The 72,089-nt window shown below is 46.0% G+C and overlaps 1 protein-coding gene and 2 pseudogenes across 3 annotated transcripts; 1 reads left to right on the forward strand and 2 right to left on the reverse strand.

The window, feature by feature from the left end:
• Positions 1 to 4,818: 4,818 nt before the first annotated feature.
• Positions 4,819 to 14,855, reverse strand: LOC147980200 (uncharacterized; annotated as a pseudogene). Its single transcript, XR_015619151.1, has 7 exons — positions 14,130 to 14,855; positions 13,286 to 13,406; positions 10,951 to 11,525; positions 10,633 to 10,857; positions 9,919 to 10,112; positions 5,826 to 6,174; positions 4,819 to 5,695 (listed from the first exon to the last, which is right to left on the reverse strand). The product of XR_015619151.1 is annotated as an uncharacterized LOC147980200 (transcript).
• Positions 14,856 to 15,058: 203 nt separating this feature from the next.
• On the reverse strand, positions 15,059 to 17,848 carry LOC125544515 (uncharacterized; annotated as a pseudogene). The gene is made up of 4 exons (XR_015619149.1): positions 17,723 to 17,848; positions 16,316 to 17,624; positions 16,150 to 16,222; positions 15,059 to 15,296 (listed from the first exon to the last, which is right to left on the reverse strand). The product of XR_015619149.1 is annotated as an uncharacterized LOC125544515 (transcript).
• An 886-nt stretch (positions 17,849 to 18,734) lies between these two features.
• Positions 18,735 to 19,714, forward strand: LOC147980201 (uncharacterized protein At2g29880-like). Its single transcript, XM_087516845.1, has 2 exons — positions 18,735 to 19,088; positions 19,172 to 19,714. The coding sequence occupies exons 1-2, from the start codon at positions 18,735 to 18,737 to the stop codon at positions 19,712 to 19,714; spliced, it is 897 nt and encodes a 298-aa protein (XP_087372971.1).
• Positions 19,715 to 72,089: the final 52,375 nt, after the last annotated feature.

The raw sequence follows: 72,089 nt of genomic DNA on the forward strand, positions 1-72,089 counted from the left end.
CTCTGTAGATAATGGTTCACTCCCACGAAGACTCCCAGTGGCATGTGGGATTTGTTAGTTTTATATGTCGTGTCAAATGTAATGCAGTCTCCAAAATCTTCATACGATCCTTTGCAACTTGTGTTGGCCCAAAAGACGTTTCTTACACGATTATGTGCATCGATGTCGTAATCATAAAAGAACTCTGGGTTGATCTTCTACATCTTCTCAAAGAAATCCAGAAGTTTCTTGACGTCATCTTGAGACTCTTCTCTAGCAAACTTCTATTTCCTGCATTTCAAACACAATGCAAACTCATCTTATCAAACAGGAAATAATTACCCACGGAATGCTCAAGCGATATGTTATGTGACATGCTTACATGTTGACCCAGTCACGGCTAGTATGTCCCATGAACTGCAGACCACCAGACATACACGACAGCGTTGACATCATCTGTGCATGTGTGTGGTTGTCCAGCTGCATGTCCTTCACCAACTGGTCAATCAAAGGATCATCTCTTTTGTGTGAGCGCATGTGCAAAAGCATCCCGGGCTTTCTAGCATCTTGTGATTGTGGTTGAGCTCAATCATTTCTATCAAAAAACTCCCATTCTTCCTCTTTTTGACTCTAATTCTTGCCTTGCAGCCAATCCTTTTTGATGTCTTCTCACGTTTCCGGTCATAACCTGCCACAGTCTGTTTGTGCGTCCCTTCTCTTGAGCAGACAATGTAGGTATCCATCTTGTGTTTTGCCCTCTTGCGTATGCCAAACCCTGCATATCTTGCATATGTGTTGTAAAAGTCCCATGCATTATCGTACGAGGTGAACTTCATTCCAGCAGTAGGTATGAGGTTTGGCGGCATGTTTTTATCCTGCATCAAGTGAAGTGCTCTATGAGACAAAGTGTAATGTTCTGTTTAAATACGAGGACTGCATACGAGTTAAGAAAGCACTGTAATGTTACTAAGTTTTCGGAAGAGTCGACTGTATTACATGTTAGGCCAAACTTCACAGGAAATGTCAATGTGCACTGCAATGTTTTCTGAATGGACTGCAAATATTATTATTTTTCAGGACATAAAATTACATGTGTGTAATGTCATTCATCCGATGGCGTTTGTAGCTCGCCGGGTTGTATTGGACATGGTGGGCTTATAGCAGATCTGTGTAGTTGAGTATCTCGCGGTGGCAATAGTGAGGAGGACTTGTACCTGCCGTTGACTTCCGACCGAGGCACCCTTGGTGGTCGCGGTATTGAAGTTGATGCAGCAGGTGCACTCGGAGCTATGTTTTTGGTGCAGCATGTGCACACTAAGCTCTGTTTTGTCGTGCAGCAGGTGCATGTTGAGCTCTGTTTTGTGGTGCAGCAGGTGGACGCAGTGGTAATCTAGTGTTGTGGTGATATCTCACTGGATTGGTTTGAAAATATTGGAGCGGCGGCACATCATCATAATCATCATCTTCTGCAACATCATGGTCAACAGCATTATCGTTGTCTGTTCGGACATGCTGTCCAAATGTAGTGAACTCATGCTTGTACTCTGGGTTGAGAACTATTAGAGCATCTCCAACAGACGCCCTACGTAGCCGCGCGCTAAGTTTCTTTTACAGCGCCAAAATAGCGTTTTAGCACGCCAGACGACCGAGTATCTTCAGCAGAGGCCCAAAAATATACTGCCCAGCTAGCAACAATAGCAACTCCAACAGGCGCCCAAAATTTACCACGCGGGCCCGTACCTAGCTCGCCCCGCCGTGGCCGCGGCCGCGCTCCGCCTCGTCATGGCCGTGCCGCCCGTGGCCGTGGGCGCGCTCCGCCTCGTCATGGCCGTGCCGCCGTGGCCGTGGCCACGCTCCTCCCAGCCCCGCCACCGCCGTGGCCGTGGTCGCGCCCGCCCCGCCACCGCAGTGGCCGCGCCCGCGCCCTCCCACTCGTGGTCGTGGCCGCGGCCCGCTGTGCCCGCGCGCTCCCGCTCGTGGTCGTGGCCGCGGCCCGCCGCGCCCGCGCGGTGCCGCTCGTGGCCGTGGCCGTGGCCCGCGCCCTGCCGCCGTCGTGGCCGGGCCCGCGCCCGCGCTCCTTCCCGCCCCGCCACCGCCGTGGACGTGGCCCGCGCCGTGCCGCTGGTGGCCCGCGCCCCGCCCCGCCGCCGTCATGGCCGGGCTCGCGCCTGCGCTCCTCCCAGCCCGCCGCCCCCGTGGCCTTGGCCGCGCCTGCACTCCTCCCCGCCCCGCCGCCGCCGTGGCCGTGGCCGCGGTCTGCCCTGCCGCCGTCGTGGCCGAGCTCGTGCCTGCGCTCCTCCCGGCCCGCCGCCCCCGTGGCCTTGGCCGCGCCTGCGCTCCTCCCCGCCCCGCCGCCGCCATGGCCGTGGCCGCGGTCCGCCCCGCCCGTGGCCGGCTGGCGAGCTGGCACGCGCATACGAGGAGGCCAACGGCGGCTCTGGACGCACGGGACACTTTTCACGTGCGTGAAAAGTTCAGCGCGCTGGAGCTCAAGCGCTAAATATGCGGCTCGCGATCCAGTTTCGTCCGGCGCGCTGAACGGTTTTTACAGCGTGCTCTATTATGCAGCCTCCGCTGGAGTGCTATTTTCAACTCCGCGCGCGCTAAACTTGTGATTTTTTGGGCGCGGCGCTAATATTGGGCGTCTGTTGGAGATGCTCTTTATTGGCTAATCTTCATCGTCATCATCTTCATCATCATGTCGGTGAGTTCCCTCCCACATGAAGGTGATGTCGTTGCCATCTTCGACTACCTCTTCTTCCTAGAAAAAAATCTTCTTCCGAAGAGTATTGCACCCTGTTTGTTGTCGTAAAGAATCCTCAAGGAATCTCAAGGGTAACCCAGCTAGTGTCTCTTCCGGAAGAAGCTCGACTCTTCTAAAAGTTGATGGTCCCTGGGTTGTCAATTATGCACGGCATTTTGTACCTATTGAACGTCATTTCCTGCACAAAACGGCAGAGCTGCATTATCAGGTAAAATGAACTGAATCATACGAATTGCATTGTGTTTAAAAGGGTACTGCGAACTAATGCGCGCAGACTACATCATCCCGCGGGGTGAAGTGAAGTAACCGCACTGCATCATTATCCATAGTGAACCTATACAACCGTACTGCCAACCGAGCAACTGCACTGCAATTTTAATCACGGTGAACTGAAGTAACCGCATTGCATTGTTTTTGGAGGCGTACTGGACTGCGTGTACTTCGTGTACTGCTTTGTCTGGAATTAGTAAACTGAGAGAGATGAGGAAGTGTACTGCTTACCTCGTGTTGTAGTGCTTTCTTGCGTTTGCAGAAGTAAGTTCCCTTCTCGTCCGTTTGCACCACTTCTGCGTTCAGCCGTGCAGTCCACTTGCCCTTTAGAAGTTCATGAGCGTTCTGGATGTTGCTCAAGGTGAGTGGAGACGGAGGATTGGCGCTGAAGGTCGTCGCATCCTTCATCCAAGAAGCTGTCGTGGATGAAGGAACCTTGCCGACAGTCCTCCTTCCTCGAATTAGTGTTATGTCGAGGCAGCAAATCCACATCTGATGAAGGAGAGGTAATTGAAGACGCACCGCTCAACACCATGGAAGAATGCCCGGAGGAGATCGGCGGTGGCACTACCAAGCTGCTGCCGCGGAAGAAGGCCGATATGCGAGCGGGGGAGGCGATGCTTGGTTGCTGCCGCGAAAGAAGGCTGAGAGGCGATGGGCGGCGGCGCTGCTTGGCCGCTGCCGCGGAAGAAGGCCACGGGGGGAGGGGCGGCGTCGTTGCCGGCCGCCACCGCGGGAGAAGGATGGGATGGGAGTGGCGGCGGCGCTCCCAGGCCGCCACTGCGGGAGAAAGCGGGGAGGGGAGGGGCGGCATCGCTCCCAGGCCACTGTCGTAGAAGAAGGCCGGGTGGGGAAGGGCGGCGGCGCTCCCAGGCCGCTGTCGCGGTAGAAGGCGGGGAGGGGAAGGGCGGTGTTGCTCCCAGGCCGCTGCCACGGTAGAAGGCGAAGAGGGGAGGGGCGGCGGCGCTCCCACGCCGCTACCACGGTAGAAAGCGGGGAGGGGAGGGGCGGCGACGATCGGGTGGGGGATGTGCAGAATAAGACCAGGTGTTAGTAGGACTCCATTTTCCTGGCTCTACTACGTGGTGTTATTCCATCAAACTCAAATTACATGAGTTGCTAACCGGAACACTAAAGACAGAGCTGCGCCACAGCAACAGATTCGGAGAATGAATCCTTTTTCTATGCGGATAGCACATGCCAATGGATAACACTATAATAACACTAAGAGAATCATGTTGCTCCTTGAAAAAGAAACACAGGACACAAAAGCAGCAATTTTACAGTCTAGAGAACTGAGTACAAAAAATATCGGTGGTTCAAAAGTTACAGAATGAATGATACTTGTTAATATAAACCACCAAAAGATTCAAAAATACAACAAATTCATGTGTTTAGTGTGCTGCATGATATGTTACATCTGGGTTGTATGAGGAATGCAGCATACAACATATGTTGTTTGGTAGGTTGTGTGATGTGGAATCTAATTCTAGTGTGCATGTACTTGTATGTAAAATAAACAGAAGATTATTTCAAATATATTTGCTGATTCAAGTAATAAAAGAATATGTTCACAAGTATCCAAAATTTAGTCAAAATATAATCACATGTCTTCAAAATGACAGATGATTTTGGTAAAAGAAACAAAATTTCAACAACATGTTGACTGTTTGTGTAAGTATATAAACAGTTTATATACAAATAAGTAGCTTATGGCACAAAATAGCTAAAAAATGTACCAGGGTCACATATAAGCAATTTATGGCACAAAATAGCTAAAAAAATGTACCAGGATCACAGAGTGCACATAAATCAAGTATCCAGTGCAAGTACATCTTGAAAGTTCACATATATAGAGCCACAAATCTATATGGTCATATTACAGTCCAGTACATCCTAGAGTTCGCATATTAGATAGCCAGAAATCCATATTGTCCATATTACAGTCCAACAAAGAAACATAACATAAGGTCCATGTTACATTCCATACATCACATATATAGGGGCATGGTTTTTCTGACCAAATACAATAAAATATGGTCAGCTTGGTGTGAATTAGCACATATTTGTTCACACTCCATCCTTGGGCACGAACACTCCACCACTGAACTTGGAGAGGTGGTGAATGACCCAACGAATGCGACGAGTCTCCGATATCTGCACAAATGAGTGGCTCCTAGCCCTGTTGACGTTCTCATTGAGATAATCCAAGACAATCAATAGATCATCCTCGGTAAAACCAGGGAGCTCCATGATAGAATTGTAAAGTTCAGGATGTGCCTCTCCAATGGACTTGATGGCAATAGCAACTTCACGGACTGCATCGGACATGTTGCTCATGACCAAAACTTATTCACTCATCAAGCTAGCCCTCTTCCTTTTGCCAGTGGAGCTAGAAGCATCCTTATATGGTTCATTCCCATGAGCAGCAGCAACAGCATCTTCCCCATGAGCAACAGCGGTAGCACTCGAGCCAGGTTCATTCCCATCAACAAATTCAGAACCACAACCTTCGAGGTTTACAAATGATGGGGAGGCTTCTACCATTGAAGGAACCCCAAGAACCTGATGAGATGTCATTATTGCATACCTTCCTGTAGCAATACCACTCCGAGAGATAGCAAGCATCTGAACATAATTCTCTAAAGGCACATTGAGGTACTCAACATCTTTGGGATGGTCCTACATGAAGTGTGGTTATGAAAAGGTTAGTCAAATAGCTACTGAAGGATTAAAAGCTAGTAAAATCTAGTTCTTTGAGCATAAGTAATTCTCTGGGATGGTCAAACATGAAGTGTGGTTATGTACAAACCTTGATATGACCCAGGTAGTGCTCTTCCTCCAGCGATATGACATAGTTGGTATCATCCCAAAGTGACCCGCTAATGTCCCGGAGCTTACTTATCTCCACTCACCTAGCACGCCACTTGCGGAGATGGTTGTACACTTGGGTCCTGGTTATGGAAAGACCAAAGTGGTCACTACAATTCTTAGCCACCTGATTTAGGTGCACCTCCTTAAAGCCCTTGTCCGCCTTCACTCCACCAGCAATGAGCTCTACAAATCGACGTAGCATGAACCCAGAGACATTGAAGATGTCCAGCGCAATGGGTGATTCCCACCACCATGCCCACCATCAGCCGCCATCTCAGCCATCAATCCTATACAGAACAACCAAAAGGAGCACCAACAGAATTAAAATTTATATCAAGTCTAAAGTGGAGCACCAACAGAAATATAAAGAACCATAAACAGAATTGAATTGGAGCTCAAACAGCAACATAAGAGAGTACATAATACATAAATGTTTCAATTTGGGTACACGACAATTATTCATAATGTATTACAACATAGAATTGAGCTCTACACTTGAGCATTACACAGTAGAATTATTCATAATACAGAACTAATGGCAAACATGCCCAACCCGACACTTGAGCTCTACACACGTGTGAAAGTGCGTTATATCGACTAAAGGGGGGTGAATAGGTGATTTTTACAAATTCATCGGTGAGGAAACTCAACTTGAGAAATTTCCTAAGTCACGAACTACAGGCAGCGGAATAAGTACTCAGGTGCATGCATAACAGAGCAGAAGCATAGTCATCATGATGAAATAAAACATACACAGAGCACAAGTAGCGTGTAAACAGGATAAGCAGACTGAAGACAAAGTGGCTAAAGAAATAGGATTGAGAAAATTAAGAAAGTCTTCAGTCAAAGTCTTCAAATGGTAACGGTCAAGTTCATCAACACATGAATGAGGAAATGAAAGGATAGAGGAAATAGAACCAGTAGCTTGGTGAAGACGATGATTTGGTAGACAGTTTCAACTGCTGTGACAGTCTTACATCTGGTTGGAGCAGCTAGGTATTTAAACCTGAGGACATACAGTCCCGGACACACAGTCCTCACTGTATTCTCCTTGAGCTAAGATCACACAGACCTTGCCCAATCACTCGTGGTAAGTCTTCAGGTGACTTCCAAACCTTCACAGACTCGATCACTCAACGATCCACAATTTCCTCTTGGATACTCTAGACCATGACGCCTAACCGTCAGGAGGATGCACAGTCCTTAAAGGTAACAAGCGTCGGTTCCACACAGGAACAATCTCTTCAGTGATGCTCAATCACTTTGGGTCTGTAGGTGTTTGGGTTTGGGTTTTCCTCACTTGATAATTTTTGCTCAAAAGTCCTCGGAGGATGGGATGCTCTCAATGACAAGTGTCAGTTTCTCTCGGAGCAGCCAACCCACTAGTGGTTGTAGGGGGTGGCTATTTATAGCCTAGGGAGCAGCCCGACATGATAAGACATAAATGCCCTTCAATGATATGACTGTTAGGTGGGTAGATATTTTGGGACAGGTGGCACGTAGCACAGCAACGATCGAAAATTTGAGTATCAAATTCCTTAGGGCTATCATGTTCCTCACTTGTAGGTAATCCGCACTGGCGAATTCCTAACTCCTCAGCCAGAACAAATTCTTCAAAGAACAGAAGATCTTCGTCTCTGTCACTGACGAAATTGACTAAACTGTACGAGATTTCCATTGGCTTCACTCGAAAGGATTGGGTAGGTGTACGATTTTGAGATGAGCATCACTTGGAAACTTTTCCTTAGTTTTACCTCGACCGCTTTAACAGTCCGGTGTTTCCTATGACTCGAGAAAGAGAAAATGAAACTACGAAAACAAGTCTTCACGCTTCATAATCCTCGCATGAATATCAAGTCTTCAAGGTCACACCAATTTCCTCACTTTCAAAGTCTTCAAGAAAACCAAAGTCTTCAACTGAAGACATTCATTTTTAGGGACCGTCTTTCATCGTGAATATCAAACTCCTCGTAGACTTATAGACCTGTGTACACTAACAAACACATTAGTCTCTTAACCTATAAGTCTTCAATACACCAAAATCACTAAGGGTCACTAGATGCACTAACAACGTGAATTGTCCCTATTGGCAAACATATGCCCAGCCCAACCATCTCTAGTTTGTGACCAAGTTCTATTATCATGTTCTATTCAATCACACCATCCGACACTGGATTCCCAGTCCAAGAGTGCACAGGTGGTACGAACTCATCCTCTCCCCACTGAAGTATCCAATTATGAAGAATGCAGCAAGCTGGGACGATTTTGACTTGTGGTGGGTAAGGGTGGTGAGGCAATAGCAGCCGGTACATTGGCAAGAACATGGGTGCCATCAATTGCACCAACACAGTCCTAAGAAAAGAGGTGAGGTATATTTTGTAAAATATGGGTTATTCGGCATGTCCACATAATTCTAAATGTTGATATATTACCTTAAAGTAGGGATAGAAGCGCCTACTATGTAGAATTTTTGGATGAACTTCATTGGATGGGGGTTGGGTCATCTCATCACACAACTCCCCAATTGCATATAAAACTGCCTTGAAGTATTGACTGATTACTTCAATTGACCTCCTAAATATGGATTTCATTGCCCTAAACCTATGGTTGTGCCCAACTACAAGAAGGAACATCGCAAGCTGCTCCTCAATGCAATATGAATGTTGTCTTCCAACAATTTTCGATCACGAAACAAGTTATACAAGGTATAAAATGGGGCCCTGTTCATCCTTAATAGGTCATGACAATTTATGTCATTGGTTTCATATAAAACGTAGATTGGACAACCTAGCTACGTCTCTCTCAAGCATAACGTAACGGATTGGAGCATGATAGTTTCTAATCCTAGCCCTTGTAGTTATCGTGGCCATATAGGCACACAAAATAGCAACCAAACCAGCAGCTTGCACTATCAGAGTATCTTGAGTCTTGCCATTGTCATCCATCTATATAAATTCAGCACAGATTTATAAATTAATAAAGGCATGGGCACTGATAATATTGACATCATTTGTATCATCAAAACAAAATATATATATGCACAAATTATTCATACTATTTGTACCATTTGCATAAATATTTTGTCTACCTACTGATTTCTTAATTTCCATAAGCTAGCAAAGTGTTCTGGACATATCACACATATCCATGCTAATGACCAACCTTACGTAATATAAAAACTACCCAGCCATAATCCATAGGAGAAAAAGGAGGTTGGTGACATATCTGAACCTACATAAAAAAGGAGGGGAGGCTATGGGAAAAGAACACATTGGTGCTAGCCACACCCAGCTGGAAGAGAAGACCCTCTTTCCTGTCCCCGACCAGAGGCCGCCGCTTCATGCATCCGCATCGAAGAACAGGCGCCACAAGTGGAGCGCGAGCGGCAGAGAGATGGGGATGGGGGGGGGGGGGGGGGGAGAAGAGAGGGATGGGGGCGGATGGGAGACAGGGAGAGGGAGGGGAGGAGGCGCCGCAGCGGCGAGGATGGCTGCCGGCGATGTCGACAGAGGTGACGGGGCTGCGAGATCCACCGTTGTCGCGGGAGGGTTGCGAGGAGAGCGGCATGAATGAGTCGGGTCTAAGCTGCAAGGAGAGAAACCCTATCCCCTTGCTCGCGTGGGTGCAGGCACGCGTGCGGCGGCGGGTGCTGGCTCGCGGAAACGCCCGAAACCTGCGTTTCGAGCGAGCCTCGCTGGGGGGCTCTTTTTGCATGCGTTGGGCCTGGCTCAATTAGACGTGCAGGCTACCAAGCATCGAGAATAATGCACGGTGGGTGCGAGCCAGATGCGGAGCAAGGAACCAAACACACCCCTGGTGTGCCACATCCTAATCCATGAGAGCCGCCTCTCCTCCCATGCGGGCTGATGCTAGATCAGCCCCTGAAGAGGCCCCCGCTGGGAAATGGAGTTGAACGGCATCTGACGAGAACAGGAAACATGACTATAGGAACAGCTAGGCGAGAACAGGAAACATGACTATAGGAAGAGGCAGAAGCAAGAAAAGAGGGGCCAAATGACGGCGTCACTTACATTTTATCTGCCTGCCACCGTATCAGTCGGCGGCAGCGCCTCCCGCCGCCTCGCCGACCACCATCGATCAGCACCGTATTGCACCGCACTGTCATATTCATGCTGGTACTTAAGAACAATGACTCTGAGAGCACATATTTTGATCATTCCAGCAATAGTATGAGAAGGAAATTATCCTTCAGAAGAACCCACTACTAAGAATAGAAGTATATTGGTGTCACACGCATGCAAAAAAAAAAACTCAGTGTGACTGATTATGTTAGAATAAGTGAATAACCACAGTTCATTTTCATATTCCCAGCATGTAGTAATGAAATCTTGTAGCTATTACTATGACAGATGGTTTCAGTTCAGCTGCCAAAAGGTCCAGAAGTTTTTCCAAAATAACCACTGATATAATACATTGTGATAAACAAAGCAAAATACATGTATTATTGAAGCTCCTAAGAACTCCAGCGTCATCTCAATCAACCATGGAAAATCTTGGATATGTTTACAGGTGAACATACAACATTTTTATTAACAGATACGTCACAACTAAGGAATTGTAGCCAACCTTTCTAGTTTCTAATCAGTGGGGCTTACTGGACAGAAAGAGAATAGTATGATTCCCAGTTTTATCAGAAAAGAAGTAGAAGATCAATATGTGTATTACAACAGGATAAAACATGCATTTAGTATGACAGTGACTGAGGAAAATAGTTGGCTGCTTACATTACATTAAGTTCCAGTGAACCTCCACAGGGAAGCTTATAACAAACATAGATATCACTTTGGCATTCCACACCCTTTTCATTTCCAATTCCATTTAATAAATCTCCTTGTGAATGTTTTAACCGTGAAATTGACTCTGTTTGACAGTCCATCGGATTAAAGCCTCACAATGTCTTTTTGGATATTTTGTTGATAACACCTTCTGCAGTTCATTAGAAGTTTCCTCTGTGTAAATTAACCAGGAAAACACCAAGTTAATATATTATTGATATAAAACGAACTACAGAATGTTACCCTCTAAAAGGTGCAGAGCTTTACCAAATTAGCAAGCATTGTCTTGAAAATTTTACTACAGACCTACGTAGACAAAAGAGTGTCAACAGATCACATTGTATCGCAACCCCAGTAGCCTAAATCCTGGACAAATAAGCCTAAATTTACATTTACCAGTGAAGTGGATAAAAATTGCAGCAATCAAACACAGATATTTAATATGAGGTCTTCGTAAATATGTTTCTGAATACCACAGAAACCTTCTGTTGCCTTGGGGCATGGAGACGTTTTAAGTTATTTCTGAATATTTAATCAAACGATATATATAGTAGCATAATAAGGAGAGCATATGGCATTATTACTCGTGAAAACAGGAAAGAGAATTTGCCATTAAAACTATGGCAACCTACAATTTTTCATAAATCAAAACTGGTTCTGAAATTCCAACTATTATGACATATACATCAACAGGTGTAAAATTAGCATTTTAATGTACACTAGCAAACAGCTAGCTCTATTAAGTCACCAATAGGCAAAGATTACTACCATGACAATGTAGCTACACGATGTTGAGCTACTTCAACTACATTGGCGAGGCCGGCCTGTAAAGCTTCAGGAATCTGTAAAAAAACTAATAGTGAAAACTTCAAGAGTTATGATATTTATCTTAGCTGATAGGAATAAACACAATAACAATATGCAAGAGCACAATGCATTCGGTGCAGCATTTTATGTCTATAATATACATGATGATAAATCGAGCACCATATGTTATAAGAACTGAAGCCTCTAGCACAAGTTGAACTTGTAGATTGCAGGAACTATGAGAAGCAGATGGAACTGCAAATAGTATATAAGTATTTTTTAAACATAAGTAAAAAAGAATGAAGCTTTGAATTATTTACAAACAGTGTTTCTCCTTTGCCTGAATCAGTTAGGACATGACTGGTAACCATCATATATCGTTACCAACCAAACATGCATATAGCAAAGCATTGAGCAATGCTAAGAATAATAAAATTACTACTCCTTTCCCGCAAAAAACACCCCAGTGCTGCTAAGTGATGAACACATGATAACCAATCACAGAGATCAAATTCTCTGCACTAAGGTGCACATCAAACAAAAAGGATTTATATTAAAGCAAGATCAAGCACCCTTTGCCAAACTCCATTGCATATCTCCATGGGTTGCTGCTCCAAACCCTATCAGCACCGAAATCATCCATGGTTTGCTGCTTCCGCAGAAGAAATAGCTTCCGGAGGGGTGAAAGGAAGGAGAAAGAGCAAAGGGATAGAGAAATAGTGGAAGAGAAGGAAAGAGATGGAGCTGGCTGGTTACATGCATCATCGTCAATCGTGGTTTCATTCAATAGAGATCCCTGCCCGAGGTTGGTGGCGGTAGATCAAAATAGAGAAGACGATTGAGATTCAACCGTGCTAGATCCCATCGAAAGACTTGAACATCAAGAGAGGGAGGGAGGAAGGGGGGGGGGGGGGGGGGGGGGGGAGCAACGATCTGAGTATACCTACGAATCAGCGAGCTGCTGCTTCCTGCCGTCAAGCTGCTCATGCTTCCTACCGGCATCCTCTCCCATTTCTGCGCCCCGCGCGGCAAGGGATTTTGACGCGTTCCATGCCAGGCCACCACCCCCTGCTTCCTCCTCGCACTCTAGGGCGTGAGTTGGGAGCTCCTCTCCCACAGTAATACACACCCTGACTAATCTGTACATAACAAAATAATATGCACATAATCTATGTGTAAATCATCGAGTTTACAGCATTATCGTGAACCCACCTAGTGTTCAGCACTCGCCAAACTGTCATCACAATTCTTGCAGGTATAATGGTGAGCAAAGACAGAAAGGAATCCAAAGCAGACAAAGAATCCTGCTACAATTAGCTGCAGCATTGATCACAATCAAACATCTCCCCGTTATTACAGAATATGCTACATCTAGAGTTACTAAACTGAATCATTTGGTTATCTTCTGAATGTGGTAATCAAATTCATCCTTTTGAAGGAAAGTTCAAAAGAATTGTCTAATGCATTATTTTTGTTAATTCATTAAGCGCTGCCAAAATCATACCATTTGTATCTATCCATATCTTAATAAGGATCTGAATGTAATCATATTCATTTCTGTAGAAATATGTGGTGATAACATGGTTCCAGAAATATTATTACAATAACTAATGCGTATTGGATTCATCTCCAGCAATGCTGGCAAACTATTCCAAATAATTTAGAATGGCCTAAAGTTCAAAATAAATAGGATGGCCCTAACTCTCCAAATAATTAGGATGGCCCTAAAATTCCAACAAATATATCTAATATATAGGGTACAAGAAGGGAACATATTTGCAAGTGAAATATATACCCATTCACATCTCCAAGGCACATGAAACATAGTGTTGTAGACCCGCTGTCGCTTCTTGTCATTACCCACTGCAATTGTACTCCTAAGTGAATTGCCGCTATACATTTCTCCAACGAAGTATCTGAAAGGTGAATTGTCACGGCGCTCGACTTTTGCAGTATATCATAGTTGAAAAGAGGTGTAAACGCATACATTGGACTAATTCAGTGTGCGATAGGAAATCTGACTAAAAGTTGTTCCCATCTATGGCCACTACAAAGCAACAATGGTTAGGAGCTGGGCAGTTAAAAAGAAATGCAAATCCAGAGACTGGTAATGGTATCTTTTAAAGGTTTTCATAAAAAAAACATGAACAGAGTACCTCGCTGGTTTAAATTATTTGGTTCAACTTTCTGAGTTACTATTTTCATTTTTCACGAGCTTGTAGAGAATCAGTGCATCCTTATTTTCTTACTTAGAAAATGCAGGTTATGATATGATTATCTGCAGCTTTTCTGATAAATTTTTATATACCCCAACTAAAACCATGATGCCAGTGTTCTTTCCAAACTACAATACACTTTATTTCTCATGATCCTCCAAATTTAGCAGGACGCACAAAACCCATAAGGGAACCACTTCAGTGGAACACAAGATTAATTCCTAATTTCTACTTCCGACTGTTTCGTTTATGTCACAATGTTCATAGACTGCGTAGCTGGTATGAAATTCACAAATGCCGCACTCTACAGAATTTCAGTTCAATGCGAATGTTCTTACCAACAGCAATGAAACATCACACCATGAAAGAGGTGTGCAAAAAACTAAAATATGTACTGAAATCCAAATGAACAGAAATCTATACCTCCGAGAATGTTGCTGTTCTCCTTGATGTACTTGTCCCAGCCCAGTGACTCATCCTTCTGCAGTTTCTTCATCGTTCAACTCAGGCCGCCGGGCCGAACCCGCACCGTGGCGTCAGCCGCAGCGCTTTCACGCGAGCTGTTTCCGCAGCTGCTGACCGTGTCCTCCACAATCGACACCACCCTCCCATTCCTGGCCACGCTCCTCTGCCTCAATTCCATGCCGACGTACGCCACGCAGCTCGCCACGGACCTCTCCGTGTCCGACATCTGGCAGGCCTTCTCCGCCACAGGCCTCAGATCCGTTGCCCTGAGCACGGCGGGCGCATGGACGTCCACACGCGGCTCATCCTCCACAATCGAGGGGCTCCAGAACCTCTGCTTGCGCTTGCAGTGTTGCGGCGGCGCTAGGTCTCGGGAGGAAGTGAAGGGATGTGTTGTCATCGGCGGCGGTGGTGAGGCCGCTGGAGAGGAGCTCGAACAAGAGTTGCAGCCGCCGGATCGGAATGACATGGCCGGCGGAGGCGGAGGCGGGAGAGCTCCCTCGCGAACCCTAGGCGTGGGCGGGGCCTCGTGGTCATCGCAAGTAGAGGCTTGAGAGGTGGAGCTCAGGCAGAAGATGGAGAGGGTGGCGACGGCAGCGGCGGTAAGCTTAGATGGGAGGAAAAGGGAAAAGAACGCTGCGTACGAAGGGAGTTGCGTGCTCGTTTTTTTCTTTCTCGTCCTGTACAGTAAAATCAGCACAATATTTGGACAGGTGGATAGCGCGAGTGAACGCCCTTGTCTAGCGCCTTATTGTGTTTGATCATGTGATGATACAATAACAATCAGTTGTCAGTATTTCAGACAGTCCCTCTATCTATAGCCATCACTAATATTGTGACAACAATAAGTCTATAACAGTTACTTGGATGTTTTTTTAGCGAGAATTAAAAAAAAACAGGAAAATTGCATTTTGCTGACAAAATGTGCAGCACAAAGCACATAATTTAGCCATGCAGAGAATGTACAATAATTGAGCTTAGTGAGAAAAGATCTCTATCAAAGCAATCACGATGATAAATAAATAAAATATTAAAATTAATCTGCCACTACCACCTCTCCTTTCCCTAGTAGTGAAGATGCAGAGTATAGCCAGCCATCACCTCCATGGTCCAGATTATTTATGCCTAGCGAAAGGACAACATGTAGCGAAGCTAAACCAATTTGATCAAACAAAAAGGAAGAAAAAACATGCACAAGTATCTAGATAGAGAATTGATAACTCCTAATTTGCCTCTATGTTTTGGTCTAAATGTGAAACTAAGAAATCGTTAAATTTGCCTTGGTGAAAATACTACTAATTTGGTACAGTATGGAATTAAGTTAACAAGATCTCAAGCACAAATGCATATTCCGTGAAGAGTACAAAATAACAAAAGGATGTGACCAGTGATACTATTCACAGATAACTTTGCATTGTTTATTTATGAAAACAAATCTGAAGTTGCCTGAACCAGAAGTTGATTGGAGGTGCATCACAAAGGATAACTGCATCGCATTAGTTGCCAAAATAATGGCCCTCACTAATAAGAAAGTGCCACTCTTTTTCAGCATTTGTCAAGAAAACTATATGCAAATAAGACCCGGACAACTGATCCAGATGTGTGAATTTTTGAATGGCAATATTTCATACATCTGATAACGGAAGGTCAATAAACCCAGTGTACTGATTTTGGATTGTGGACAGTTTCACTTCCATAACACAAAAATATTTTGCTGGCGAGTTAGATTAAGGCTGTGTGGTGGATCATCAGCAAAAGCCATGTTTTTAAGGCGACGCTTAGGCGTCACTTAGGCGGTGAGGCGGACTGACAGCACCCTAGCATTTAGTCTGCCTTACGACTTCTGCACTTGGGCGGTAAGGCCGGTGTTGATCACCTTATGACGCCTTACCGCCTTAAAAACCTTGAGCAGAAATAAAAAGAGCCAAAAATGCATCCACTGCAATAGAATCGAGGTAGTATTGCAGTTCAGACTTACCCCCTGGCGCCACTTTCTCTTCACTTTCCAATTATTCTGATTCTTAAACTGGTAAAGAATCGTTCCTTTGTTCCTGTAGGCAGAGGTGGTGAACCAATTAACTCAGCAAGTAGCACAAAAGGCTCTGATTAAGGAACAGCAAAATCAGGCAGAATAATTAGCTCACCAAGAAGCACGATGGCAACAGGTGAAGATATGATAAATGAGGCTATAGGGCCTCGATAAATGACAGTTCGCAATACGTCCATCCGCTGCCTGTAACCATGTGTCACTATTGAGGTGGCGTTCTGCCAAATACAGTTCCGTGGGATGAACAGTTACAATGGAGTCACCCACAATGTTAGGCAGAACCTTAGAGCTGACACTCAGAATCCTTTCATCAATAAACAGAACATTGTCTCCAATACTAGTTACCGGGACAGCCCTGTTAAGGATAAGGTCAGACAGTCTGTAAACCAAAGGGTGCGTAAAAAATCCGTCGCTATACCCAATCACCAGGACCTCTGAGTCACATTCTGCCAGGTATTGAGGGGCAGGCATTTTGCCAGCCCAGCATGTAGCAATCAACTTCTTTGATGGCATCGAAGACGAACCTGAACCCATCTCTTCATGCTGGGGTGGATTGATCTGGAAGATCTGAGTGTCTCCAGAACCACTAGTGTAAAATGTGGAAGTATCCATCATGTATAGCTTGCCTTGGGATGATATTAGCCTCCCAATTGGTGGGAGCACCCAGCTTGCAACATTCCATTGATGGTCCCTGGTGGTAGCAAAGGCTAAAATCGATAGCTTATAAACTACAATCATGACAGTGATGACTCCAGCTGCACTAACACTGACAGACGTGGCACCGATGTTTCTAAGATACGTCCAGACCATTTCAACATTTTTCTTGGCTCCAGGAAGACGCATGAGGGTCGCAAGTGGCGGCAGCTCTGCAATGTCTCCAGTGAATGGGTGGAGGAGGCGGATGGCGGTGTCTTCGTCCCGTTGCAAGAGGAGGAGACCATCGACCGAGTCGAGGATGCGTGATCTCTGAAAAGCGGGAGCAGGCAACGGACGATGGCGCCAGTGGAGAGGTTGATAAAGCGGATGTACCCATGTAGCCTGCCGTGGCCAGGATACAGGCCGTGGCCCTCGGGCAGCATCATCCACCGGCGCGGGTGAAAGCGCGGGTCGACAACACCACGGCCGCGTGGGCAGACGGAGCTAGACCGCCAGTGGGGGCAAACGGCGCGGAAGCGGACATAGTCCCTCAAGTCGCTCGCCAACACCCTCCACCCGATCAGGCGAACTAAATCTGCCTGAAGAGACGCCCACGAAGATGGATATGAGATGGCGGCGGCAGCTATGAGTCGAGGGCGCTTGCTGCTGCACGCAGTCAGGCCCGAGGGGAGCTTGATGCTGCACGCAGTCACGGCCGAACGGCGCTTTGGGTACATCGACGACGACATGCCACCCGGCCAAATATCAATCTTGCTGGGGAAAAGAAAGATTGAAGTGAAATAGGTATAACCACAGTTGAAAGAAGGAAAATAAAAAGCTTCGGCAATCAACAGACAAAACAGCGTACCAGCGATCTCCAGAAGCGATAAGGCGGTGTGAATCGCCGCAGATCCAGCAGAGCCGGTGGAGGAAGGGGGAATGGAAGTGGAGAGGGGGCCATGAACAAGTTCGCAGTTATATATATATTTTAGAACAATTCGCTCTTAGGCCTTGTTTGGATACCATTGGATTAGCCAAACTAGTTTTCCGTGAACCCATATAACCGCCCAGCAAACTAAAATTATGTTTGGGCCCTCCAACAAAACCGTGGATAACTTAAATTCTGTTTTCACAAAGCCAGGAAACTACGTTTTATCAAAAACGACTAATACTCGTTTTTGAGAAAACAAGATTACATAAAACTTTCCGTAACAGACATTTTCCTCTCCGCTCCTTCCTCAACAAACTTATTGGCGCCAATTCTTCCCTCCCGCAGCCAGTTCTAGGCGTCATTTTTTCCATCGCATCTATATAAACTGGATGGCGGCACAACAAACATCAGCAAAAAGAGATCTGGAAACCTAGTTCAATGGCTAGCCGCTAACCCCTGCTGTGATCGCCAATTCCCTGGCCGCCGGTGTTAGGCTGGGATCACCAATTACTGGCAGATGGCCGCTGCTGGGAAGAGAAGGGATCTCTCTTCCCCAACTTGTTTCCATCACCAGAGATCAATCTGCAGATTCGTCATCCTACAGGTAAGGTCCATAATCAGAAACTGATCAGCATACTCAAATCTGTAGGAAGAAGGTTCATGCTTTCAGGACATGAATGCAACTACGAAATTGAAATTTAAATCTGTAGCAGCTGTGTGTTTACTTGAGTGATGAATAGACAATTATTCCCTATAGATTAGTCACATATGTAAATTGTCAGGTCTTAGTTTTTACTACAATATAGGCAATCCTTGTAGATGGAATACCCTTCATGATAATTTCCTTAGATCATAATTGGTGCCAAAGGTAACAAAGATTGCAGTATTTGTGTAACTTAAATGATTTAACTAGTAATCATTTTGTTGCTTTATTTCCCTTTAGGAAAATATGGATGACCAAATCAAAAGCATTAAGAAGGAAAAGACCGATAAGCAGGTCACAAAGCACCACACATGGAAATCTTCAGAGGACAAAGTATTGCTGAACATACTAAAAGATCAAACTTTAAATGGAGGGAAGGAAGGAACAGGATACACAAAAAAAGCATGGCGTGAAATCCTAGAAAAGTTCAATGAGTCCAAGGTAGACAAACTTGAGTTGCAACAAATAAAAAATCGCCATAAGTACTACAGGAGTTGTTATGCTACCATGGACAGACTTCTAAAGCACACAGGATTTGGTTGGGATGACGATGACAAAATGATCAAAGCTCCAGAAGAAAAATGGGCAGAACTCATTTTGGTAAGTTTAAGAATAGTAACTTTTATATAATTGCCATATCATACACTTGACCAATAGACTAACAATGAACTTACAAACCGCAGAAGGATAAGAATATTCAAGAATACCGAGATAAAGTGTGGCCTAGTTGGATAGACCTGCAAGACATATGTGCGAGCTCTACTGCATCCGGACTCGGTGCTGTATCTAGCAAAGGGAAAGGTGAAACAACTAAAGCACAAATTGATTTGAATGAGGTGGTAGAACTAGAATCCGATGAAATAAATGATCCCACTATTGTTTGTCCTAAAAAGCCTAATAGCACCAAGGCAGAGAAAAAGAAGAAGTGCAATGCAAGTGGATCACAAGAACCTCCAAAGGGACAGAAGCGATCAGCCGATGATGCTATAAACGCAATTGATCGCCCAGCGGACGCATCACTCATCATTGCTGAATCAAAGAAAAATGCAGCACAACAGATAGAAGCTTACTCAGTGAAAGCATGTATGAAGATATTAAATAGCATGCCTGGACTTGAGGCAAATAAAAAATTGAAAGCTGCAGAAGCATTTGAACAAGCCAATAAAAGGGCGATTTTCGTGGAGATGGATGAAGAGACTCGATCTCTTTGGGTTGACAATGCGTAGTTTTGTTTTCTTGTAATGTACCGTTGAGCTTTGAGATTAAGTCATATTTGCAATTTTTCATTAATCCTTCTGTAATTTTGTGTTCAAACAATCAATGGCAGTTGCAATTTTATATATTTATTTGGGTGTTGTTGCTTGCTAATTATAAGATCCAATTATAAATTTCTACTCTTGATATTTGGAGTTATATATATTTATGTTCTTCAAATCAATAAAGAACCGAATATATAAAATTGATGGCATACATTTCCTTTACGTTGATTGGTTTGACACAACAATGATGCAATGGTGTTCTCTCGCTCATTACATGATTTTTGTCCTGCCATTTAACAGAAAGTCTATCGATCAGTTAAAGGAGAGTGATGGAAGATATGGCAAATGAAGAATATTCTGATTCTGAGCAGATGGTTATTCATAACATTTCGGCAGTGTCACTGTTTCGATATGTGCTATTTGGAAGACTATTCAAAACACCACGTAGTACTTCCAAATTAACTGGTGCTCAGAAAACTAAAGAGTGGTTAGAAGGGCATCCAGTTAGATTTTATGAACAACTTCGCGTTGATAAGCACACCTTCTACTTACTGCGAGATGCATTGTGCGAGAGGAATTTACTTAAGGATACAAAACGGATGGATGTGAATGAACAACTAGTGATATTTCTACATACAATTGGGCATAATATTAGGAATCGTGTTCTCCAGGATAGATTTCAACATTCAGGAGAAACAATTAGTCGACACTTCAAGAGAGTTTTAAAAGCCATAAATGGTTTGCGTGATGTTTGCATAACTGATCCGGCCAATGAAGTTCCAACCAAAATATTGGCCGATGAAAGGTACTACCCATACTTCAAGGTATATATCCTATCTCAAGAACATGTTCCTTTTCCAAATGACTTGCATAATGGTTTAAAACTTACATTCTAATTCACAATTTTACCAATAGAACTGCATCGGAGCAATTGATGGGACACATATTAATGCAAAGATCAAGCTTGATAAGCAAACTCCATACAGAAATAGGCATGGTTATCCATCTCAAAATGTTATGGCGGTAGTGCCATTTGACATGTCATTTTTATATGTGGCTGCTGGATGGGAAGGTTCTGCATCGGATCAGGCCGTTTTACGGTGGGCTGTTACTGATGGTGGCTTTGTTGTTCCAGAAGGTGAAATTTTAAATACATGAATTTTACATGCATGCAAGTAAAGTTTATCTTCATTGTCTCAAACATATGATTATATGATAGAAAATTTGAGTGTGATATCAAACTTTACATGCAGGTAAATTTTATCTTGTTGACTCGGGATACGCAAATACTCCAAGATTTATTGCCCCCTACCGTGGAGATCGCTATCACATTGGTTCTTTCCGTGGAACTAATCGTCGGTATAGTAGTGAGAAAGATATGTTCAACCATCTACATGCACAACTGCGGAATGTTGTAGAACGCACTTTTGGTGTTCTAAAAGCCTGATTTCCAATATTAACCAGGAATGGAGGAATCCCTTATCCTTACAAAAAACAGGTCCAAATTGTTATGGCTTGTTGCATCATCCATAACTTCATTAGGAAGGTTGATAGGGATGATGAGTTGTTTCAGCTTTTCGAACAAGAGGGTATAGAAGGAAATGTTGACACAGGTGACCAACAAGTTAGAGGGCACGCAAATTTACAAGAAGATGATCGAGTTGCTGGTGAGCGATTACGTGCAGGCATCGCTCAACAGTTGTGGACTAATCATCAACGACGTACCATGCAAGAAGAAGAAGAAGAAGATGATGATTAAACACTGCAATATTTTATTGCGATCTTTATATGCATATACACTGCATAGTTATCATTATATCTTTTCATTCCTTAGTAGGCCCAGGAACTTTCTATTCTATTTATATTCAAGCACACTCTGTCTCTACAGCTACAGATGATAGCACTGCTGAAATAATAATTCTATGCCAATCACCTAATGAAGCAATCAGTAAAAGCTCTGTATGCCTTCTCTAGTTTGTGAGATTGATGAACTAAATGGACAAGACTAAGCTACTAACCTTGTAAAGGTAGTAACAATCTGAAAAATGAACTTGTAAATCTGAAATAGATAACTACTCTGTGTACATAATTTCTGGTGAGATCAAAACGTACAAATGCGCGTGAACGTCCATGTGTTGGGCTAAGCTAAAGAATGAATCAATTGACTAGCCTATATGCGCCGAAATGTGCAAAGATAATAGATCATTCATACGCAATCAGGTATCTTTTTGGCTCTGTGAAGTGAAGTAGTACTCACATTTCTGTAGTTGAAGAATTGGAGCACCTTGTTGACAGCGTCGATGTACTTGACTGATGGCGGGCCATGGAGTACGCTGATGCTGATAGAGACATCAATGAGGACGAAGGCGCCAAGGACGGCGCAGAGCATCCACCACGAGCTTGCGCTTGACGACGACTCAGGCGAGACCAATGTCCCTGTGCTTCTTCTTGGGCTCCGGCAGGCTGACTACCAAATCCGTACAAAGCCTATGGAGGAGCCGACGAAGTGGAGGTAGAGGCGGCGACCTAGCCATCGAGGGAAATCGACCGCCGGCGTCGCGCGTGCGCCGTGTCGTCCATGGGAGAGCAGAGGCGAGCTGTGGCTTGGACGAGCTGGGGACGAGCAGTGATTAACTTGACACAAAGAGGCCGAGCTGCCGAGAAGTGGTGGTGGTGGCAGGAGGCAATGGCGACGACGAATCGGCGATTTGGAGGCTGCCGTCCGGCCAATTCGGGGAAAGTGGCCAGCTTTGGGAAGGCCATGAGTTCAGGGGTAGGAGAATAGAAAATACTTTTTTTTCTAGAAGCCAGGGAATAGCCATAGGCGAGCGGTCTCCAAACAAGGATCTGCGTACGCTGGTTTTACACCTTCCATAACCCAAACAAAGTTTTCGTTAAACAGATTATACACCAAAAAGTAAATAATACCGGTTTACCAAAAAATCTGCTTAAAACTTGTTTTCCTAAAACTCGGCGCTAATATTCTCTATCCAAACAACCACTTAGGGCAACGCAATGCGCCTGCATACAAAAAGGTCCGCGAAAAGTCCACGAAGATGTATTCCTTCCTGCGCAGTTTCCGAGCGGAGCTCCTACTTTGCCGCCCGCGGGCGGCAAATGGTTTTTTTTAACAATCGCATGTAACTTTGTTGATACTCATCTCTATTCCTAACGAAACAGGTTGGTAGTCTCGCTTTCAGATTTTTTTATCTCACCTTTCATGATTTTTTGTACCTCCTCTCATTTTCGTTGGGTTTTTTCATTAAAAAAATGTGTCCCCTCCTTTCATTTTATTGGTTTATTTTCGCGTCACCCTCTCACACAATAAAAAAAATCTGAGCATATCAGAACTTTTCATACTGCCGCAAATTATTTAGTAATATAGAATCAATCACGAATAATTTCTAAAGATGAAATCTAAATTAATTGACCTTATCTTAAATCACTCAATCACATTAATCTCTACTCGTAATGGAGCAGTTGATAGTCTCGCTTTCAGGGTTTTTTTTGTCCCACCTTCCATGATTTTTCTTATACCTCCTCCCACTTTAGCTGGGTTTTTTTCGTAGATATTTTTTCGTCCCCTTCCCCCACTTCATCGGTTTATTTTCGCGTCACCCTCTTACACAACGAAAGAAATCTGAATAGATCAGAACTTTTCATACTGACGCAAGTTATCTCTACTCCTAATGAAGCAGTTGGTAGTCTCGCTTCTAAGTTTTTTTTCGTCCCACATCCCATGTTTTTTTGGTACCTCCTCCCATCTTCGCTGGTTTTTTTCGTCCCCTCGCCCCACTTCATCGGTTTATTTTCGCGTCACCCTTTCACACAAAGAAAGAAATCTGAACAGATCAGAACTTTTCATACTGGCGCAAGTTATTTAGTAATATAGAATCAATCACGAACAATCTCTAAAGATCAAATCTAAATTAATTAACCTTATCTTAAATCACTCAATCACATTAATCTCTACTCTAATGGAGCAGTTGGTAGTCTCGCTTTCAGGGTTTTTTCTTCCCACCTCCCATGGTTTTTTTATACCTCCTCCCACCTTAGCTGGGTTTTTTTCGTAGATTTTTTTCATCCCCTCCCCCACTTCATCGGTTTACTTTTGCGTCGCTCTCTCACACAACGAAAGAAATCTAAACAGATCAGAACTTTCCATACTGACGCAAGTTATTTAGTAATATAGAATCAATCACGAACAATCTCTAAAGATCAAATCTAAATTAATTAATCTTACCTTAAATCACTCAATCACATTAATTAGAAAACAAATAATTGATTTTCAGAAAAATCGCTCAATCACATTAAGCTTATCTTAACTCACGGATGATAATCAATCTCCAAACAAAGAAAACAATACATCGAGGGAGCAGTAAATAAACTCCCTTTCTTATGGCATGTATATGATCTTCCCTTCCCTCTCCGTTGTTGAGCGTTCTTGATTCTCGAGGCCGATGCTTGGGCTGCGTCACTGGGTTGCGACGGTGCCGGAGGACGAGAACGGCGAGGCCGGGTGCCGCGGCCGGTGAAGGGGGCGAAGAAGGGCGGCTTCCCTGGCCCTGGCCCTGGCCGTGGCCCTAGGAGTTGGTGCGGTGGAAGCGACACTTGAAGAACCCGGCGTGGGTGGCCGATGCGCAGACGCACTTGGAAGCGGGCCAATGGCCCACGCCGGACGGCGCCGACGCCGACCCGGGCCACCTCCTCCGCGTATTCTTGGAGCTGTGGCTGGCCGATTTACATGAAATTAATTCCCTCAGTTGTGGTAGCAAATATAATACACATAATCCATATTGTTATGCACTAGCGTGTGTGTGTGTGTGTGAAATAGATGGATTATGGTCCCGTACCCAATAAGATGGATATGTATGTGCGTGTTAGAGAGAAAGTGAGTGGGAGAGGGGGAGAGAGAGTGAGGAAGAGGGAGGGAGAGAGTGTGTGTGAGGATTTGATGGTAAAAAGGTCGCCAATGTCACTTGATATGTATGAGTGTGACGCCCGGATATTTAAGCTACAGTAACCCCCTCGTAATGATGCCACGTCACCTGAGTTACTGTTGAAAAATCTCGCGTTAGTTCAAAACGATTCGAATTCAAATTTGAATTAAAGGTCAACAATAAAAGTTTTTTTCAAAATTTAAAACAAAAATGTTCGAGGTGTGCAAATAAATGCCTAAGAATTTATGATATGGGATCCATGCTTTTATAAGAGACCTAAATACTTAAAATGAATTAAAAATGTAAAGAAACTAAATAAAGAAAAGAAAATACAAAAACAGAAAACAAGCTAATAAAAAAATTAATAATAGAAAAGAACCCCCCCCCACTGGGCCATCTGGCCCAGCTGTTAGCCAGGCCGGCCCAACTGGCCCAACCGGTCCCCCCCAATCCCCTTATTCCCCCACCCGGTGAGACCCCAAACCTCCACCGACACCTACTCTCTCTTCCCCCGAAATATCTCCCTCCCCTTCTTCGCCGATCTGGATCGGGCCACGCCCCGACGCCATCGGCCGCCTCGCCGTTGCCGCTTCCCGCCACCTCGTCGCCATCGCCTCACCTCGCCCCGACAACGTCGGACCTCTACGCCGCCCGGAGCCGCGCCCGCTCGACGTCGTCGTGCGCCACCACCGCCGCCCGGAGCTCGTGCTGCTCGTCCACTCGACGGAGCCGCCTCGCCGTCCTCTCCATCGTCGGCTCGTGCCCGTCCTCCTCCTCAACCACACTGCCACGAGCCCCACATCGTCCCCGTGAGCTTCCCCCTCCTCCTCTCTTCCACACGCGCACGCGCTCACGCCATGGTTCCTCCCCGCGGTTCCGCTGTTGCCGTCGTGGCCTTGTCGCGCCCAGCGTGCCCCCGCGCACGCGCGCCTGCGCGCCTGCACTACCTGAACGCGCGCTGCTCGCGCCTGCGTCGCCCAACCACTGCCCGCCGCGCATCTGGCCGCCCCTGCACCGCGGTCGCCGCGCTCGACCTCGTACGCCCCGCACCGACCGCACCCCGCGCACGCCCGTCCGCATGTGCCTATGGCCACGCTACGCCTCTATCCTCGCCTGACCTCACCACTGCCATCGTCGCTCGCCCGTCCTGGCTGTGTCACCGGCCCCGCACCCCCCTGTCCGCCGCGCGCGCCCGCGCCTCCTGCTGCCGCACTCGCTAGTCGGGCCTCCTGCACACAAGCTCGCCGCTGCGCCAGCTCCCCCCCCCATAGCGCTCATCGCCCACTGCTCCCACCGTCGACCGCTGCCCGCCTTCGGCCACCGCACTCGGCCGCGGCCCCCGCAGCCCAGAGCCGTACGCTCGCGCCCGCTGCTGCCCCGGAGCCCCCCTGTTTTCCTCGTTCCGCTCTGCTGCGGCCTCCGCCCCATCGCGCACGCACGCGCCGCGCCGAGCGCGCCGTCTCCAACCGCTCCGCCCCTCCGTGGCGCTCGCAGCGCCCGTGTCGGGTGCATCCCCGTGGGCCAGCACCCATTCGGGTGTGCCCGACCCGCTATGCCCCCTCTAGGCCAATGACAAATGGGGCCCACGCCCCTGAGAACAAAAATGAAAAATATATATAATTTATATAAAAATAAATGAATAAATAAATAGATAAACAATAATAATAATAATTAGTTAATTAATTAATTAACTTAATTAATCTTGATTAATTAAACTGAACAATTAATTAAACTAATTAACCTTAATTAGATTAACCAAATAACTAATTAAGCTAACTACGGTTAGTTAATTAAATAGTCAATGACAGTGGGGCCCACCCCTAATTAATCCTGATTAGGTTAATTAAACTGGATAACTAAATGTGTCACTGACAGGTGGGACCCACCTGTCAGGTTGACCAGGTCAACTGCTGATGTCATGCTGACGTCATGCTTGAAGGAAATATGCCCTAGAGGCAATAATAAAGTTATTATTTATTTCCTTATATCATGATAAATGTTTATTATCCATGCTAGAATTGTATTAACCGGAAACATAATGCATGTGTGAATACATAGACAAACAGAGTGTCACTAGTATGCCTCTACTTGACTAGCTCGTTAATCGAAGATGGTTATGTTTCCTAACCATGAACAAAAGAGTTGTTATTTGATTAACGGGATCACATCATTAGAAGAATGATGTGATTGACATGACCCATTCCATTAGCTTAGCACCCGATCGTTTAGTATGTTGCTATTGCTTTCTTCATGACTTATACATGTTCCTATGACTATGAGATTATGCAACTCCCGTTTGCCGGAGGAACACTTTGTGTGCTACCAAACGTCACAACGTAACTGGGTGATTATAAAGGAGCTCTACAGGTGTCTCCAAAGGTACATGTTGGGTTGGCGTATTTCGAGATTAGGATTTGTCACTCCGATTGTCGGAGAGGTATCTCTGGGCCCTCTCGGTGATGCACATCACATAAGCCTTGCAAGCATTACAACTAATGAGTTAGTTGCAAGATGATGTATTACGAAACGAGTAAAGAGACTTGCCGGTAACGAGATTGAACTAGGTATTGAGATACCGACGATCGAATCTCGGGCAAGTAACATACCGATGACAAAGGGAACAATGTATGTTGTTATGCGGTCTGACCGATAAAGATCTTCGTAGAATATGTAGGAGCCAATATGAGCATCCAGGTTCCGCTATTGGTTATTGACCGGAGACGTGTCTCGGTCATGTCTACATTGTTCTCGAACCCGTAGGGTCTGCACGCTTAAGGTTTCGATGACAGTTATATTATGAGTTTATGCATTTTGATGTACCGAAGTTTATTCGGAGTCCCGGATGTGATCACGGACATGACGAGGAGTCTCGAAATGGTCGAGACATAAAGATTGATATATTGGAAGCCTATATTTGGATATCGGAAGTGTTCCGGGTGAAATCGGGATTTTACCGGAGTACCGGGAGGTTACCGAAACCCCCCGGGAGGTATATGGGCCTTAGTGGGCTTTAGACCTTTAGTGGAAGAGAGGAGAGGTGGCCAGGGCTGGGCCGCGCACCCCTCCCCCCCTAGTCCGAATAGGACAAGGAGAGGGGGGCGGCGCCCCCCCTTCCTTCTCTCTCTCCTCTTTCCCCCTCCCAAATCCTATTCCAACTAGGAAAGGGGGGAATCCTACTCCCGGTGGGAGTAGGACTCCTCCTGGCGCGCCCTCCTCCTGGCCGGCCGCACCTCCCCTTGCTCCTTTATATACGGGGGCAGGGGGCACCCCTAGACACACAAGTTGATCCACGTGATCATATTCTTAGCCGTGTGCGGTGCCCCCTTCCACCATAATCCTCGATAATATTGTAGCGGTGCTTAGGCGAAGCCCTACGACGGTAGAACATCAAGATCGTCACCACGCCGTCGTGCTGACGGAACTCTTCCCCGACACTTTGCTGGATCGGAGTCCGGGGATCGTCATCGAGCTGAACGTGTGCTAGAACTCGGTGGTGCCGTAGTTTCGGTGCTTGATCTGTCGGGCCGTGAAGACGTACGACTACATCAACCGCGTTGTGCTAACGCTTCCGCTGTCGGTCTACAAGGGTACGTAGATCACACTCTCCTCTCATTGCTATGCATCACCATGATCTTGCGTGTGCGTAGGAATTTTTTTGAAATTACTACGTTCCCCAACAATGCTGACGTCAGCAAACACTATTCTGGATAATGTTGAATTAAAATAATTGAATAAATCCTAAAAATGATTTAATTCTTTTAAAATTAATATAAAATAAACCGTAGCTCGGATGAAAAAACTTTGTACATGAAAGTTGCTCAGAACGACGAGACAAATCGGGATACGCAACCCGTTCTTCCGCCACGCATCCCTAGCATAGCGAACACACAACTTTCCCCCTCCGGTTCATCTATCTGAAAACGCGAAACACCGAGGATATTTTCCCGGATGTTTCCCCCCTTCACCGGTATCACCTCGTACCGCGTCAGGTCACCCCTAGCACAACGTAATGTCGCATCTTGCTTTTTGTTACATTGATTGCTCTATTATTTATTGTGTTCCCCCTCCGTTACTTCTTTCCGGTAGACCCCGAGACTGCCGGAGACCCCCAGTACGACTACGGTGTTGATGACCCCTCCTTCTTGCCAGAGCAACCAGGCAAGCCCCCCCTTTGATCACCAGATATCGCCTATTCTTCTCTCTACTGCTTGCATTAGAGTAGTGTAGCATGTTACTGCTTTTCGTTAATCCTATCTTGATGCATAGCCTGTCCTTGCTACTACTGTTGTTACCTTTACCTGCAATCCTAAATGCTTAGTATAGGATGCTAGTGTTCCATTAGTGGCCCTACACTCTTGTCCGTCTGCCATGCTATACTACTGGGCCGTGATCACTCGGGAGGTGATCACGGGCATATGATATATACTTATACTGTTACATTACTTATGATATTGTTCGGAGATGGGGGCTGAAGGGGCAGGTGGCTCCATCCCGGTAGAGGTGGGCCTGGGTTCTCGACGGCCCTCGACTGTTGCTTTGAGGCAAAGCGACAGGGCAGGTTGAGGCCACCTAGGAGAGAGGTGGGCCTGGCCCTGGTCGGCGTTCGCGGATACTTAACACGCTTAACGAGATCTTGGTATTTGATCTGAGTCTAGCTACTGGCCTATACGCACTAACCATCTACGCGGGGACAGTTATGGGAACTCGACATCGTGGTATCATCCGAAGCCTTCGTGACATCAGCGACTGAGCGGCGCGCGCCGGGTTGGACCGCGTAACGCAACTTCCTTTGTAATGGAGGTTGCTAGGTCTGCTCACCGGCCGCGTACGCAACGTGCAGGTGTGCAATGGGCGATGGGCCCAGACCCCTGCGCCATAGGATTTAGACCGGCGTGCTGACCTCTCTATTGTGCCTAGGTAGGGCTGCGATGTGTTGATCTTCCGAGGCCGGGCATGACCCAGGAAAGTGTGTCCGGCCAAATGGGATCGAGCGTGTTGGGTTATGTGGTGCACCCCTCCAGGGAAGTTAATCTATTGAATAGCTGTGATCTTCGGTAACAGGACGACTTGGAGTTGTACCTTGACCTTATGACAACTAGAACCGGATACTTAATAAAACACACCCTTCCAAGTGCCAGATACAACCGGTGATCGCTCTCTCACAGGGCGACGAGGGGAGGATCATCGGTTAGGATTATGCTATGCGTTGTTACTTGGTGAACTTACCATCTACTCTCTTCTCCTGCTGCAAGATGGAGGTTACCAGAAGCGTAGTCTTCGAAAGGACTAGCTATCCCCCTCTTATTCCGGCTTTCTGCAGTTCAGTCCACATATGATACCCTTATTCCATTTGATACCAATGCATACATATGTAGTGTAGCTCCTTGCTTGCGAGTACTTTTGAATGAGTACTCACGGTTGCTTTGCTCCCTCTTTTCCCCCTTTCTATACTCGATTGCTGCGACCAGGCGTTGGAGCCCAGGAGCCAGACGCCACCGTCGACGACGACTCCTACTACACTGGAGGTGCCTACTACTACGTGCAGCCCGCTGGCGGCGACCAGGAGTAGTTTAGGAGGATCCCAGGCAGGAGGCCTGTGCCTCTTTCGATCTGTATCCCAGTTTGTGCTAGCCTTCTTAAGGCAAACTTGTTAACTTATGTCTGTACTCAGATATTGTTGCTTCCACTGACTCGTCTATGATCGAGCTCTTGTATTCGAGCCGTCGAGACCCCTGGCTTGTAATATGATGCTTGTATGACTTATTTTATTTGTAGAGTTGTGTTGTGATATCTTCCCATGAGTACCTAATCTTGATCGTACATGTTTGCGCGTAAGATTAGTGTATGGTCAAATCGGGGGCGTCACAAGTTGGTATGAGAGCCGACTGCCTGTAGGAATCCCCTTCCACACTCCTTGGCCGAAGTTGAGTCTAGACATTGCAAAACTTTTTACTAACATGGATGTGTGTCTTACGGGCCCACGTCGTCATTGGGTGGTATTAGGATCTTTTAATCCTCGATCCTTACTCTGGGACTCTGAACTCTCTTCTACTCAGGTTAAATGATTTTACTAACTCTGACTCTAGGTTCTCGTAACTACTTCCTCCCGGAGAGCCCCTCACTCCCGATGATTGCTTAGTGCCCCAGAAGATTCCGAAGATACTCTTCGATGTTCTCTCGAGGCCTTGTGCCCATCACTTTTGCAATTCACTTCCATCGATTAACTTCTATGGATAACCACGTACACGTGCCATTCATACAATCATTCCCCAGTGGTCTTGTTATTACCCGATACCCCAAAATTCTCTCTATTGTACCGAGAATACTATACCCCAAAATTCTCTCTATTGTACCGAGAATACTATGTGGCTACTACCTTACAGTTCTTTGCCACATGATACCCCTACGGATAATTCCTCGCACTTATCGAGTATCCGCTCATTCCTAGTTGATTCATGTATTTCACATAAGTCTTCAAAATGCCATTGATCCCCGAAAATCCTCAACAGCTTATGGCTCTTGAAATTCTGGCTTGATTGCATTATGATTAACCTCATAAGTCCGGTAATCTTATTGGCATCCTTAGTCATTATCAGTTTGAGTCTGTTGAATCAATATGTTGTGAATGCTCGCAATCCTTAATCAGATCCTTCATTTCGTCCTTCCGGCTCAGACGTCATTTTAAACATGAGCTGGATCTCGACCAATCAAATTGCCGTCGATTGTACCCCTAAGGCTATTCAACTTATCTGTCCCTAATCAGAGCATTGCTTCTGATCTCTTGTCTTGGAATTGATAATTCCTTTGCATTTGAACTTTGAGTTAGTCAGTTGTTTCTATAAACTGATCTCCTTGCATTTCTTCTTCCTCTGGTTGAGTACCGATGCTCACATCAGATCCCTTGTGGACCACCAGATCCTTTGTTGGATTTTATCCAACAGCGTCCTTCGTATTCTATAAGCTTGTGCGCCTTTCCTCGGATACATAATGCCTTTGGTAAATTGTATCCTCTGCTTTCTCCAGCATGCTCTACTATCAAGCTTGTGATATTTATTCTTGAAATTTGTGGTATATGTTCCTAAGATGCCCTAATGGGTTGAACCTATGCCTTCCCTAATCCGTGTGAACCCGAAAGATTTCACGGGTCATACTTATCTGGTATTGCACCAGGTAAAAATTTCAACAACTATTGTCATTTTCGAAATATGAGAGGTGAATGAAAGGTTATGCGTTGAACAAGTGGGAGTCGACCTTGAACCCTGTGTTCATGCCCATGGACCCAATGCATACCTTATCATGGAAGTTTCTCTTAAAATTAATTATCCCCTTGTTATAAGTTCATTTTGTATCTGTGGACGTGGTTCCGACCATGTTTCTCCTTGATTCCATTTCTCGTGCAAGTTTGAGCACTTGTCTTCTGCAGAGCATTACCCTATTCCAACCTTTACTATGATCTGTCGTCGAGTATTACCCCCTGGTATCTCAAGATTATCATGGAACTGCATACTTCTTATTTGTTCTTCATCAAGTGCTACATTCTCACTGATTCCAATTTTTCACGGGCTCTGAGTTATTAAACACTCAAAGACACTGATAACTGACTGAAGTCTGCACCGCGATTAAACAAATCGTGGTAACCTTCATGACTTACGAGTTTGAACTCGATCACGTCATTCCTAGCCTACTTGGCTATATCCTTGTCATGCCGATTTTAACTGTGCTACCTGGTCCTTCTTTCTAGAGCAAAAATTTCGAGGTGAGCTAATATTACGTCGATCTTCCTCGTCATAACAATTGTCCTTGAATGACAAGCTTGATTTCAAGTTTGTGTCATACCTATGGTTTCAATAACTTCTCGCTTCATCATTCTGTTGACTTGATGTCATCGCCGATCGGTTACATCTTCTTGAAACCTCTCGACAAATGTGTCGTGATCATCATCAACATTTTGACCCCTTCCAAGATATCAATTGAATTCATGATGAGAAGTACCCTCCTTGCCCTCGATGATTCGTGTTATCATCGACCACTTTATTGCCTTCCATTCAACACAAACTTGTTCGTGTCTCTAGCAACCCTATTGCTTTCAAGTCAATGGTCGATATTTCATTCTTAGACTATTAGTTGTTGAATCATCTTTCTAACATTGATCATGCTACCTAAGACCATATTTTGGGTGCACTTTTCAACCAATGCTTAATTGTGTATGTTTTACTCGAGCATACATCCTTATATCATTGGATCCGACAAATGTTATCTCCTTGTTCACATAAGTGTGGAAATCCATCTTTTAAAAATCTCAATGAATTGTCGCTGAGTTCATCAGCCACCTCTTCATTCTCTCCTTGGTTTTAATGATGAACTCTTGTTTTGGAACTCGCTTCCATAGTACATTTCCCGAGAATCTTACAATGTCGTCTCGTCAATTGTGTTGCACCTTTTCTTCTCAGGCATCCTGAGTCTGAGGCATCCTGGCACCAATCAGATCTGAATCTCGGTCAGATATGATGGTTGGAACATATTCCAAGAGTTGTTACATTGGTCCTTATATATCGGTAAGGTGAGGTCATGCCTATCACACCTGGCCGGAGGACTTGTTGTTATAGATTCCTTTTCAGCAAGGTTATCCCTTCTTCCATGAGGGAATTGTAAGACCTATTCTTCAAGTTATTCCTGATGGATCCTTTGTGTCTCCAGAGTCTGATCTTCACTTGTTGACCATGTCAATGCTATCTCGAAGCATGTCTATGGTATTCCGATTTTCAACAAGAACATTAAAGCACAATGCTAAGTTTTCCTAATCAATTATCCAAACACCGTTGTATGGGTAATGTCATGAAATTTCTCTCCCCTACCTAAAGAGTTTTCTACATTATATCCTATCATGGATATCATGCTCTACTTGTCCTTGGGAAGGATATACCCTTGAATAATGTGTTTAAACACATGTTCCTTTCCATTGTTCTGTTTAGTCTGATAATCACATTCTCCTTTCCATTGTTTTGTTTAACCTCCTTGAGGTTTATATGATCTAAGCAGTAATAAGTCACTGCTTTTGTAAGTGCCTCGGTGTACAACTCTGTCAGTAAGAACCTGTTACTATTTTTGATGACATTCCGGTAGCCACTGATGGACGAGAACTTTGCCTATTGGTCCGCCTCGTTCAACGAGCAGGAGAATGGTTCTCTTCGTCCCTCGCCCTTGGTACTGATGTTGTTGCCAACATAATCGATAGGCTACCCTCTGACATGCCTTGCTATCATGACTATGCAAGATGTCACTGCTCCTCCTACTTTTAACCCACATGGTGGGCCCATAACCCACAGTTCCACAGGATCGAAACCTGACTCTTCTGTACACCCTGTTTCCAAAGTTATTCCACCCGCTTGGCTTCGTATGTAATTCACGGGCCACCTTCCTAGTGATCTATTCTGGTATCAGACGCAATACTTTCCCATTGCTCTGAACCCCCTTTCACATTTCGTAATCAGGCAACGAACGATTGCCTATGCGCTTGAAACTTCTATTGTGCACCTTCTTACTTGCTCTCGATAATTTCTTAAGTTTCAAATCGAGGGTTGCTTCCCGCCACCTTCACTGATGTTATCTACCACACAAGCAACATTGTAGCGGTTCGTTCTTCCAAAGTTACCCCTTATCCTTCGTACGTATGATGAAGACTCCGAAGAAAAGATGACAACTTCATCATGATGACCTGAAGCAGAGAAATGAAGACATCAACGCTATGGATTGACCTCTTCGAGAAGAGCAACCAAGACAGAGAAGATTCGTTAGAATTTCATAACTAGACCTTTCCCCCTTAGTCCCCCTCTTAAATCTCGAGACGAGATTTCTTGTAGTGGAGGAGAATTGTGACGCCCGAATAGTTAAGCTACAGTAACCCCCTTGTAATGATGCCACGTCACCTCAGTTACTGTTGAAAAATCTCGCGTTAGTTCAAAACGATTCGAATTCAAATTTGAATTAAAGGTCAACAATAAAAGTTTTTTTCCAAATTTTCAACAAAAATGTTCGAGGTGTGCAAATAAATGCCTAGGAATTTATGGTGCGGGATCCATGCTTTTATAAGAGACCTAAATACTTAAAATGAATTAAAACAGTAAAGAAACTAAATAAAGAAAAGAAAATACAAAAACAGAAAACAAGCTAACAAAAAAATTAATAATAGAAAAGACCCCCCACTGGGCCATCTGGCCCAGCTGTTAGCCAGGCCGGCCCAACTGGCCCAACCGGTCCCTCCCAATCCCCTTATTCCCCCACCCGATGAGACCCCGAACCCCCACCGACACCCACTCTCTCTCCCCCCGAAATATCTCCCTCCCCCTCTCCCCCGATCTGGATCAGGCCACGCCCCGACGCCATCGGCCGCCTCGCCGTCGCCACTCCCCGCCACCTCATCGCCATCGCCTCACCTCGCCTCGACAACGTTGGACCTCTACGCCGCCCGAAGCCGCGCCCGCTCGACATCGCCGTGCGCCACCGCCGCCCGGAGCTCGTGCCGCTCGTCCACTCGACGGAGCCGCCTCGCCGTCCTCTCCATTGTCGGCTCGTCCCCGTCCTCCTCCTCAACCCCACTGCCACGAGCCCCACATCGTCCCCGTGAGCTTCCCCCTCCTCCTCTCTTCCACGCGCTCACGCCATGGTTCCTCCTCGTGGTTCCGCTGTTGCCGCCGTGGCCTTGCCGCGCCCAGCGTGCCCCCGCGCACGCGCGCCTGCGCGCCCGCACTACCTGAACGCGTGCTGCTCGCGCCCGCGTCGCCCAACCGCTGCCCGCCGCGCATCTGGCCGCCCCTGCACCGCGGTCGCCGCGGTCGACCGCGCCGCACCTCGTACACCCCGCGCCGACCGCACCCCGCGCACACCCGTCCGCCTGTGCCTATGGCCACGCTACGCCTCTGGCCTCGCCTGACCTCACCGCTGCCATCGTCGCTCGCCTGCCCTGGCTGCGTCGCCGGCCCTGCACCACCCTGTCCGCCACGCGCGCCCGCGCCTCCTGCTGCCGCACTCGCCAGTCGGGCCCCCCGCGCACAAGCTCGCCGCTGCGCCAGCTTCCCCCCCATAGCGCTCGTCGCCCGCCGCTCCCGCCGCCGACCGCTGCCCGCCTTCGGCCACCGCGCTCGGCCGCGGCCCCCGCAGCCCAGAGCCGCACGCTCGCGCCCGCTGCTGCCCCGGAGCCCCCATGCTTTCCTCGTTTCGCTCTGCTGCGGCCTTCGCCCCATCGCGCGCGCACGCGCCGCGCCGAGCGCGCCGTCTCCAATCGCTCCGCCCCTCCGCAGTGCTTGCAGCGCCCGTGTCGGGTGCATCCCCGCGGGCCAGCACCCATTCGGGTGTGCTTGACCCGCTATGCCCCCTCTGGGCCAATGACAAATGGGGCCCACGCACCTGAGAACGAAAATGAAAAATATATATAATTTATATAAAAATAAATGAATAAATAAATAGATAAACAATAATAATAATTAATTAATTAACTTAATTAATCTTGATTAATTAAACTAAACAATTAATTAAACTAATTAACCTTAATTAGATTAACCAAATAACTAATTAAGCTAACTACGGTTAGTTAATTAAATAGTCAATGACAGTGGGGCCCACCCCTAATTAATCCTGATTAGGTTAATTAAACTGGATAACTAAATGTGTCACTAACAGGTGGGACCCACTTGTCAGGTTGACCAGGTCAATTCCTGATGTCATGCTGACGTCAGCAAACACTATTCTGGATAATGTTGAATTAAAATAATTAAATAAATCCTAAAAATGATTTAATTCTTTTAAAATTAATATAAAATAAACGTAGCTTGGATGAAAAAACTTTGTACATGAAAGTTGCTCAGAACGACGAGACGAATCCGGATATGCAGCCCGTTCGTCCGCCACGCATCCCTAGCATAGCAAACACGCAACTTTCCCCCTCCGGTTCATCTTTCTGAAAACGCGAAACACTGGGGATATTTTCCCAGATGTTTCCCCCCTTCACCGGTATCACCTCGTACCACGTCAGGTCACCCCTAGCACAACGTAATGCCGCATCTTGCTTTTTGTTACATTGATTGCTCTATTATTTATTGTGTTCCCCCTCCGTTACTTCTTTTCGGTAGACCCCGAGACTGCCGGAGACCCCCAGTACGACTACAGTGTTGATGACCCCTCCTTCTTGCCAGAGCAACCAGGCAAGCCCCCCCTTTGATCACCAGATATCACCTATTCTTCTCTCTACTGCTTGCATTAGAGTAGTGTAGCATGTTACTGCTTTTCGTTAATCCTATCTTGATGCATAGCCTGTCCTTGCTACTACTGTTGTTACCTTTACCTGCAATCCTAAATGCTTAGTATAGGATGCTAGTGTTCCATTAGTGGCCCTACACTCTTGTCCGTCTGCCATGCTATACTACTGGGCCGTGATCACTCGGGAGGTGATCACGGGCATATGATATATACTTATACTGTTACATTACTTATGATATTGTTCGGAGATGGGGGCTGAAGGGGCAGGTGGCTCCATCCCGGTAGAGGTGGGCCTGGGTTCTCGACGGCCCTCGACTGTTGCTTTGAGGCAGAGCGACAGGGCAGGTTGAGGCCACCTAGGAGAGAGGTGGGCCTGGCCCTGGTCGGCGTTCGCGGATACTTAACACGCTTAACGAGATCTTGGTATTTGATCTGAGTCTAGCTACTGGCCTATACGCACTAACCATCTACGCGGGGACAGTTATGGGAACTCGACATCGTGGTATCAGCCGAAGCCTTCGTGACATCAGCGACTGAGCGGCGCGCGCCGGGTTGGACCGCGTAACGCAACTTCCTTTGTAATGGAGGTTGCTAGGTCTGCTCACCGGCCGCGTACGCAACGTGCAGGTGTGCAATGGGCGATGGGCCCAGACCCTTGCGCCATAGGATTTAGACCGGCGTGCTGACCTCTCTATTGTGCCTAGGTAGGGCTGCGACGTGTTGATCTTCCGAGGCCGGGCATGACCCAGGAAAGTGTGTCCGGCCAAATGGGATCGAGCGTGTTGGGTTATGTGGTGCACCCCTCCAGGGAAGTTAATCTATTGAATAGTCGTGATCTTCGGTAACAGGATGACTTGGAGTTGTACCTTGACCTTATGACAACTAGAACTGGATACTTAATAAAACACACCCTTCCAAGTGCCAGATACAACCGGTGATCGCTCTCTCACAGGGCGACGAGGGGAGGATCATCGGTTAGGATTATGCTATGCGTTGTTACTTGGTGAACTTACCATCTACTCTCTTCTCCTGCTGCAAGATGGAGGTTACCAGAAGCGTAGTCTTCGAAAGGACTAGCTATCCCCCTCTTATTCCGGCTTTCTGCAGTTCAGTCCACATATGATACCCTTATTCCATTTGATACCAATGCATACATATGTAGTGTAGCTCCTTGCTTGCGAGTACTTTGGATGAGTACTCACGGTTGCTTTGCTCCCTCTTTTCCCCCTTTCTATACCCGATTGCTGCGACCAGACGTTGGAGCCCAGGAGCCAGACGCCACCGTTGGCGACGACTCCTACTACACTGGAGGTTCCTACTACTACGTGCAGCCCGCTGGCGGCGACCAGGAGTAGTTTAGGAGGATCCCAGGCAGGAGGCCTGCGCCTCTTTCGATCTGTATCCCAGTTTGTGCTAGCCTTCTTAAGGCAAACTTGTTTAACTTATGTCTGTACTCAGATATTGTTGCTTCCGCTGACTCGTCTATGATCGATGAGGGAGTCCTGTACTAGGGGGTCTCTGGACAGCCGGACTATCTCCATTGGCCGGACTGTTAGACTATGAATATACAAGATTGAAGACTTCGTCTCGTGTCTGGATGGGACTCTACTTGGCGTGGAAGGCAAGCTAGGCAATACGTATATGGATATCTCCTCCTTTGTAACCGACCTTGTGTAACCCTAACCCTCTCCGGTGTCTATATAAACCGAAGAGTTTTAGTCCGTAGGACAACAATCACAACATACAATCATACCGTAGGCTAGATTCTAGGGTTTAGCCTCTCTGATCTCGTGGTAGATCTACTCTTGTAACACCCATATCATCAATATCAATCGAGCAGGACGTAGGGTTTTACCTCCATCAAGAGGGCCCGAACCTGGGTAAAACTTCGTGTACCTTGCCTCCTGTTACCATCCGGCCTAGACGCACAGTTCGGGACCCCCTGCCCGAGATCCGCTGGTTTTGACACCGACAATCGAGCTCTTGTATTCGAGCCATCGAGGCCCCTGGCTTGTAATATGATGCTTGTATGACTTATTTTATTTGTAGAGTTGTGTTGTGATATCTCCCCGTGAGTCCCTGATCTTGATCATACACGTTTGCGTGTATGATTAGTGTACGGTCAAATCGGGGGCGTCACAATGAGAATATTAATATTGAACTCTTAAAGTTAATGTGGCCCCATTGCAACACACGGGCGTTCTTCTAGTAACAATTATAGGTACACTGATTTGAATCTAAGATTTAGGAAAATACTCCCTCGGTCTCAAAATAAGTGATTAACTTTTACTAGCTTTGGTCACTTTTTTTGTGTAACAACTCCAAAATTGGCTTATCAATTTTCGTGCTGTTATTTCTTTCTGGCAATCATTTTTCAAATTTTCTCCTGAGTTTGCTGGATGTCTCTAGGAATCTTGTTATTTTCAACCTTTCAAAACCTTGTTAATGTCTTTGTTAGTGGGCAAGACCTTATCTTCATCATCTTAAATCCATCAAAACCCTAATTCCAATTTTTGGAATTTAAATATTTCCTTTGTGCTTGCAAAGGAGCCATCATTTCTCTTGATCTGTTGATCTTCCAAATCCTCTCAGAGATCCTCCTACCCTTTCAAACCTTGGATATGCAAAAATATTGCTAAGCCTTATGCAATATTTTCCATTTGGGATTTATTCCTCCTTTGCCCTTTCCGAAGAATAAAATCCAAAGGCATATCTAGTCATCTCCTAAATTCATAAAAATTTGTGGAGATGATATTTATGTCTAATCTTAGCTCTGGCAAAAATATTGGCCACATTTAAATAAGGGAAATTGCCTTTTCCTATTTTAGGCCAATTGCATTTCTGCCATTTTCCAAAGGAGCTACCATTTTTATAGCAAGGAAAATTCTCAAATAATTTTTGGAGCTTGTACTTGATGTATCTTCACAATTTCCATCCAAACCTATGCTTCAAGGGTCAGAATATGAGCACATGATCCAATGCAAGTTTTTGCCCTGTCTGAAATTTTTGCAAAGGAAGTGCTTGAACCCTTGATCAATTTGAGCTGAAAATTTGCAGGGTGATTAACATTGGTAAATCACCTTTGGATACCAAAAATCAGCTCAATTCCATATATCCAATCTTCATGGGCAATTTTCTCAAGTTTCTGACTAGATTGCAACTTGGTGAAGGAAGTACCTTCATAGAGTGTCCAAATGGGATGAAACTTTACCATCTTCTCATATATCCCAAATCATTAGTCTCTACCAAAATTCAGCTCATTTCATTGACCCGTATGAGCCCAGGGTCAATTCTTTGCTTCTGTCCAAATTTTCAATTTGTGAAGCAAGTATATTTTATATTGCTCCATTATGGCTGAAAATTTTCCCAAGTCTTCTCCTATACATATCAACTCTCTCCACAAAGTTTTGGCTCAATAAGTTACCCCATTTGCCCTGTGAAATTTATCCAACATTCTGTCTAGAGAGATGCTTTGTGAAGCAAGTGCTATTTTGGTTCATCCAAATGGCATCAAAACTTTTTGGGCATCTTCATATCATCAAATAATTGGGCCATTCACAATTTCAGCTCTATCCAATCAACTATATGAGTGCATCATCCTAATCTCTAATTATGTCCATTATGGTGCATTCTACAGCAAGTATCATTTTTATTCATCCTTATGAGCTAATAATTTGCAGAGGTTATCATCTTAGTGTATGATCACACCATGCCATAGCTCAGCTTCTGCCTCTTCATGTGTTTGTCTCCCCGCGGCACAAACACCTTGCTGCCAAAAGGTTTTGGCTCCTCCTCCAAATGTCTTCTTTGCCCCTGGACCGAGTGGTTACCGCCTTTGAACTGAGGGTAGCAGGGTCCATTGCCCAGACATGATTTGGCCGCTCGGAGCGCGCCGTTTGCACCAGTGTGCGCGGTGACCACGGGGGCAGACATGCCAAATTTCGCGCTCTGCCAACCGCGGCGTTGTGCTCGTCTGCTCCTCTCTGCCTCTCGCGTTCGCATCATGTCCTCTAGCTCCCCCGTGATCCCCTGCTTCGCCCTGCATCACTGCACCGTCCGGACTCGTCGTGGTTGCGTCGCGTCGAGCTCGCCTGTGACATGCCCGTCTCTGCCGCCGCCGTGTCCGGTTGCCTACGTCGTCCCGAGCCTTCCCGAGCTCACGCGAGGTCTCTCGCATCTCCATGAAGCTCCTGGACAAGTTCCCCCTCCCTCCACGTGGCTCTACTCGCGCCAGCGCACCGGAACACGCGTCTCCTTGGCCGTGCATCTAGACTCTCCTTACCGGGCTATATATAGCCATAGCCCGAGCCCCGAGCAGCACCAGCCCTCCCAACCTCCTCCCCTCTCCCTCTGGAGCCCTCTCACACCCGTGCCTGGCCGAATCCCCTGCCGGAGCCCAGCAATTTAGCGGAGTCCGCCCACGGCCTCCGCGCCCAACCACCCTCTCTAGCCGTCCCCGACCCCGTCCGAGCCCTCCACTGGACGCGCCACTCTCCGGTGACTCGTCCCAACCCATCACCCGTCCGTTTTCCCCCACCGGAGCCACCAATCACCGAGCCCCGCCGCCCTCTACCTCCACTCGCTGTCGCACCACCCACCTCTCCCCGTCGCTGTTCTGCCCTCAGTTGGGTGTGGTGCACACCGGCGACCCCGCCCGCACCGTCCCCCGGCCGAAGAACTCGCCGGAGCGACAAGGCCACGCCGGAGCCGTCGCCCTCATCTATGTGTCGGGAAGCAGGGGAGAAGAAGGAAGACGGGGAGAGGAGGAAAGAGGAGTTGTGGACACCACCTGTCGGCAAGAGGAGGGTGTGGCCCCGCCGGCCACGTCAGATAAGTGGACACGCCCCTCCCTCGAACCCGTCTCCCCGCGTTGAAGGCGTCTTTCCGTGAAATACGTTTTCCTTTTTCAGCCCGGCCGGCCGAAGCGACTAAATTGTGAACGTTCACTCGTTAGCAGCAAAAATTGACAGATTCTGTTTGTTTTTCTGCCTATCGAACGAACGGCCACAACTTTGCAACCGTAACTCCGATTGAGGTGATTCTAGCGCTCACTTTCTCTGTTCGTCGAGATCTTTCCATTGGTACCATTTTCATAATATTTTCACATAGTGAAAATGACCACTTTGCCCTTGACCATAAATAGCCCCCTCCGAGAGAGAACTGTTTCCGACAAATCTTTCCACGATCATTCCACACTTCTTCCCGGAGTGTTCCTTGACCCCCGGGCAAGACAACCTCTTATCATGAGCCCCGAACTTGCATGTTAACTTTGCTTGCACCCTGTGTGTGTGTAGTTGCAGTAGTTTCTTGTCTGTCTCGTCTGCAGTTATTTCAGTTATGCTATATGTTCTATTGCTTGCCATGTCATGCTTGTGCTTTCAGGATATCTTTTGCCATGCTAGCTAGAATATCGTTATAGATACAATCATGCCTCTGTTTTAATTTATCTTCATGCTAGTAATATCGATGCTATGATGGTTCTATTACATTGTTGATATGCTTTGTTTCGTGTTGCCATGTTCCATTGCTATAGTTGTGCACTTGAGAAGCTTGGTATTTTGTTAAAGCATTTGTATGCTGCATGCTCATTGTTACATTCATGTTAATATGCTCATAATGTTGATGATGATGGAGAAGATAATAAGATGACTTAATAATAACAAACCTCCTCCTTCATCGATGGGATCGAGTCATAGTGCCACCAAATCGAACTTCTTCAGTGCAGCCACATTTACCTTTATGTGGAGGCCTTAATGCGATCTATTGTCATGCCTCTCACTGGTGCCTCCAATGAGGGAAGGTTATGGGCACGCGCTACCCTGATCAGGTAGGCGGACATAAGCCTTGTGTGCCCAAGTTTGTTTTTGAGCTCATGTCCTCGTTTGGGACCGTTTATGTTTGCCATGACCGTGGTTGTTGATGCCTTTGGTAGGCACAGGGCCACCCATGACTAAACCCAAAAAGGAGTGTTGGTCGGAGTGGCCGGAGAGTGTCAAGGCAGTAGGTCGGTTTTGTCGGAACGCCGTTGGTCCACCCGAATGGGAGTGCGAGGCCATGGGTTCTGTGGTGTGGGTAAAGTGCGCTACCTCCGCAGAGTGTGTGTTAAATCTATCGATAGCCGCGTCCTCGGTCATGGGCATAGTTCGTAGTAGGTCACACTATCGGGTCTTGGTCATAATGGAGGATAAACCTAAAATAACTAATGTGATAAATAATGTGCTATAAAGAATGTGATGACTTGGACTATGATATAGTCGTGAGAAGTCACGGTGATGTTCTGATACGATCACGAGATGAGATCTCGGTGAGTCATGATTTTGCCTAGAGAGGCAGTGGATAAGTAAGTGATTGATGAACAGTATGTCTTCATGGGAGGTAACTGGTAGTTCCTTTTCAGCATAGTTCATGCACGAATCCATGTCTTGAAGATACATTTATGCCATGCCATGTTATGATTGAGATACTATGCTATGTTTTGCTATTGCCATGTTAGAAGCATGTTTTGATATGCCATGTTATTGCCATGTTAGTAGATGCTATGATGTTGTTCATGCTTAGTTGATCTATATCATGCCATGTTTAGTAATTGATGTGAGATAGGTTGTTGCATGCGCGTGGTTCTTGCTTTGTCTTCTGTTCGTTTGGATACTATGTATTTGGTTGGCTTGCAAGTACATTAAATGTACTAACCTGGCGTGTCATGCCAGTTTGTAGATCGTTCCTAGATTGTTTGCTTGATTGGTCACGCTAGGCCATAACCTTGCCAGTCCTGTGAGTTGTGGATCCTAGCCAGAGTCGTCGAGCTGCCAAACCAAGACTTCCGCCGCCATTTAGATAGCCTTAGAGCTATGCCACACATTGTATTCATCAATGATGTACTATTCTATGGCATGTAATTGATGAATATTCTTGTACCTGGAATGTTGTATCATGTACCTATCGTGCGTCAGTGTTATCCTGGGCTGACATGCGAAGGCCCCCTGCTCCATGCGGATCGGGGTGCCACAGGAGATGGTATCAGAGCAGCCAGGCTGGCATAGGTTATCCTAGCATTAGATCACCGCTACCATTAACCCGTAATGACCCTAAGGGATTTGACTCATCCCTGGCATCCGGCATGACCACGATTGAGCAACAGGTGGTGCAGCCGACATTGACACGTCCCTACCCCGCTGTCCCCGCCTAGTTTTTCGTGGATCGGATAGCAACCCTATCCTTCCTGGTCAGCCGCATAGTGTGCCCTTCACCATTAAGGGAAAGGGGCCACAACATGCGGGTGTGTCTCGCATAGCTGCCTATAAAGCCCCCTTTCTGCTAGTCGCATCCCTCCCCACTCAGTCAGCCATGTCCCTGCAGAGAAGCCTAGCTAGTAACTCTGAAACCATGACTCGCTCTCTCAAAGCACCCAAATTTTACACCCGAACCTTCGCAGTCAATCATGCTGTCTTTCCACCCCTGCTTACTATAAGGGCATATTTATCCCTTAGTAGTTTTGGTGATTGATGACAATGCTTTTGTGGACTAATCGTGTGCGGTAAGCATTTTAGATATACCATGTCTAAGCATAAGACGGTTTGGTGCCCCTCAAAGACTATTGAAGACAGTGTTTCTCTACGTTTCTTTTCGGTGGATTTGAGTCGTAGGAAAGTCGTACTATTAAGAGGGGGTCCGCATTGGAAATGTTTGGGTGGAATCAACACGTACACGTTTGTTCCTTTTTTTGCACCACCTTTCCTTTGGCTCTTTGGGGCATCCTCCGTTTCTCCGTGTCTCTGCAAAATGAAGGACTCCTAGTGGTGCTGAACTAGGGCATGCGGTAGTACTGCTCTTCGGAGCGGTAGTACCGCAGGCCCTTGCGGCAGTACCAGCCTCAGGCGCGGTAGTACCACAGGCGCTCATGGTAGTACCGTTCCTTGGGAGCGGTAGTACCGTGGCCTCAGGCCAGGCTCAGATGCTCGAGCGGTTGTAGGGGCGGATGTAATTTTTTACATCCGCGCCCTACACGGTAGTACCACTCCATGGGCACGGTAGTACCGTGAGCTCTGGCCAGGCACAACAGCATGAGCGGAAGTAGGGGCGGATGTAATTTTTTTACATCTGTGCCCTGCACGACAGTACCGCTCCAGGCATGTAGTAGTACCGTGTTGGATTTTTGCATAGATTGAAACTCAGCGGAAGTAGCCACAGATGTATTTTTATATGTCCATGCCTTCCCAGTCTAGACCAACCCTGCCTTGCGGTAGTACCGCAAGGGGGAGCGGTAGTATCTCACCCATGAACTATTCTCGACGCGGTACTACCGCTTCCTGAGCGGTACTACCGCCTGGGGCACAGAAGTAAAAAATTACTTCCGCCCCAGGCATGGTACTATCGTGCCATCCCAGCACAGTACTACCACGGCTGGCGCGGCTGTAATTTTTTAGTTCCTCTAGATTGTCCGGTACTACCGTAGATTGGCAAACTTTGCTGTTTTGTCCTTCCAATTCTCGTGCTTGCTTGTTTCATTTGGTTTTGGCCCTCATCTTTGCATTGATCCTTCTTGCTTATCTTGCGTGTTCTTGTGTTGTGTGTCATAGGTGGTGGCCCCGGTTCCAACGCCCGTCGGTCCAATCCTGTTCGCGACACAGGCTCGAAGCGCCTGCGCAACCAACATGAAGCTCCAGAGGGCTCCAATGCCCCCCAACATAGAACCAAGACCACCGCCACCAAGAACAAGGAGCCATCAATGGGCATGGATGAGATACCACTGGCTGAGTTTGTCACCCGAAGGAAGATCAACCCCTATGTGAATCCCCGTGCAAACTTCAGAGGGAATGATTTGTTCTGGACCAAGCAGCAGAATCTTATCTATCTGGATGTGATCAAGGCCAAGCAGAACATCTATGTGGACGTACACTGGATTGACATGAATCATATGAGGTAGGATAAGCACCATGACTATTTTGGTGAGGCTTTGGACCTTGTGGAGCAGTTTGGCATTGAGGATGTGATCTCTTTCCACCTGGACTTTGACCCTGGGATTGTATCATAGTTCTTTGCTTCGTTCCACTTCCATCCTGATGAGGAACAGCACATGACTTGGATGACCAATGGACAATGGATGACTACTAAGTGGAAGGACTTCATGGATTTGCTTCAGGTTACTGATGAGGGGCTCAACACGCCCATTGGTGTTCGCCCTCATGCCAATTCTGAGTCATCAAGCAAGAACAAGCTTCAGCCCTACTATGTTGGGAAGACGCTTCCCAGTGGCAAGAAGGCACGGGTGCTGAACTCATTCTTTGACATCATGCATCGAATCTTCCGCAACTCCCTCTTTCCGTGCATTGGTGACAAGGATAAGGTGCATGCCTATATCGTGGATATGATGCTCATTTGTGAGGAGGCGCGTCATGCTCAGACACAACCACTTGATGTCTCACATATCATGTGGTGCGAGCTTCGGTTTACGGCGTTCAACCGTAAGGTACCCATCTATGGACCTTACCTGTTTCTCTTGATCACGAAGACTTGGGAGAAGCTCTATCCCAATGATGAGTTTGTTGCCCCTGACTGGATTCGTCATGAGCCCATCAAGCTCCGCATCAAGACCCAGTGGGCTAACACCACTACCCGTGTTGAGGCCGTGGCTGCTCAGATGGATGTGGATGAGGATGAGATCGAGGAGGAGGACGCTGATGAGGACAGCTCTGTCGGCTACTCGCCTTCATCTTTTGAGCCTTCTTGGGCTAAGAAGCTGAAGAACAAGATGAAGGCTCTGTTCTGTATGCAGGCCAAGGGCCAGTACCAGACCCATGTTCCTTCCAAGGAGAGTCGCCGCCATGACAAGAGGATCTTGAGGACGTTTGGCGAGGAGATTTCCAGCGGGTCCGAGAAGCACATCACGCCAGAGGCAGAATGGATGGCAAAGCAGGGCTACAAGTGGACTGATTCCGAGGAGGACAAGGAGGAGACAATTCCCGCTGCCGAGTCTGACAAGGAGCACGACGAGTGATTGAGTCAGCCTGAGCTATCACCTGTGTCGTAGGTGCCCTCTCTGCCTTTTTGGTGTCTCGATGCCAAAGGGGGAGAGATTGTAGGATTTGTGTCTTGTGTCGTGTTGTTTCACTTTGTCGCTTTGCTTTCATTCTGTTGGACCTCGTTTGCTTTGGTTTGGTTTGTTCTTGTAAGACCAAGTTCCCTTTCATATGGTGTAGGGCATATGCACTCTAGCGTATCTTATTGTCTTTCATGGTTAGTAACCCGTGAGCGTATGCTATCTTGTGTCAGTTACTTTATGCTCATAGTTTTATCTTGCCTGTTTGCTTAGTGTTAGGTTCATTTCTGCATGATATGCCTTGTCTACAAAATATAGGGGGAGTGTTAATCCTAGTATGTGTGCCGTGCAGTCCAAAGCACTTCTCTAGAGTGCACACATCTAGGGGGAGCCCGTCTATATTTTATAGATGGTGGGTTTGCCGTTGTTTCATTTATATCCCTTTGTGCAAATCTCGTATTGTCATCAATCCACCAAAAAGGGGGAGATTGTAAGGGCATATTTATCCCTTAGTAGTTTTGGTGATTGATGACAATGCTTTTGCGGACTAATCATGTGCAGTAAGCATTTCAGATATACCATGTCTAAGCACAAGACGGTTTGGTGCCCCTCGAAGACTATTGAAGACGGTGTTTCTCTATGTTTCTTTTCGGTGGATTTGAGTCGTAGGAAAGCCATACTATTAAGAGGGGCTCCGCATTGGAAAGGTTTGGGTGGAATCAACATGTACACGTTTGTTCCTTTTTTGCACCACCTTTCCTTTGGCTCTTTGGGGCATCCTTCGTTTCTTCGTGTCTCTGCAAAATGAAGGACTCCTAGTGGTGCTGAACTGGGGCATGCAGTAGTACTGCTCTTCGGAGCGGTAGTACCGGCCTCAGGCGCGATAGTACCGTAGGCGCTCATGTTAGTACCGCTCCTTGGGAGCGGTAGTACCGTGGCCTCAGGCCAGGCTCAGATGCTCGAGCGGTTGTCGGGGCGGATGTAATTTTTTACATCTGCGCCCTACGCGGTAGTACTGCTCCATGGGCGTGGTAGTACCGTGAGCTCTGGCCAAGCACAATAGCATGAGCGGAAGTAGGGGCGGATGTAATTTTTTTACATCTGCGCCCTGCGCGGTAGTACCGCTCCGGGCATGCGGTGGTACCGTGTCGGATTTTTGCATAGATTGAAACTCAACGGAAGTAGCCACAAATGTATTTTTATATGTCCGTACCTTCCCAGTCTAGACCAACCATGCCTTGCGGTAGTACTGCAAGGGGGAGCAGTAGTACCGCGCCAATGGCACTACCGCCCTCAGCTCCTTTGCTACAGGACTGGGCTAGCTCCTATCGCGGCAGCGGTAGTACCCCAGTGCCTTGCGGTAGTACCATGGGCTCACGCGGTAGTACCGCTTGTCGGGTGCGGTAGTACCGCTCGTCGCGGGCTGAGTAAGTGGATAACGGTTGGATTTGTTCTATCACTATATAAGGGGAGTCTTCTTCTCCGAGTTGACCACCTCTTTCACCTCCAAGCTCCATTGTTGCTCTAAGCTCCATTTTCGCACGATCTCTTTCCCTAGCCAATCAAACTTGTTGATTTTCTAGGGATTGGTTGAGAAGGCCGCTATCTACACTTCCACCAAGAGAAATTTGATTCCCCCTGCTAATCCCTTGCGGATCTTGTTACTCTTGGGTGTTTGAGCACCCTAGACGGTTGAGGTCACCGCGGAGCCATATTCCATTGTGGTGAAGCTCCATGGTGTTGTTGGGAGCCTCCAATTAAGTTGTGGAGATTGCCCCAACCTTGTTTGTAAAGGTCCGGTCGCCGCCTCCAAGAGCACAAATAGTGGAATCACGACATCTCGCATTGTGTGAGGGCGTGAGAATACGGTGGCACTAGTGGCTTCTTAGGGAGCATTGTGCCTCCACACCGCTCCAACGGAGACATACTTCCCCTCAAAAGGAAGGAACTTCGGTAACACATCCTCGTCTTCACTGGCTCCACTCTTGGTTATCTCGTACCTTTACTTGTGCAAGCTTATTTTGTGTGGTATCCCTTGCTTGCTTTTGTGCTTGTTGTTGTTGCATCATATAGGTTGCTCACCTAGTTGCATATCTAGACAACCTACTTTGATGCAAAGTTTAAATTGGTAAAGAAAAGTTAAAAATTGTTAGTTGCTGAGGGAGTCCTGGATTAGGGAGTATCCAGACAGCCGGACTATAACCTTTGGCCGGACTGTTGGACTATGAAGATACAAGATTGAAGACTTTGTCCCGTGTCCGGATGGGACTCTCCTTGGCGTGGAAGGCAAGCTTGGCAATACGGATATGTAGATATCCTTCCTTGTAACCGACTTTGTGTAACCCTAGCCCCCTCCGGTGTCTATATAAACCGGAGGGTTTAGTCCGTAGGACACAATAACATACAATCATACCATAGGCTAGCTTCTAGGGTTTAGCCTCTCCGATCTCGTGGTAGATCAACTCTTGTAATACTCATATCATCAAGAATAAATCAAGCAGGACGTAGGGTTTTACCTCCATCAAGAGGGCCCGAACCTGGGTAAAACATCATGTTCCCTGCCTCCTGTTACCATCCGCCTTAGACGCACAGTTCAGGACCCCCTACCCAAGATCCACCGGTTTTGACACCGACATTGGTGCTTTCATTGAGAGTTCCACTGTGCCGTCGCCAGAAGGAAGGATGTCTCGTCTCGTCTTTAAAGACGGTACTACTATTGGGGGAGCTTTGGCTGTCGGCCAAACTCTCCGGCTAGGCGGTTTCATCATGACCACCTGTTCGGCCGCCGCGCTGATGATGAATTCTCGGGTCATCGAAAACAGCCTCCACGTCAAATCGGCACTCGCCGAATAGATGGATCCAATGGAGCTTGCTTCCTTAAACGAGCTCTTGGATCGCATCACCGCCTTGGGAGTCACTATGGACTATGATCGGATTGGGCTTAAACCCGATCAAAGGGAGATTACCTTTCCACTGGTCACCCATCATGTTGCAGTGGTGGAGGAACAATGCGGCGACCTTTCCTCTATCTTGAGGACCAACTATGTCTGGATTCCCGAGCTCTCCGAGCCGGATGCCCGTTCGCGGGAGGACAACATCCAATCCCTGAACTTAGAGTCAGGCAGCGGGCCAGGATTATCGGGTAACACCCCGGAACCGGAACTTCCAAAATTGGAAACTCCTCGGCCCCTGGATCCCAGATCGGGTAAGGGTTCGGATTCAATTCCACCCACCCACCCAAACATAAGCAATCTTTCCCACATCAGGCAAGAGCCCCAAGAAACAGTACATCACTATTGGGCCAGATTCCTCCTTGCGATGAATAAGGTTAAGGACTGTCGCGAGGAAGACGCAATCCTATTTTTCTACAATAATTGCATGGACAAGGGAATCCTTAACGTCGTAAATCACTGTGAGATAACACGCTTCGCTAACTTGGCGTCCATAGTACGAAAGTACTGTGCAATGGAAAGTGCCTAGAAACCGAAACAAACTTTTGGGATAATCCGGCCCTGAATACAAACCCAGTCCGAAATAAAAGGGTGCATTATCACAATACACCCGGGTCAACTACCAAAAAGCAAAAACCCTCTACAGGGCATGGAACCGTACTGGAGGGATGGCTCAATGGACCCTGCAAAATTCATAGTACAGAAGGCGCCACACCAACACATAGCCTTAGAGCATGTTGGATACTCCGGCAGGTAGCCAAAAGTGGCGAGGATCTTCTCACCCCAGAGGCCACAGAGCACCATCCCAGGGATAACAATACGGTATTATCAGTCTTCGATACCTTCGCATCAAATAATAGGCGAAAGAGAACGCTCCGCAGCCTTGCCGAAATCTACCATGTGGCAACAATAAATCCATGGAGTGACACGGCTATTACCTTCAATGCCAATGATGAACCTAAGTTCCGAATAGCCCGAGCACCAGCTGCATTGGTCCTCAGTCCAATCGTGGACGGCTTTCGATTCACCAAGGTGCTCATGGACGGCGGCAGCGGATTAAACCTCATTTATGAGGAAACCCTTCAAAAAATTGAAATAGACTAGAACCGCATCGAGCGAAGAAGCACAACCTTTAGAGGAATAATCCCCAGTCGAGAAGCGCGCTGTACAGGCAAAATCACACTAGATGTGGTGTTCGGCACGCCAGAGAATTACAAGTCCGAAGAGATTATGTTCCAAGTGGCCCCGTTCAATAGCGGATACCATACCCTTCTAGAGTGGTTCGAATCTGACTTGATCAAATTTTGTGATGTAGCATGAATAGAGTTTGAGACGAGAAAAGCATAGATAGCTAGAGAGGGTTCTTAGGCATTCTTGTCCATCCACTTGGCAAAAGAAAAGAAAAACAATCAATCAAAATAACAAGTGGATGTCCTCGAATGAGTAAAATATGCAATCAACATGCTCACACAATAAAATGGCAATTGAAATATGTGGCAAAGCATGCACAACCAATTCTAGCATCTATCAAACAATTTGCGATGACTAGGTCATCTATATATGAGTATATTGACTTAGGAGTCAAATGAGAACATTTGATCATAGGTCATACTCATCGTTTAAGCACAAGTGGGGTTACCACTTCTACATAAAGCATTGTTGTGTTCACACCATTAGAGTTGCTTTAGCTCAATTCTTAGAGTAAAGCTCCCCCTAGATGTGAGATCCCCCCTAAGAGGGATGAACTAACCTTAGGTTTTGTCGATGATGACTTCATCTAGATGTTGAAGATGTGGATGCTCAATGTTGATGTAGATCATTTGAAGCTATCCATTGGAGTGAGTTGCACTTTCAATACCTACACGGGTTAGTTCCACAAGGAACAAACAAGGATATCCATAGACATAAAGTGATGCACACACAAGATAATGTCTATGAAAGCTTTTAGGTTACCTTGTCCCTTGTCTTACCAACAAGAGAGTTTGTGACTCCTTGAACTAGTGCAAGATGTGGAATTTGATTGCACTTGTTCTTGCCAAGATGATAAGGCTATGTTTGATAGCAAAGTATCATATAAACCAAAGTATCAAAAACTACAGTAATTTAACATGTAGATATAAAATACCACAGTTTTAACATAACATAGTTTTTTAGAGTATTGAGAATGTAGAGCACATGTTTGTCTACACCACACAATGCTGTAAAATTTGCTGCCAGTCGCATATAGCTAGCCGTTGCTACATGTGCAGCTGGCCGGTTATATACTGTTCGTTAATCTAGCCAGGTAGCTAGGCCTTGCCATTCGCAGGCATGCACAAAATGATGGAACGACTTTCTTGTATTTTTTTGACATAGATCCAATACCTACCCAGCCAAGCTATCTCATACGCATAAGGGAACAGGTTGGACGGGGGATCAGCATGGCCATCCAGAGGCAAGAGCCGACGACATGAGAGAGAGGTGTTTGTTGGGGCAGCGACGGCGACGGCGGCAGTGAAGGTTATGACTTGATAGCAAGACGAGTCTGTTGAGAATAGCTAGCGACGGGCTCTTCAAATGCATCAATTTCCTCTTGAAGCTTGTCCTTGCCTTTTTGCTTGTGGTCTTGTGGTGGAAGATCATCTTGAGCTTGTGTCCCTTTGAAAGAAGTAGGATCATACTTCTCTTGTTGAGGAACAAACTTCGTCTTGGGGTATTGATCTTCTTCCCACTCAACTCCATTGGCATTGAACTTTCATTCAAAACCAACGCCTTGATTCTTCTGGTGCCTTCCTTGCTTGCGTACAATTTCCTCGAATTGCTTACTTCCGGCAAGGCTCTTGTAAACACCTTTCTCTATAATTCCCTTCAATAAGCTATTTTCTTGCTCAAGTGTAACTTGGCTAAGAGAATCATTAATGGAATCAAGAGAACTACTAGAAGCAACAATATTGGATTTAGCATGATTATTGTTACTACCAGAGGAAGAATCTTTCTTGTTCTTGTTACTAGACTTGACTTGAGGCATGTAAGTGGATAAGAGTAAACGCTTGGCAATGTAAGAAGAACTGTTCTTGCGAAGATCATCATTGATTGCTTTTAAGAACTCATGCTCTTGCTTAAGGTTGAGCTTTTCAAAGCGTAATTTCTCATGAGTCCTTAAAAGTTCTCGATGATCTCCTAAGATAGTTTCATGAGCTAACTTAAGAGTGTTTCGTTCTTTAGTTAGAGACTCAATCTTATCCTTATCATTGTCATTCATTTTATCTTGATTAGCATGATTAATTGACGTTTCATCATAGTATTCATCACTAGAGTTGTCAACAAGTAAATCATCATCACCTAACAAGTCATCTTCATCACTATTGAAATCAACATACTCAGGGTGTGATACCTTTGGGCCATTAGCCATGAATCATGTTCCAGCTCCTTCATTTGGTGAGTCAAATATGTTGTAGGAGTTGGTTGTCACAAGTGCTAGACCGGCAACACCTTCATCTTGAGTATATTCGGAGTCGGAGTGATAGCTTCTCTCGGAGTGGTTGTCGGAGTCGGAGCCGGATACCCATTCACCAACATGAGCTTGATGTCTTCGTTTTGTGTAGCTCCTTGATGACTTGTCCTTTCTTTCCGAATCCTTGCTTCTCCGTGAGGGTCTTCGTTCATAACGATCATCTCTACTCCTTTCTCTAGATGGTGATTCTTCTCTTCTACTTCTTCTCTTGGGAGAATCTTCTCTTCTCTTGTAGGGGGCCGTACACTCATTGGAATAGTGTCCAGGCCTTCCACAATTGTAGCAATTTCACTCTCGACTAGAAGATCTTTTGTCATTGTAGGACCTTGACTTGGAGCTTCTCTCTTTGCTTCTACTCTTGTAGAACTTGTTGAAGTTCTTCACCATTAAGCTCAATTCTTCATTGAAGGTTTGTTTCTCACTCGATGATGTGGGGGCTTCACATGAGGCTTTGTAAGCACCACTTGATTTGTTGTGAAGTTCCTCTTTATCCTTGAGTGACATCTCATGAGCAACAATTCTTCCGATGACTTCCGTTGGCTTGAGATCTTTGTAATTGGGCATAATTTGGATCAATGTGCACACGGTATCATATTTTCCATCCAAGGCTCTTAGGATCTTCTTGATGATGAATCTATCGGTCATCTCTTCACTCCCTAAGCCGGCAATCTCATTTGTGATAAGAGCAAGCCTAGAGTACATTTTACAAACACCTTCACCATCCTTCATTTTGAACTTGTCAAGTTGACTTTGAAGCACATCCAATTTGGATTCCTTGACGGAGTCGGTACCTTCGTGCATATCAATCAAAGTATCCCAAATTTCCTTTGCATTCTCAAGGCGGCTGATTTTGTTGAATTCTTCGGGGCACAATCCGTTGAAGAGGATATCACAAGCTTGAGCGTTGTATTGCAGCATTTTCAACTCTTCTGCGGTGGCTTCACGGTTCGGTTCTTTCCCGTCAAAGAATTCACCTTGCAAGCCAATACAAACAATAGCCCAAACGGCGGGGTTATGTCCAAGAATATGCATTTTCATCTTATGCTTCCAACTAGCAAAATTAGTGCCATCAAAGTAAGGACCTCTATGGTGATAATTTCCCTCGCTAGACGCCATACTCTCCTAGGTTGTGAAACCAAGGCTATGACCGCCAAAAGCTATGGAAATCAAAGCAAATGGAGACCAAAGCTCTGATACCACTTGTAGGATCGAAAGTATGTCTAGAGGGGGGTGATTAGACTACTTGACCAAATAAAAATCTAGCCTTTTCCCAATTTTAGTTCTTGGTAGATTTTAGCTATCTTAGCACAAGTCAAGCAATCTCCACACAATTCAAGCAAGCATGCAAAAGAGTATATGAGTAGCAGAAACTAAAGCATACAACTTGCAAGAATGTAAAGGGAAGGGTTTGGAGGATTCAAACGCAATTGGAGACATGGATGTTTTTTTTGTGGTTCCGACAGGTGGTGCTATCGTACATCCACGTTGATGGAGACTTCAACCCACGGAGGGTAAAGGTTGCGCGAGTCCACGGAGGGCTCCACCCACAAAGGGTCCACGAAGAAGCAACCCTGTCTATTCCATCACGGCCGTCGCCCACGAAGGACTTGCCTCACTAGCGGTAGATCTTCACGAAGTAGACGATCTCCTTGCCCTTACAAACTCCTTGGTTCAACTCCACAATCTTGTCAGAGGCTCCCAAGTGACACCTAGCCAATCTAGGAGACACCACTCTCCAAGAAGTAACAAATGGTGTGTTGATGATGAACTCCTTGCTCTTGTGCTTCAAATGATAGTCTCCCCAACACTCAACTCTCTCTCACGGGATTTGGATTTGGTGGAAAGAAGATTTGAGTGGAAAGCAACTTGGGGAAGGCTAGAGATCAAGATTCATATGGTTGGAATGGAATATCTTGACCTCAACACAAGTGTAGGTGGTTCTCTCTCAGAAAATGTGTATTGGAAGTGTAGGTATGTTCTGATGGCTCTCTCCACGAATGAAGAGTGGGTGGAGGGGTATATATAGCCTCCACACAGAATCTAACCGTTACACACAATTTGCCAAACTCGGTGGGACCGAATGGTTAAACTCGGTCGGACCGATTCAGCAAACCTAGTGACCATTAGGATTTTTGTGGGACTGAGATGCAACTCGGTAGGACCGATATGGTTAGGGTTAGGGCATAATGTAATCTCGGTGTGACCGATTACACAAACTCAGTGGGACCGATTTTGGTAATAAGCTAACTAGAGAGTTGGTTAGGTAAACTCGGTGGGACCGATTCGCTTATCTCGGTGAGACCGAAATGTTACAAAAGGGAAACAGAGAGTTTACATTGCAATCTCAGTGGGGCCAATCGCTCATCTCGGTAAGACCGAAACGTTATGAAGGGAAATATAGAGATTACAATCCCATCTCAGTGAGACCGAGATCCCTATCGATGAGACCGATTTGCTAGGGTTTGTGGCAGTGGCTATGACATTTGAAACTCGGTGGCACCGGATAGAAAGAATCGGTGGGGCCGAGTTTGACTTTTGGTTTAGGTCATATGTGGATGTGGGAAGGTAGTTGAGGGTTTTGGAGCATATCACTAAGCATTTTGAGCAAGCAAGCCATTAAGCAACACCTCATCCCTCCTTGATAGTATTGGCTTTTCCTATAGACTCAATGTGATCTTGGATCACTAAAATATAAAATGTAGAGTCTTGAGCTTCAAGCTTGAGCCAAAGGTTTTGTCCTTAGAATTTTGAGGGATCCACTTTCCTCATCCATGCCATGCCATTTATTGAGCTTTTCCTGAAATATTAATCTTGGAATAATGTTAGCTCAATGAGCTATATGTTGTTAGGAATTACCAAAACCACCCAGTGATAGTTCCACTTCCAATCTCCCCCTTTTTGGTAATTGATAACAACATATAGATCAAAGCTTCGACAAATGATAATAAGAGTGAAAGATATTGTCGCTTTGAGAAGTATGTGAAAAGCAAGAGCTCCCCCTAAATTTGTGCATATCTTAAGATTTGCTTTGGACTGCAAATGCACAATGAGTTAGGATCATGGGTTACTCTTCCATGTCACATACATCTTGGTGGAGCGCTCAAAATGATAAGAATTAAATACATGCACTCATCACCAAGCAAAGTGAATGATCATATAAGGATAAGTAAGATAATATCATCTAACAAGCATAAGTGTAGCTTATGATCAACCACATGATCATCAATGTCTCACAGATAATAGCATAGTATCTCAAGCAATCAAAAGACAAGCAAAGTTCAACCACCAAAGCAAGATAGAATAAAAAGCAACGCTCTCTCTCGAAGCCTATGAACTATACCATTTTTCTCCCCCTTTGGCAACAAGTTACCAAAAAGTTCATAGAAAATGCATAGCACTAGAACGTCTCTCAGGCTTGGTCTTCAGGTGGTGGTGTCCGGAGAACTCCAAGAACGAAGGCTTCAGTCGAAGTAGATGGAGCTGCTGGGGTAGGTGCTGGAGCTGGTGGCACTGAAGTTGTAGCTGGTGCAGATGAAGTGGCTCTGGTGTCTGTTACTGGCACTGCAATTGATCTCTGAGCTCGAGGCACTCTGGCAAATGCATCAGTGGTTGTTCTGCCCTTCCTCTCCTGCATATCATCTTGTAGCTGCTCCACAACTGACTGAATCTCAGTTACTTTGACATCTAAATCATAGAATTTTTGCTCCACGATTCTTTCCAAGCTCTCCTGGTTTTGAGTCAGGGTGGCCAACCCCTTCTCAATCCTCAGAGTTGATGCTATCAAATAACCAAGCTGGTCCTGCTTGCTTTTCAAAAAGTACTTAGATGCCTCCTCTTGAGTTGGCATCTTGGCAGCCTTCTCTTTCTTTGCTTTCTCCTTCTTCTCTTGAGCTTGTACTGATGATGGTTCATTCTCATTCATCACAACTTGATTGTCCTCGAAGTCTGGGTAGATAGGAAAGTGTTCCTTATCCAACAGGTATGTGCCTGTGCCCATCTTTGAGTTTATCAACTCTTGAATTTATGGGGCATATCCACAACTTCTTTTCTGGTCAGCTGCAGTCCTCTTGATAGTCTCAACTATAAGGCTCATGACCTTGAACTTCTGCGGCACATCAAATATATGTAGCAATTTAATTGCATGGCCTCTGATCATTCTGTGATCACCAGACTTGGGCAAGAGAGTGTGCCTAAGGATCCAATTGATTGTAGGCAGCCCTGACAGCAAGTGTTTTATTGACCCAAACTGGTGAGTCTCAAGATCATCTTCAGGAATCTCCTTGTACATGTTTGCCATGGAGTTGTGATCCATCTTCTTCTTAGCATAGACATCCAAGTCATCTTCTTCTTCCTTAGGAGCATTGATCAGATTTGCCCATTCCTCAATAGTTGAGTGATACCTTGTACCTTCAGACATCCATACTATCCTGCCATCTGGATAGAAGTGTGTTGTGGAGTAGAATTGCATTATGAGCTCCTCATTCCACTTTGCGAGCTTCTGCCCAACAAAGTCTGGAACTCCACAAGCACTGAAGCTGTCAAACACACCAGGATAGTGTTCCTCATTTTCCTTGATATACTTCCAGTCAACCCACCTCATTTCACACACTATAGGCTTCTTGTCCAGCAGCACTGTCTCATAGAAATCTTGTTGTTTCTTTGTGTGGAACCTGTAATCAACAACAGTTTTTCTTCTTGTAGCATATGGGTCTGTATCTCTCCATTTCCTCAGTCCTGAGTCTCTCATGATCTTCATGTTCTCAGCCACAGGATGAGCATCATTGTGGTCTGGAATCTTGGGCTTGAGCTTCCTCAGGACTTGTCCTTCATCATCTTCATCAGCAGCAACTTCAGGCACCGGGGCCTTGTTCTTCTCAGCAGCTGGTATACTCCTGGTATTCTCTTAGGTGCACTCTTGGGCTTGGAGGCTGCTTTGGGTGCTTCTTTGGGCTTTGATGAAGCAGCCCTTGTCCTGATAGCATCACCCATAAGCTTCTGGGCCTTAGGTGCTGGTGCAACAACCTCTTCTTCCTCTTCTTCTTCCATCATGGAAGCCTTTCCAATCACTCTGGCCATGGTCTTCTTGACCCTTTCCTTCCTTTTCTTCCCTTCTGCAGCAGCCTCTTTGGGTTCAGATCCCAAAGGGACTTGAGTAGATGCTCTGGCCTTTGACATGGGTTGTCTTCCTGCTGGCCTTTTGATCTTCATCCCTGGCTTAACTGCAGCAGCAGTGCTATATTCCTTCTTAACCACTTTCTTCTTGGAAGTGGCCTCACCCTCAACTGCCGCATAGTCTTCATCCTCAGACTCTGAAGTTTTCTTCTTCCTTGTTCCGGTGGCAGCTTTGGGCAAGTTGCTGGGAGTGCTCCTGCTACCATCATCTGAACTGCTAGAGGGACTAGTGCCCTCACTCAGGTGAACCTGCTCCTTTGACCTGTTCTGGCTGTCACTCTGATCAGACATATTGCAAACACTGACAGCAGACCCTGTGAATAGATATAGATGAGATAGAGTGGATGAGCATCACAAAATGCAGAGGTTTTTGCAAAAGAATGAGTCAAAAACTTAGTTTTAGTTTTCCACAGAAAGCATTTCGGATCAACCGATTTGTAAACTCGGTGATACCGAAGCAGCTGTTGGAACTTAAACTAGTGAACTCGGTCAGACCGAGTCACAGTTCGGTGGCACCGAGACTGCTAGGGTTTCACAAAGTCCTGAACTCGGTCACACCAATTTGCAATTCTCAGTCAGACCGAAAATTACATGTGCAATGGCCTGAGCCGAATCGGTGGTACCGAGTTCCACAACTCAGTGGGTCCGAGATGGTTTCGGCAGAAACCTAACCCTAAATTTTCAATTCATGACTAAACCATGGAGTGTTTTGACTGGATAGAAGCGTTTCAATCGTGGTAAGAATCATAATGAACACAATGTGCTAGGAATCGGACGGGGATAGCACTGTGATCGAGTCCATACCCTAGTTCAGCGATGAACTCACTACGGCGGCAACGGCGGGGAAGAATTCCGTTGATGGCAGCGGAGACCAGCGACAGGAGGCGGCTGGCGACGAGGAGGACGATCCGGAGACCCAGGAGGTAGAGCGAGCTATGCGCGGGCGAAGGGGTTTCGGAGAAATTTCCAAAATTTTGCCCGTGAGTATATATAGCCCGACCCTGTCGGTGTGACCGAGTGGAACAACTCGGTGGCACCGAGATTCATAACTGCAAGCAGTTACTGAAACTCGGTGTGACCGAAAGGTTCAAATCAGTTGCACCGAGATTGAAAACCTAGATCGACTTAGTGATCTCGGTATGACCGAAATGGATGAATAGGTCAGACCGAAATGCACAAAGAAGTTTTGGAAGTTTAAGCCTATGACGAATCGGGGACTCCGAGTGCTCCTCACACAGAGTGGTTCGAATCTGACTTGATCAAATTTTGTGATGTAGCATGAATAGAGTTTGAGACGAGAAAAGCATAGATAGCTAGAGAGGGTTCTTAGGCATTCTTGTCCATCCACTTGGCAAAAGAAAAGAAAACCAATCAATCAAAACAACAAGTGCATGTCCTCGAATGAGTAAAATATGCAATCAACATGCTCACACAATTAAATGGCAATTGAAATATGTGGCAAAGCATGCACAACCAATTCTAGCATCTATCAAACAATTTGCGATGACTAGGTCATCTATATATGAGTATATTGACTTAGGAGTCAAATGAGAACATTTGATCATAGGTCATACTCATCGTTTAAGCACAAGTGGGGTTACCACTTCTACATAAAGCATTGTTGTGTTCACACCATTAGAGTTGTTTTAGCTCAATTCTTAGAGTAAAGCCCCCCCTAGATGTGAGATCCCCCCTAAGAGGGATGAACTAACCTTAGGTTTTGTCGATGATGACTTCATCTAGATGTTTAAGATGTGGATGCTCAATGTTGATGTAGATCATTTGAAGCTATCCATTGGAGTGAGCTGCACTTTCAATACCTACACGGGTTAGTCCCACAAGGAACAAACAAGGATATCCATAGACATAAAGTGATGCACACACAAGATGATGTCTATGAAAGCTTTTAGGTTACCTTGTCCCTTGTCTTACCAACAAGAGGGTTTGTGACTCCTTGAACTAGTGCAAGATATGGAAGTTGATTGCACTTGTTCTTGCCAAGATGATAAGGCTATGTTTGATAGCAAAGTATCATATAAACCAAAGTATCAAAAACTACAGTAATTTAACATGTAGATATAAAATACCACAGTTTTAACATCACATAGTTTTTTAGAGTATTGAGAATGCAGAGCACATGTTTAGCTACACCACACAATGCTGTAAAATTTGCTGCCAGTCGCATATAGCTAGCCGTTGCTACACGTGCAGCTGGCCGGTTGTATACTGTTCGTTAATCTAGCCAGGTAGCTAGGCCTTGCCATTCGCAGGCATGCACAAAATGATGGAACGATTTTCTTGTATTTTTTTGACACGGATCCAATACCTACCCAGCCAAGCTATCTCATACGCATAAGGGAACAGGCTGGACGGGGGATCAGCATGGTCGTCCAGAGGCAAGAGCCGATGACGTGAGCGAGAGGTGTTTGTTGGGGCAGCGACGGCGACGGCGGCAGCGAAGGTTATGACTTGATAGCAAGACGAGTCTGTTGAGAATAGCTAGCGACGGGCTCTTTTCTTTCGCTTGCTCTGTTTTAAAAAAAGAGGTTCAGGGCTCTTTTTTTTATACAGAGAATTTACCACAGTATTGGAAATACTCTAGTTTTGATAATGCAGTTTTTATTGCAAGCCAAACAGGTCAGTGTAAATAAAACCATGGTAAGTAAAAAAACCGTAGTATTTTGAGAATACTTAGAAAATATTTTGCTATCAAACAGGGCCTAAGAGTGAAGTATGTTGGCGGAGTCACCCTCAAGAACTCTCTAGTTCTTCTTCTTCGGGATCCACACCATTTTGATGGGAATCCTCGATGTTGTAGTTGTACTTGATGAAGTGGAACTTGAAGTAGTCTTGGGAACCCACTTGACCAAGGCCTTAGGAGCTTCTTCAAATGCATCAATTTCCTCTTGAAGCTTGTCCAATACCTACCCAGCCAAGCTATCTCATACGCATAAGGGAACAGGCTGGACGGGGGATCAGCACGGCCGTCCAGAGGCAAGAGCCGACGGCGTGAGCGAGAGGTGTTTGTTGGGGCAGCGACGGCGACGGCGACAGCGAAGGTTTTGACTTGATAGCAAGACGAGTCTGTTGAGAATAGCTAGCGACGGGCTCTTCAAATGCATCAATTTCCTCTTGAAGCTTGTCCTTGCCTTTTTGCTTGTGGTCTTGTGGTGGAAGATCATCTTGAGCTTGTGTCCCTTTGAAAGAAGTAGGATCATACTTCTCTTGTTGAGGAACAAACTTCGTCTTGGGGTATTGATCTTCTTCCCACTCAACTCCATTGGCATTGAACTTTCGTTCAAAACCAACACCTTGATTCTTCCGGTGCCTTCCTTGCTTGCGTACAATTTCCTCGAATTGCTTACTTCCGGCAAGGCTCTTGTAAACACCTTTCTCTATAATTCCCTTCAATAAGCTATTTTCTTGCTCAAGTGTAACTTGGCTAAGAGAATCATTAGTGGAATCAAGAGAACTACTAGAAGCAACAATATTGGATTTAGCATGCTTATTGTTACTACTAGAAGAAGAATCTTTCTTGTTCCTGTTACTAGACTTGACTTGGGGCATGTAAGTGGATAAGAGTAAACTCTTGGCAATGTAAGAAGAACTTTTCTTGCGAAGATCATCATTGATTGCTTTTAAGAACTCATGCTCTTGCTCAAGGTTGAGCTTTTCAAAGCGTAATTTCTCATGAGTCCTTAAAAGTTCTCGATGATCTCCTAAGATAGTTTCATGAGCTAACTTAAGAGTGTTTCGTTCTTTAGTTAGAGACTCAATCTTATCCTTATCATTGTCATTCATTTTATCTTGATTAGCATGATTAATTGACGTTTCATCATAGTATTCATCACTAGAGTTGTCAACAAGTAAATCATCATCACCTAACAAGTCATCTTCATCACTATTGAAATCATTGTTGTGTTCACACCATTAGAGTTGCTTTAGCTCAATTCTTAGAGTAAAGCTCCCCCTAGATGTGAGATCCCCCCTAAGAGGGATGAACTAACCTTAGGTTTTGTCGATGATGACTTCATCTAGATGTTGAAGATGTGGATGCTCAATGTTGATGTAGATCATTTGAAGCTATCCATTGGAGTGAGTTGCACTTTCAATACCTACACGGGTTAGTTCCACAAGGAACAAACAAGGATATCCATAGACATAAAGTGATGCACACACAAGATAATGTCTATGAAAGCTTTTAGGTTACCTTGTCCCTTGTCTTACCAACAAGAGAGTTTGTGACTCCTTGAACTAGTGCAAGATGTGGAATTTGATTGCACTTGTTCTTGCCAAGATGATAAGGCTATGTTTGATAGCAAAGTATCATATAAACCAAAGTATCAAAAACTACAGTAATTTAACATGTAGATATAAAATACCACAGTTTTAACATAACATAGTTTTTTAGAGTATTGAGAATGTAGAGCACATGTTTGTCTACACCACACAATGCTGTAAAATTTGCTGCCAGTCGCATATAGCTAGCCGTTGCTACATGTGCAGCTGGCCGGTTATATACTGTTCGTTAATCTAGCCAGGTAGCTAGGCCTTGCCATTCGCAGGCATGCACAAAATGATGGAACGACTTTCTTGTATTTTTTTGACATAGATCCAATACCTACCCAGCCAAGCTATCTCATACGCATAAGGGAACAGGTTGGACGGGGGATCAGCATGGCCATCCAGAGGCAAGAGCCGACGACATGAGAGAGAGGTGTTTGTTGGGGCAGCGACGGCGACGGCGGCAGTGAAGATTATGACTTGATAGCAAGACGAGTCTGTTGAGAATAGCTAGCGACGGGCTCTTCAAATGCATCAATTTCCTCTTGAAGCTTGTCCTTGCCTTTTTGCTTGTGGTCTTGTGGTGGAAGATCATCTTGAGCTTGTGTCCCTTTGAAAGAAGTAGGATCATACTTCTCTTGTTGAGGAACAAACTTCGTCTTGGGGTATTGATCTTCTTCCCACTCAACTCCATTGGCATTGAACTTTCATTCAAAACCAACGCCTTGATTCTTCTGGTGCCTTCCTTGCTTGCTTACAATTTCCTCGAATTGCTTACTTCCGGCAAGGCTCTTGTAAACACCTTTCTCTATAATTCCCTTCAATAAGCTATTTTCTTGCTCAAGTGTAACTTGGCTAAGAGAATCATTAATGGAATCAAGAGAACTACTAGAAGCAACAATATTGGATTTAGCATGATTATTGTTACTACCAGAGGAAGAATCTTTCTTGTTCTTGTTACTAGACTTGACTTGAGGCATGTAAGTGGATAAGAGTAAACGCTTGGCAATGTAAGAAGAACTGTTCTTGCGAAGATCATCATTGATTGCTTTTAAGAACTCATGCTCTTGCTTAAGGTTGAGCTTTTCAAAGCGTAATTTCTCATGAGTCCTTAAAAGTTCTCGATGATCTCCTAAGATAGTTTCATGAGCTAACTTAAGAGTGTTTCGTTCTTTAGTTAGAGACTCAATCTTATCCTTATCATTGTCATTCATTTTATCTTGATTAGCATGATTAATTGACGTTTCATCATAGTATTCATCACTAGAGTTGTCAACAAGTAAATCATCATCACCTAATAAGTCATCTTCATCACTATTGAAATCAACATACTCGGGGTGTGATACCTTTGGGCCTTTAGCCATGAAGCATGTTCCAACTCCTTCATTTGGTGAGTCAAATATGTCGTAGGAGTTGGTTGTCACAAGTGCTAGACCGGCAACACCTTCATCTTGAGTATATTCGGAGTCGGAGTGATAGCTTCTCTCGGAGTGGTTGTCGGAGTCAGAGCCGGATACCCATTCACCAACATGAACTTTATGTCTTCGTTTTGTGTAGCTCCTTGATGACTTGTCCTTTCTTTTAGAATCCTTGCTTCTCCGTGAGGGTCTTCGTTCATAACGATCATCTCTACTCCTTCTTTCTCTAGATGGTGATTCTTCTCTTCTACTTCTTCTCTTGGGAGAATATTCTCTTCTCTTGTAGGGGGTCGTACACTCATTGGAATAGTGTCCAGGCCTTCCACAATTGTAGCAATTTCGCTCTCGACTAGAAGATCTTTTGTCATTGTAGGACCTTGACTTGGAGCTTCTCTCTTTGCTTCTACTCTTGTAGAACTTGTTGAAGTTCTTCACCATTAAGCTCAATTCTTCATTGAAGGTTTGTTTCTCACTCGGTGATGTGGGGGCTTCACATGAGGCTTTGTAAGCACCACTTGATTTGTTGTGAAGTTCCTCTTTATCCTTGAGTGACATCTCATGAGCAACAGTTCTTCCGATGACTTCCATTGGCTTGAGATCTTTGTAATTGGGCATCATTTGGATCAATGTGCACACGGTATCATATTTTCCATCCAAGGCTCTTAGGATCTTCTTGATGATGAATCTATCGGTCATCTCTTCACTCCCTAAGCCGGCAATCTCATTTGTGATAAGAGCAAGCCTAGAGTACATTTTACAAACACCTTCACCATCCTTCATTTTGAACTTGTCAAGTTGACTTTGAAGCACATCCAATTTGGATTCCTTGACGGAGTCGGTATCTTCGTGCATATCAATCAAAGTATTCCAAATTTCCTTTGCATTCTCAAGGCGGCTGATTTTGTTGAATTCTTCGGGGCACAATCCGTTGAAGAGGATATCACAAGCTTGAGCGTTGTATTGCAGCATTTTCAACTCTTCCGCGGTGGCTTCACGGTTCGGTTCTTTCCCGTCAAAGAATTCACCTTGCAAGCCAATACACACAATAGCCCAAACGGCGGGGTTATGTCCAAGAATATGCATTTTCATCTTATGCTTCCAACTAGCAAAATTAGTGCCATCAAAGTAAGGACCTCTACGGTGATAATTTCCCTCGCTAGACGCCATACTCTCCTAGGTTGTGAAACCAAGGCTATGACCGCCAAAAGCTATGGAAATCAAAGCAAATGGAGACCAAAGCTCTGATACCACTTGTAGGATCGAAAGTATGTCTAGAGGGGGGTGATTAGACTACTTGACCAAATAAAAATCTAGCTTTTTCCCAATTTTAGTTCTTGGTAGATTTTAGCTATCTTAGCACAAGTGAAGCAATCTCCACACAATTCAAGCAAGCATGCAAAAGAGTATATGAGCAGCGGAAAGTAAAGCATGCAACTTGCAAGAATGTAAAGGGAAGGGTTTGGAGGATTCAAACGCAATTGGAGACATGGATGTTTTTGTCGTGGTTCCGATAGGTGGTGCTATTGTACATCCACGTTGATGGAGACTTCAACCCACGGAGGGTAACGGTTGCACGAGTCCACGGAGGGCTCCACCCACGAAGGGTCCACGAAGAAGCAACCTTGTCTATTCCATCACGACCGTCGCCCACGAAGGACTTGCCTCACTAGCGGTAGATCTTCACGAAGTAGGCGATCTCCTTGCCCTTACAAACTCCTTAGTTCAACTCCACAATCTTGTCGGAGGCTCCCAAGTGACACCTAGCCAATCTAGGAGACACCACTCTCCAAGAAGTAACAAATGGTGTGTTGATGATGAACTCCTTGCTCTTGTGCTTCAAATGATAGTCTCCCCAACACTCAACTCTCTCTCACAGGATTTGGATTTGGTGGAAAGAAGATTTGAGTGGAAAGCAACTTGGGGAAGGCTAGAGATCAAGATTCATATGGTTGGAATGGAATATCTTGACCTCAACACAAGTGTAGGTGGTTCTCTCTCAGAAAATGTGTATTGGAAGTGTAGGTATGTTCTGATGGCTCTCTCCACGAATGACGAGTGGGTGGAGGGGTATATATAGCCTCCACACCGAATCTAACCGTTACACACAATTTGCCAAACTCGGTGGGACTGAATGGTTAAACTCGGTCGGACCGATTCAGCAAACCTAGTGACTGTTAGGATTTTCGGTGGGACTGAGATGCAACTCAGTAGGACCGATATGATTAGGGTTAGGGCATAACGTAATCTCGGTGTGTCCAATTACACAAACTCGGTGGGACCGATTTTGGTAATAAGCTAACTAGAGAGTTGGTCAGGTAAACTCGGTGGGACCGATTCGCTCATCTTGGTGAGACCGAAATGTTACAAAAGGGAAACAGAGAGTTTACATTGCAATCTCGGTGGGACCGATCGTTCATCTCGGTAAGACCGAAACGTTACGAAGGGAAACATAGAGACTACAATCCCATCTCGGTGAGACCGAGATCCCTATCGGTGAGACCAATTTGCTAGGGTTTGTGGCAGTGGCTATGACATTTGAAACTCGGTGGCGCCGGATAGAAAGAATCGGTGGGGCCGAGTTTGACTTTTGGTTTAGGTCATATGTGGATGTGGGAAGGTAGTTGAGGGTTTTGGAGCATATCACTAAGCATTTTGAGCAAGCAAGCCATTAAGCAACACCTCATCCCTCCTTGATAGTATTGGCTTTTCCTATAGACTCAATGTGATCTTGGATCACTAAAATATAAAATGTAGAGTCCTGAGCTTCAAGCTTGAGCCAAAGGTTTTGTCCTTAGAATTTTGAGGGATCCACTTTCCTCATCCACGCCATGCCATTTATTGAGCTTTTCCTGAAATATTAATCTTGGAATAATGTTAGCTCAATGAGCTATATGTTGTTAGGAATTAGCAAAACCACCCAGGGACAGTTGCACTTTCAGCCTGGCATCCCTCAGATATGCCAGGAATCCCACGCAGGCTGGCCGAGCATAGCCTCAATATCCTAAAAGGATTCAAGCCGGTCAAGCAGGCTCTTCGGCATTTCTCTGAACCTAAGAGACAAGCTATGGGAGAGGAACTAGCCAAGTTATTGGAGGCCGGATTCATTAGAGAAATAAAAACCCCGGACTGGCTAGCAAACCTGGTGATGGTACCAAAGAAGGATAAATCCTGGTGCATGTGCGTCGATTTCAAGGACCTCAACAAGGCCTGCCCAAAGGATCCCTTCCCCCTCCCCCGCATCGATCAAATTATCGATGCTACCGCAGGACACGACTCATTATGTTTCCTCAATGCATACTCCGGCTGCCACCAAATTAAGATGGCGGAGCCCGACCAAGCCGCAACGGCATTCATCACACCATACGGCCCCTTCTGCTTGAACACAATTCTCTTTGGGCTCAAAAACGCCGGCGCAACATATCAGCGCATGATTCAGACATGTCTGGCAAACCAGATCGGCAAAACAGTGGAGGCATATGTAGATGATGTGGTCGTCAAAACCAAGCATGTCGACTCTCTAGCAGACGACTTGAGACTCACATTCGATAACCTCCGAACATATGACATCAAGCTCAACCCGGAAAAATGCGTTTTTGGCATGCCTGCCGGAAAGCTCCTGGGCTTCATTGTATCCGGCAGAGGAATTGAAGCAAATTCGGCCAAGATCCGAGCTCTGTCATAGTTGGATATCCCAACAGACCTCAAACAAATCCAGAAATTAACCAGATGTGTGGCGGCTCTAAGCCGCTTTATCTCTCGCCTGGGAGAAAAGGCATTACCCCTTTATCGCCTCCTACGGCGCACTGAACACTTCGAGTGGACGGATGCCGCCACAACCGGATTGGAAGAAATAAAATCCATATTAGCAACCAAACCAGTCCTGGCCATGCCAAACATTGGCGAACCAATGTTGTTATACATTGCGGCAACCCATCAAGTTGTGAGCGCAGTGCTCGTCGTCGAACGAGAAACGGACGGACATAAATTCCCCCTTCAAAAGCCGGTCTACTATGTATCTACTGTCCTTACTCCATGCAAGTCACGGTACCCGCATTATCAAAAGATAGCATACGCGGTATTCATGGCATCTCGGAAACTGCGACACTACTTTCAAGAGTGTTCGATAACAGTAGCCTCGGAAGTGCCACTTAATGATATTATAAACAACCGCGACGCCACGGGCCGGATTGCCAAATGGGCCATTGAGCTCCTCCCGTTCGACATAACTTACAAGCCGCGGTGAGCCATTAAGTCGCAAGTACTGGCCGACTTTGTCGCCAAATGGACAGAAGCCGAACTCCCTAAAGAGTACGGCGCGTATTCCAACTGGATCATGCACTTCGATGGCTCCAAAATGTTGGCTGGTCTGGGGGCTGGCATTGTTTTGACGTCCCCAACCTGAGATACAGTTCAATACGTACTCCAGATAATGTATACAGACTCCAACAATGTAGTCGAATATGAGGCCCTTTTACATGGTCTCCGGATGGCAGTATCCATGGGCATTCAACACCTAGAGGTGCGGGGGGATTCGAACCTCGCAATATCCCAAATAAATGGAGACTTTGATGCCAAGGATCCGAAAATGGCAGCCTATCGCAACGCCGTCCTAAAAATGCCAGCTCGGTTCGAGGGGCTCGAATTTCACCATGTAGCCCGGGAAAACAATCAGGCGGCAGATGTCCTTGCACGCATCAGTGCAAAACACGATGCAGTCCCCCCCCAACATCTTTTTGGAGAGGCTGTTCAAGCCATCCGTGGTATGGGAAGGGGAACCGAGCAATAAAAGCCCGGACCCAACCGCAATGCCCGATACCGAACACTCTGACATAATCGGAGGCTCTGCCACCAAAATAACATCTTCAGCCCACGTTATAATGGTCGTCATCGCCCCGTGGACAGAACCATTCTTGGCCTACCTACCTAGGCAGGGACTCCCCGAGGACCAAAATGAGGCACACTGCATAGTGCGGCGATCTAAAGCCTATAAGGTCCATGAGGGAGAGCTTTATAAGAAAAGCACCACCGGAGTCCTTCAAAGGTGCATCTCTGAAGAGGAAGGGCGGAAGCTTCTGGCTGAAATTCATGCCGGACTCGGCGGCCACCACGCAGCAGCCTGAGCCCTTGTAAGCAAGGCCTTCCGTACAGATTTTTATTGGCCGACGGCCCGGGCAGACGCTCAGGACTTAGTCCAACGCTGCATTGGTTGCCAGCTTTTTGCAAAACAAAGCCATATGCCACCCACCGCCCTCCAAACAATCCCCATTACCTGGCCCTTCGCAGTCTGGGGGCTCGACATGGTTGGACCCCTTAAAGGGGGAACCCACAAGAGGAAATACTTGCTGGTCATGGTGGATAAATTCAACAAATGGATAGAAGCCAAACCTGTTAAAACGGCCGAATCCGGACCGGTGATAGACTTTATATCCGGTGTTGTACACCGTTATGGCGTCCCCCACAACATCATCACAGATAACGGCATGAACTTCATGGCCGACGAGGTAAAACTCTGGTGCAAAAACATGGGCATCAAGCTCGATTATGCTTCCGTCTATCACCCACAAACTAACGGTCAAGTCGAGCGAGCAAATGGTCTTATCATGAGCAGCATCAAACCCAGACTAGTGCGGTCCCTAAAGGAACCTAACACGCACTGGGTAGAGGAGCTCGACTCCGTACTCTGGGGGCTGCGGACCACGCCGAATCGCACTACCAGACACACACCATTCTTTATGGTATACGGCGCAGAGGCGGTTCTGCCCTGTGACATAATTCATGACTCACCTCAAGTGCGCATGTACGAAGAAAGAGAAGCCGAGCTCGATCGGCAGGACAGTTTGGACGCCCTGGAGGAGGAGCGTGACATGGCAAAAGCCCGTTCCACATTCTATCAACAGCAGGCTCGAAGATACCAAAGCAGAGAAGTACGGGCCAAAACTTATAACGTTGGCGAGTTAGTTCTACGCCCGCCAGAGAAGAAAAAGGACAAACTCAAGCCCAAATGGGAGGGTCCCTTCATTATTGACCAAGTTCTGACTGGTGGAGCGTACCGTCTGCGGGATGCATCGGATAATCGACTCGAGCCGAACCCATGGAACGCAGCCAGACTTCGAAGATTCTATGCCTAGCGCCGGACTCTGTGTTCGTCTCCTTCCTCTGTCCACTTTTTACTATTTGTCTTTTATTTCTCTCCTTCTCCCCTTCTTTTCTCTCACAGCCTTTAAGGGCCAATTTGTGCCTTATTTGCGCACAACGAATGAGCTATCCGCGCTCATTATACCTGGGGGCTTGATACGTCTCCAACGTATCTATAATTTTTTATTGCTCCATGCTATATTATCTACTGTTTTGAATGGACTAACCTATTAACCCAGAGCCCAGTGCCAGTTTCTGTTTTTACCCTGTTTTAGGGTTTCGAAGAAAAGGAAAATCAAACGGAGTCCAATTGACCTGAAACTCCACGGAACTCATTTTTGGAAGGAAAGAAGCCCAGAAGACTTGGAGTGCACATTGGGGGATCTGCGAGGAGGTCACGAGGCAGGGGGGCGCACCCTCCACCCTCGTGAGCCCCTCGTGGCCCCCTGACGTACTTCTTCCGCCTATATATCTTCATATACCCTAAAAACATCCGGGAGCACAATAGATCGGGAGTTCCGCCGCCAGAAGCCTCCGTAGCCACCGAAAACCAATCTAGACCCTTTCCGGCACCCTGCCGGAGGGGGCAATCCCTCTCCGGTGGACATCTTCATCATCCCGGTGCTCTCCATGACGAGGAGGGAGTAGTTCTCCCTCGGGGTTGAGGGTATGTACCAGTAGCTATGTGTTTGATCTCTCTGTCTCTCTCGTGTTCTTGAGATGATACGATCTTGATGTATCGCGAGCTTTGCTATTATAGTTGGATCTTATGTTTCTCCTCCCCCTCTACTCTCTTGTAATGAATTGAGTTTCCCCTTTGGAGTTATCTTATCGGATTGAGTCTTTAAAGATTTGAGAACACTTGATGTATGTCTTGCCGTGCGTATCTGTGGTGACAATGGGATACCATGTGATTCACTTGATGTATGTTTTGGTGATCAACTTGCGGGTTCCGCCCATGAACCTATGCATAGGGGTTGGCACACATTTTCGTCGTGATTCTCCGGTAGGAACTTTGGGGCACTCTTTGAGGTCCTTTGTGTTGGTTGAATAGATGAATCTGAGATTGTGTGATGCATATTGTATAATCATACCCACGGATACTTGAGGTGACATTGGAGTATCTAGGTGACATTAGGGTTTTGATTGGTTTGTGTCTTAAAGTGTTATTCTAGTATGAACTCTAGGGCTGTTTGTGACACTTATAGGAATAGCCCAATGGATTGATTGGAAAGAATAACTTTGAGGTGGTTTCGTACCCTACCATAATCTCTTCGTTCGTTCTCCGCTATTAGTGACTTTGGAGTGACTCTTTGTTGCATGTTGAGGGATAGTTTTATGATCCAATTATGTTAGTATTGTTGAGAGGACTTACACTAGTGAAAGTATGAACCCTAGGCCCTGTTTCCTATCGTTGCAATACCCTTTACGCTCACTTTTATCATTAGTTACCTTGCTGTTTTTATAATTTCAGATTACAAAAACCTTTATCTACTATCCATATACCACTTGTATCACCATCTCTTCGCCGAACTAGTGCACCTATACAATTTACCATTGTATTGGGTGTGTTGGGGACACAAGAGACTCTTTGTTATTTGGTTGCAAGGTTGCTCGAGAGATACCATCTTCATCCTACGCCTCCTACGGATTGATAAACC

Source organism: Triticum urartu, chromosome 3A (genome assembly GCF_056163025.1).
Source record: "Triticum urartu cultivar PI428250 chromosome 3A, HENAU_Tu73, whole genome shotgun sequence".
Lineage (NCBI taxonomy): Eukaryota > Viridiplantae > Streptophyta > Magnoliopsida > Poales > Poaceae > Triticum > Triticum urartu.

Excerpts from the sequence above, each read along its gene's own strand:
- LOC147980201 (XM_087516845.1), top strand. The coding sequence starts at position 18,735 with ATGGATGACCAAATCAAAAGCATTAAGAAGGAAAAGACCGATAAGCAG. Across the intron at positions 19,089-19,171 it reads AATGGGCAGAACTCATTTTG|AAGGATAAGAATATTCAAGA; the intron begins GTAAGTTTAAGA and ends TACAAACCGCAG.